The sequence below is a fragment of the Lathyrus oleraceus genome, chromosome 5 (assembly GCF_024323335.1).
Source record: "Lathyrus oleraceus cultivar Zhongwan6 chromosome 5, CAAS_Psat_ZW6_1.0, whole genome shotgun sequence".
In the NCBI taxonomy this organism is placed as follows: Eukaryota; Viridiplantae; Streptophyta; class Magnoliopsida; order Fabales; family Fabaceae; genus Lathyrus; species Lathyrus oleraceus.
Window position 1 is genome coordinate 498,848,254 of NC_066583.1, and position 72,089 is coordinate 498,920,342.

Consider the following 72,089-nt stretch of genomic DNA (forward strand, 5'->3'; position numbering starts at 1 on the left):
CAGGTCTGCTTCGTGTCTATCCACGCATCTGAGCAGAACCATGTCAAAATTTCTCTTATAAAGCACATCGCCATTGAGGTAGAAACTGCCTGACAATCTCCTCAAAGTCTTCCGATCTTTCATAGATGCCCCAGGTGGGTAAACCTGGTTCTGAAGGAAACATTTGATATCATAATACCATGGCTTATCATCTTTCGCTTCTTCAACTGCAAACACATGAGCTGGTCTATCCAAGCGCATTACAGTGATATTGGGAACTTCATTCCACAGTTTAACCACAATCATCGAAGCAAGCGTAGCAAGAGCGCCTGCCATCTGATTCTCATCTCGAGGAATATGATGGAAGTCAACCTCAGTAAAGAACGTTGAAATCCTCCTCGCATAATCCCTATATGGAATAAGACCAGGCTGATTCGTCTCCCATTCACCCTTAATCTGATTGACAACGAGGGCCGAATCACCATAAACATCAAGGTGCTTGATCCTTAGATCAATACACTCTTCCAATCCCATAATACAGGCCTCATACTCAGCCATATTATTCATGCATTTAAAAGTTAGCCTTGCCGTAAAAGGAATATGTGTGCCCTGAGGAGTAATAATCACTGCCCCAATACCATTTCCATACTGATTTACAGCGTCATCAAACGCCATACTCCATCGGGAACCAGGGTCTGGCCCTTCATCGAGCGTAGGCTCATCACAATCTTTCATTTTCAAATACAGAATCTCCTCATCTGGGAAGTCATACTGAACTGACTGATAATCCTCAATCGGCTGATGTGCCAAGTGATCAGCCAAGATACTACCTATAATAGCCTTCTGAGCTCGATACTCAATATCATACTCAGATAACAACATCTGCCAACGGGCAATCCTCCCTGTTAAAGTAGGCTTCTCGAAGATGTACTTGATTGGATCCATTCTGGATATCAACCAAGTCGTATGATTTATCATATACTGGCGTAAGCGCTTAGCAGCCCAAGCCAAAGCACAGCATGTCTTCTCAAGCATTGAGTATCGAGACTCACAATCAGTGAACTTCTTGCTCAGGTAGTAAATAACATATTCTCTCTTCCCTGATTCGTCCTGCTGACCAAGGACACAACCCATTGAGTCTTCAAGAACAATCAGATACATGATCAATGGTCTTCCTTCCACGGGCGGAGACAGGATCGGAGGCTCAGACAGATACTCTTTGATACTGTCGAAAGCTTTCTGGCAATCTTCGGTCCAATCATGAGACTGATCTTTCCGGAGGAGCTTGAATATCGGCGCACATGTGGCAGTCATGTGGGATATGAATCTGGAAATATAATTCAAGCGACCAAGAAAACCTCGGACTTGCTTCTCAGTTTTGGATGCAGGCATCTCTTGTATTGCATTGACCTTTACAAGATCAACCTCAATACCTCTCTCACTAACGATAAAGCCTAATAACTTACCGGAATGGACTCCAAATGTACACTTGTTGGGATTCAGACGAAGTTTATATTTCCTCAAATGCTGAAAAAGCTTCAACAAGTGCTCTACATGTTCAACTTCCGTTCTCGACTTAGCAATAATATCGTCAACATATACCTCAATCTCCTTGTGCATCATATCATGAGACAAGGTGGTCATAGCTCGTTGATACGTGGCTCCGGCATTCTTCAAACTGAAGGGCATCACTCGATAACAGATTGTTCCCCAAGGTGTGATGAATGTTGTCTTCTCCATATCCTCGGGTGCCATCTTGATCTGGTTATATCCGGAAAATCCATCCATAAATGAGAAGACATTGAATTTAGCTGTATTGTCTACCAACATATCAATGTGTGGTAGAGGAAAATCATCTTTCGGACTAGCTTTATTCAAGTCTCGATAGTCCACACACATCCGGACTTTTCCGTCTTTCTTAGGCACGGGCACAATATTGGCCACCCATTGAGGATATGTTGAAGTCACCAGAAACCCCGCATCGATTTGCTTCTGAACTTCCTCTTTGATCTTCACTGCCATATCAGGATGAGTTCTTCTGAGCTTCTACTTCAAGGGCACGCACTCAGGCTTCAAGGGTAGGAAATGTTGCACAATATCAGTATCTAGACCCGACATATCTTCATACGACCAAGCAAAGACATCGACATATTCTTGTAGCAATTCAATCAACCCCTTCTTAACAGATTCTTCCAGGAGTGCCCCAATCTTCACTTTTCGCACACAATCTTCAGACCCCAAGTTGACTGTTTCCAGATTCTCAAGATGCGGCTGAATGATCTTCTCTTCATGCTCAAGTAAACGGGTAATCTTGTCAGGAATCTCTTCAACATCATCTTCCTCTGCCTCAAATACAGGGAATTCAAAATTGGGAGATGGTGTTGGATCATTATGTTCAATGGGTTTGATCAACCTGCATAATGATTTTGGATATGAAAAGCTTTTAGAAATCAAACAAGGCAAATTATTACGCAGATGAAAAGATTGATTTTATTCTATTTTTAGGGTTTTATGTGATCACCAATTTCATGCAAAAACAAAAAGGGAAAATAATTGGAAAAACAAACATTTAACATGAATTTATTGAATGAAATATCATTGTATTTATGTTGCCAACAATGTCATCACTTCTCCTTTTGGCATGGGAGAAGAGTTTTTAAACAAAGTGATCATTACGTTGACTTGTGGATAACTGTAGGAATATCCACAGCGACCCAATTGTTGCAGACCCCTCCAGGGATGATGAAATTGCCAGAATCCTCTGCATCTTCTTCCAAAACAACAACAACTTCTTCATCCTGACCAGTGTGGATGAACCCTCCACTCTTGAATAGCCCTTTCTCGTTGAAGATCCCAAAAGAAAATCCTATGCCAGCCCGAGACTTATTGTCTTCTAGCTCAATCATTTTTCCTAGACCAGCAATTGCACCACACTCAATGGCCAATTTCGCATCTCTATAGGAAGTAAATGAAGGATCTCTCTTCTCCATAGGCTCAGCTATAGATAAAGCTTGGAAAGGAGTTCCAACTTCATCCTCAGCATCTATGTATGAGAAGGAAGACAAGTGGCTAACCAGGAGAGCCTTTTCTCCCCCTACCACCACCAGCTTTTTATTCTTCACAAATTTCAGTTTGGTGTAGGGTGGATGTCACGGTGCCTGCCTCGTGAATCCATGGTCTGCCTAAGAGACAACTATACGATGGGTGGATATCCATAACCTGGAAGGTAATTTGGAAATCACTTGGTCCAATCTTGATTGGGAGATCAACTTCCCCAATTACCGTCTTACGCGACCCATCCAAAGCTTTCACAACTACCCCACTCTGCCTCATGGGAGGCCCTTGATAAGACAGTTTTGAAAGAGTGGTTTTCGGCAATACATTTAGTGATGACCCAGTGTCCACCAGCATATTGGACATGGCGTCGTCTCTGCAATTCATGGATATGTGTAAAGCCAAGTTGTGGTCTCTTCCCTCCTCAGGGAGATCAGAGTCACAGAAACTCAAATTGTTACAAGCAGTAATGTTTGCAACTATGCTATTGAACTGTTCTATTATGACATCATGATCTACATATGCCATATCCAAAACCTTCTGCAGTGCCTCTCTATGTTGTTCTGAATTCAATAGCAAGGATAATACAGATATCTTGGATGGCGTTTGTAGAAGCTGGTCTACAACATTGTACTCACTTCTCTTGATGAGCCTCAGCATCTCATCACAGTCATCTTTCACATTGCCGCTTGGGCCAACAGAAGTAGGAGTCATCAATGTAGAGGAGGGATTAACAACAGGTGCCGGATTTGGAGTGCTCACAGCATTCTCTATCGGGCGTTCAACGAAATCAGCCTTAGCCTGGGGCTTTGGAGGTGCTGAAAATACACGACCGCTGCGGGTTAAACCACTTACATCCGCAATATTAACAACAAAGGAGGATGGTAAGGACACCTCTTTCCCATTTTCTACAGCAACAGCGTTGTAACGAAAGGGAATTGCTTTTTCAGAAGAATATGGTACTGGACCGGCAGGCTTAATGATAAGAACAGGAGAAGCCTTTTGTTTGCTACCATTATATTTGATGATAACAGGATCGGGCATCCGGAACACTGGGGAAATTACATTGACCTCAGGCTCACCTTCGTCAACATTCCTATTCTGAAGAATCTCAATGACTCCTTCATCCAGCATTTCCTGAAGATCCTTGCGCACGTGGTGACAACCCAATCGGTTAACAGGGCAGGTTCAACATTTATCATGGTCGTGCTCATAGTGACTGTACTCGCACAGCAAACGATGCATCTCAACCAAAGATTGTCGAATATGACTGACATATTTGACTTTGTACTTGCCAGGGCAGCCCTGGACCATGTTGACAAATTTCCCATGCTCAGGCAATGGGTTCTTTCTTCACATTAGGACCTACGTCCCCAAAACACAGAATGCCACACCTCACAAGGTCTTGAACCTTGGTTTTCAAAGGGTAACAATTCTCCACGTCGTGGCCGGGAGCACCAGAATGATAAACACAATACAATTCGGGCATATACCACCACTGGGGGTTAGCAGGTATAGCCGGTGGGTCTCTCGGAGTAATCAACTTCCTCTCTATCAAAGAGGGATATAATTCTGCGTACGTCATTGGAATAGGATCAAAAGTGACCTTTTTCCTCTCGTAACTCGTGCTGGTTTGATTACTGTTTCGAGGTTGGTAGGCCTGCTGTTGCGGACGGTGATGTTGTTGTTGATATTGCGGATGTGGTTGCTGATTGTTGTTATGCTGCTGATACTGTTGATTATCTCTAAAAACAGGTGCTATGTGAGCCACCTGGTGCTACTTACCGGAGGGACGCACGGTCTTCCTCCTCATAGAGGGTATTCTAGATTTCACATGGGAGGTCACAACATGTGCCTCTCCATCTTTCTTCTTCGCAAACGCCCCATAACGTTTGGCAGAAGAGCCTTCTTCCTTGGTTAGACGTCATTCTCTAACCCCTTCTTCTAATCGCATCCCCATATTCACCATCTCGGTGAAGTCAGAAGGAGCGCTAGCAACCATCTGCTCATAATAGAATGAACTCAAGGTCTTCAGAAAGATCTTGGTCATTTCCTTCTCTTCTAGCGGAGGCACGATCTGTGCTGCCAACTCTCGCCACCTCTGGGCGTACTCTTTGAATGTTTCCTTATCCTTTTGGGACATGGCCCTTAGCTGATCCCTATCGGGAGCCAATGTCGTTGAAGGAATGGATGTTCGCACTGTCTAACCCCATGTACCAGCGCAGAGCGGCACCAGACAGACTGTCCTGAAAGTAGTGGATGAGTAACTGATCATTGTCAGTCTGGGTTGACATCTTCCTGGCATACATGACCAGGTGGCTGAGAGGACAAGTGTTTCCTTTGTATTTTTCAAATTCGGGGACCTTGAATTTCACCGGGATCTTCACATTGGGAACCAAGCACAGTTCGGCAGCAGACTTGCCGAAAAGATCCTTTCCTCTAAGAGTCTTCAATTCCTTGCGAAGCTCAAGAAATTGGTCATTCATAGCGTCCATCTTCTCATAGACATCTGGGCCCTCAGACGGCTCAGAATGATAGATGGTGTCGTCTACTCTGGGCATAGTATGCATGACAGGAGGAGGAACAGCAAGGACCGGGCTAGATGCCGGCATAGAAGCAAAAGTTGGAGCAGGACCCTCAGGGATGAAGTTGGGAGGCATCCCCCACGGGAATCCGACTGGCATAGATGCTGAAGCAAAATGTGCACTGGCTGTAGGCACTGTTGAGGAGACAATCTCAGAGATGACTGTCCTCTGGGGAGGAGTTGAAGGCGTCGGAGAAGACTGGCTCTGGGCAGCCAAGAACGATTCCATCAAAGTGCTCAGTCTGGCCACTTCCTTTTGAGTTCACGGTTCTCTTGCTCTAGTTGATCCATCAGTCTTGAAGTGTTGGCTCTAGTGTAGTATCGGTGAGTCAACTTGTCTTCAAAATAAATGAAGAACACAGAGTTAGACCACAGGACAAGAAGCCGGGAACCAAAACCTGCTTATGCACATGATGCATACGATGCTTGTGCATACGGTTTATTTTTATTTCAAAGGAACTCTAGGGTTTTAGTTGCAAATTTTGGAAATATTAACTATTTATCACATATGGAAATATCTCATCAAATAATATCAGGAGAAGGAAGTACAACATTGTCAATCGTATACAAGAGAAAAGGAATATAATCATCCTATGGATCCCTAGAAACAATCATCTAAAGCTCGGGACACAGGAAGATAGGATGCACGAAGCCTCTTCACCTCCCTCTCATAGGCTGCCTCCATATCTGCCTTCTCTTTGGCGAGTCGATCATACTTCCTCTTCCAAAACTTGGAAGACTGAGGAAGTAGAGAAGTCCATGCATCGTCAGGGTCATCAATAACTTGATGCTCGAGGAACTCAATCAAAGCATCCTTCTCCTTAATCTGCTGAAGCAACTCTTCCCTTTCACGGATCCAGGCACGTGATAGATCTTCGTCTCTCAACTCCTCTACTCCTTGGTTAGGGAGGGTTGAAGGCCCAGCCACAACCAAAGGTGTAGGTCTCGGATACTCATAAGGCATGAGATACTCAGACGCTCTCTTCCTAACCCAAGTAGTATAAGGCTCCATGGCAACACAATTCTTAGGACCCAACTCCTTCCTTCCTTTCTTATGAATCTTGCGCCAAGCGCGGACCATTCTACCCTTCAAGCCTTGGGGATCTTTACCCTCCTGAAAGAACACACCCTCTAACAGAACGTTATTGGGTTTATCCTTTAGGGGGAACCCAAGTTGCCGACGTGCTAAAACAGGGATGTAGTTAATCCCACCACATGTACCAAGAAGAGGCACATTGGAGAATTCACCACAAGAGTCAATAATCTGCACACCATCATATACACGGTTATACCAAGAGATATCATCATTAGTGAGAGACATAAGTCTCGTGGACCACCGTAGACATCCTTTGTTCTCCTTGAAGACGACCGTCTGAGGTAAGTGAGAAATAAACCACTTATACAACAGAGGAAAACAACACACAATGGCACCACCACCCTTTGCATTCCTCATATGCAAAGAGAAATAGGTATCACCCAACAGAGTCGGAACGGGATTAAGAGTAGAAAAGATCCTAAAGGTATTCACATCCACAAACTTGTCGATGTTGGGGAACAACACCAATCCATAGATGAGAAGGACAAATATGGCTTCAAAGACATCCTCACTCATGGCCTTCCCATAGATAGTAGCTTGAGCAATGAGGAAGTCAGAAGGGAAACCTTGAATTCCACCTTTGGTAGTCAAAGTAGCACCAACCAGAGATTCATCTATATGCAACATGTCTGCTATCTCTTGAGAAGTAGGAATTGTTAGACTATGGCACGGATCTAGAAGGGGGGGGGGGGGGTTGAATAGATCCCAATTAAAAACTTGAGTCGGCGCCACCAATTTAAAAGAAAATTGGTTTTAAAAATTGTTTTAAGTGCGGAAGCAGCCGAGGAAAATTTTAGTCTAAAACGAACCGTTATTGGAAAAGCGGATATGCGTTAAGCTAATGGATAAGTGATAAATTGAGATACAAGTCACTACACTAATTGTACAATCAATGATATAATTCAGTTACTAGCAAGCCTAGTTCCAATGAATCAAAACACCAAATTTAAACTGATGCAATCTTAAGACAACTTTGGCTTAAGCAATTTTACAAACACTTGGTGTGTATAAACACTCCAAGTGATATTTGAGTTGAGTAAGTAATTCAATTTAGCCTAGTACAATGTATTATTGTACTTAGTATTCAAACAGCAGTTTTAATCTCTTACTCAACTTATATCAACGTTTGGTAAAAATTTCTTAAACTAAAATCACTTAAATTTTAAGCTGAAAAACAAATTATGCAGAAAATTAAAGAAGACGTAGATTTGATGAGGCAGTTCCCCCGCCGTCCTCGCTTCGGGGTACGTCTGCCCTCAATTCTAAAAATAGAATTGAGATGATTAATTAGATATCACCTGTGAAATTTAATCGTTTATACAAGGATTGCAAAGCATGTAAACAACAGAACTTCCAATGTGTTGAACGATGCTTCCTATCCTTGCTCCTTGATTCAAGATGAATCAAGACCTTCGATCGTTGATGCTAGACCTCCGATTCCAGCCCCTTTGTTGAAGAATCTTCCGTTCTTCAAACCCTCGGCCCGGCTGATCTCAAACACAACGAGTCGAACCTGAATCCTTCACTTCAATGCCACCGAATCCGCTACTAGACTGATGAAGACTTCCTCTTCTCAATCACCTTCGCTCGGCTGAATATTGAAGAACGATTCGTCCAAAAACCCCCAAACACAAACCCGTATTGGAGGACAAAACCCTAACGGTTTTATTCAAGAAAGAACCTGCCACAAGCTTCAACCCGAACTGGATTCTTCGATCACAGCTTCGAACCTTATCACCTTTAATCGACCACGAACCACATCAAAAATGATTGTGTGTAGTTGATGTGTTGTGAAACGTTGAAGATGAAGATGATGAATCTTGGACACCTTTTTCACTCTTTCTTGTTTCCTTGAACACTTGAACTCAAATTAGCAAATGTTAGTTGATACAAGTGTTTTGACTTGTATATATAGTAACTGACAAAACCAATCAAACATAACAGAATTTCAAATAGTGGAAATAACTCAGAAAACTGAATTTACGCGCGAGCGGTCGACCATAGGTCGGCGTGTGCTGAGCCGTGAGCTTTGAGCTGACCCTTATGGTCGACTCAAAGCTTCCATGAGCTGACCTGTGGTTGACTCAAAGCATCATGCGCTGACCCGTGAGCTTTGAGCTGACCCTTATGGTCGACTCAAAGCTTCCATGAGCTGACCTGTGGTTGACTCAAAACATCATGCGCTGACCCGTGAGCTTTGAGCTGACCCTTATGGTCGACTCAAAGGTTCCATGAGCTGACCTGTGGTTGACTCAAAGCATCATGCGCTGACCCGTGAGCTTTGAGCTGACCCTTATGGTCGACTCAAAGGTTCCATGAGCTGACCCGAGGCTTATGCGCTGACCCTTGCGGTCGACTCAAAGCCTGCAAACCTGCAAAAATTCGTATTTTGTGATTTTCATGCATTTCGTCATGATCACACTTTGTCCACATATGTTTTTAAGAATTATAACAGATTTAGATAAGCATAGGAAAGGATATGATAGGTGATGTGTTGCATTTGTTTGTAGACATGCATGGTGGTCATTTGTCATCATCGAAACTTGCGATCGTATGTTGTCTGACACTTTGCCCTTACAGGAATATTCTCCAAGCCACTGAACGACAACTGGTCTAGAATAGGTATACCCACAAGATAGGCATACTCCTCAAGGGTAGGCAAAAGCTGGAAATCTGGAAAAGTGAAGCAACGGTACAAGGGATCATAAAACTGCACCAATACACTCATCAGCCCTTCGTCCACCTGAGCGGTCAGAAGAGGAAGAAGCTTCCCAAAATGAGCTTTAAAACCCAAAGGATCTAATACATAGGATGTCAGATTCCTTAACTCTTTCAAATCTGGTTGTCTGAAGTTGTACTTCTTCGTATTCCTTCTTTGTCTTTCCATGTCTGAAAATTTTGCAAATAAACCCCCTTAAGTTCCTTGAAAATTTTCTTTATTATTGATGATATGGATGCAAATGAGTGCATGAATGCATGAATGCAACAACCACACTCAAGGATCAAGCAAAGCACACCAAACAAAGGTCATGCGATGGATCATGTCATCCTTAATATCAATCATCCATTTTGGTGGATTATGGTTTACACCTTATCAACACCTAAGTTCCATTGATATTAAGGATACATCAACGGATCAACCATGAATCAAGGGTTTGTTGCGAGTCACGAGCATGGGGTTTAGGTTAAGAACCACCCAAAGGGAGTGTACTAAGGTTTAAACCTGCCAAACATGTTCTACCAGAGGTTCCCATAGTCATCATCCCATCTTTCGGATATTGTCGGAGAAACGACTACTCGTATTCCAAAAATATTCTCAAGAGAGACTCTTATGAGTGTAGTATCGCGTAACAATCGTATCAAATCTTACACTTGAATGACTTTCGCACTACCTCCTAAAAATAGGCTAAGATGGGCTTGGTAAACTAAGGTCCTTGGCTTCTAAGGTCTATATTGGAAAGAGTAATGTCTAACCACAACTTACTTATAAGACATTATTGATCCCAACATGACCTCCACCAAGTGAATGGACTTGCAAGTCAACTTGCTAAGGAATAACTCCACACAAGTCAACAAGACTACACCATTCTCCTATCCTAAGTGCACTCGAGTCTGGGTATAGAACTCATCTCACAAAGATCACCAAGCATACAAGGAATTAATATCAAGCAAAGCAATCATTACATACAATACAGTAATCCCAAATTGCACAAAAATATGTCACAAGACAATACAATACAACAAGCATGAAAAGTTGGCAAAACCCACTAGGCAAATGTCCCCAGCAGAGTCGCCACTTTTCTATAGTGGGGTATTCGTTACCATTAGAGATATTGACTAAATCCAAGGTAAATCATACAAGTCGAGTCGCCACCGCACTTCTATTTATCCAAAGGAATGGTTAGAAAGCGAACAAAAACATAATAGTTTTAACAAAAACTAGTAAAAGAGAACAGAGATCTGGGTAAGGGGGTTGGTTATGCAATGGGAAGGTGTTAGGCACCCAAAACATCCTAGGTACTCCTAGGGAGCCCTTTTCACACTTGTGAATGTTGTTGTCTTGTGAAAATTTTGTTTGTGCAAACATGATTGAAGAGATGGGAAGAGAATGTACAAATTATTTACATTTTGTGTTTGGATGGATAAACCCATTGCCTACGTACCATCTTATAAAAAGATTAGGATCAAAACCTCGTAGTTCGGGGTAAAAATCTCAAAATGAGTTGGTGAATTGATTGGTCCAAAAGCCTTAAGGTCTTTTGTTATCAAAGGGAGAAAACTCAACCAAACCACAAATCCACCATGTGAGGATAGCTTCAACATGCTAGTGAGGGGTTAACCCTATAATAAGCATGGAAGACTCATTGTCCATCACTAAGGATATAGGTGAGTATTACATCTACCACAAGGATAACTCAAACCTAATAGCTAAAGGTTATGGAAAATTTGATTAAGAAGTGGTCATTGGAACCACAAAGAAACATTTGAATGGGTTATATTTACCAATTAGAAGTATATACAAAAGTGGTCAAAGTTGACTTAAAGATTCAATTCAAAATAAGTGTTATGAAAAGAAAGTTTGAAAATCAAAAGCATAAGGCTTAGGTTTCTAATGTTGAAAATAATAGTTAAATGTTTGCACAAAAAGGGTTTTGGCTTGGGTTAGAGTGGAGAGATGAAGAAGAAGGGCTAAGTCCTAAGGAAAACAAAAAGATGAGGGATAAGATGATTTAGAAGACAACCTATCCTTAATGCAAAGCCATTCACTTGATCAATTGATCAAGATGAATTAGATTTGAATCAAGGAAGGTTAAATCTCCCTAATCAATGCTAACTTATCAACCTTCAACTCATTGATCAAAAAGAAAAGAAGAAGAAGAAGAAGGAGAAGATGGATAAGAGAAATGGAAATGACAAAATGGTAAAAGAAATGTAAATGCATTAAATGAAATATCATGTACCAATCCTCATATGTTGACCAATAACATTGAAAGTCAAGGTCAAACAATCAAAAACAGAAGTGAGATGAAGATTGGAAGTCAAAAAATGAATAAACTATTTTTGGCATTTTTAATATTAAAAATAAACTTGAATTAAAATATTAAAGAAATGTCAAACTTCAAAATCACTTCAAATCAACCTTGAAAGGTCCAGGTGATTTATCCTAAGTTCAACAAGGTCAAACAAAGTTTGACAAAAAATTTCAGCATTTTTAAAGATCAGAAAATATTTTTAATCAATTAAAAATGAATAAAAATAACCTAATTGAACTAAAATCTCAAATAAATCTCAAATAAATTCAAAAATTGATGAGAATATTTTTCATAGATCCATCATCATTCAAATAGGTTAGGAAAATATTTTTGTATTTTTTGAATATCAAAAACTATTTAAAATGAATTAAAAATAACCAAAAAAGAGAAAATCCACAAAAAATATCAAATGACAAAATAAAAAATATAAAAAATCAGAAATAGAAACTAGAAATTATTTGGGAAATAATGCAATTAGTCCCATAATTTTTGGATTAAAAATGAAAGAGATATTAATTTTTGAAGATAAAAGGAATTTAAGAAAATAAAAACAGAAATTATAAAAATGCAAAAAAGGAGGAGCGTTGGATCTGAGCTCATTAAATGAGCTGGCAGATCACACGCTCCTAAGGCGCGCGCCTATGGTGGTCTCTAGTCAATGCACGCGTAGGTGAAAGAAATAAAAGTCATAACAACGGACGCCTGGGATTGAATCTGGAAACATCATCACACGGTCCAGATTTAAACTGGAGATGATGAAGCCACCGGAGCCACCGTCTTCTCCGGTGAACTTCCAGATTCCGGCCAAAATGCAGAAATTAAAACCTCAACCAAAACGTGCGATCTATACATCAATAGAAAGCTGGGATGATGTACATCATCCCTGTACCATCCTTTTTCATTCTAGATCTCTAGGATTTGAGAAATCAGAAGTTGAAAAATCTGGTGTTCATCATGAACTCAATGAATTGCAAAAATTAAAAGCATAAAGATGATGCCTCTATTGAGAGGACTTCAGCCAACACAAAATCACAGCCAATAGGTCAATGGATTAGGAGAATCAAAGAAAATACCAGTTGGAGTTCAAGTTTGAGTTCTGGTGATTTGAGCTTGAAACCTTGCTTGCTTTATCAAAACAGAAGTTCAATGAAATGTATAATGAAGGTCTAGAAGCATTAGATCTATGAATACAAGCAGATGAAGCTGAATTCTAGATCTGAATTTTTTGAAGAAAATGCAATTGCTTCTTTAGTGATGGTTAGGGAACGATTTCAGCAGCATTTCAGGTTTAAAATTGGGTGTGAAATGGAGGGAATGAAGCTTCTATTTATAGAGGAATTGGCAAGGAAAGTGTGAGATGATCCGTGTGCATGAATTTGGATACCACTTGCATGGGCTTGCATGATCATGCACAAGGCCCAAAAGCAATGCCAAGTGCAAGCTGAATTCAAATGCCAAGGGTTTGAACGTGTAATTTGCTCTGAATTGGCTTGTGCAACAAGATTTCAACATGAATTCCATAATTGAACCTAATCATTCACCTCTTCGAAAACACCAATTAGAAAATCCAAGCATAGGCATATGGGTAATGGTTGGAAAGGTCTTGATGTAAGGAACAATTGTTATGTTGGTCAAAAATCCATTTGAAATGTGGAAATTTATGAAATTTGAGTTTAAAGTGTGATATGCAAAACATGTCAAGGCAAGGTTTCTAAAATTGGCCAACTTTCAAGCCCTTCTGTTTTGATGATGAAAGCTTCAAATGGAAAAACCTCCAACATCAAAGTTGTAGATCTTTTCAAGTCACTCAAAATGGACTTATATTTTGAATCATTTGGATTTTTGATGAAAGAGTTATGGGCACTTGAAGTTGGACTTTTTTGACTTTTAATGCATTTGTCCCAAAAGGACCTATAATGTCTTGCATTATCACATGTATTTACTTTGAGATTTTGAAATTTTGTTAAACATAACATTTGAATTAGACATCTTAAGCTTTCCAATGCATTTGATTCCACCTCAAAATCATAAAAAATGAATGAGTTATGTCCTTGGGAAGTTGACCCAAAATTAAGGTTTAAGTCAAAATGACCTATAATGTATTGGAATGGCAGATGGTTTTCCAAGCTTCAAATCAAATTTTGATGAACATTAAAGTTGTTCATATTGTCCTTAAGAACATTTTTTCTATTGGAACCATCTCCATTTGGCCAACACATAAAAAGTTAGGTCTCAGTGCATTTCAAAATAGTCAGATGAATTGACTGATCAACTTCTCAAGTCCATGACTCATGTCTGGATGAATTGATGATTGAGGAAACTCAAATAAGTTCAAATATGCATGAAATGAAGAATTAAAGAACTTCCCTTGGTTGTATTTGATCATGGGCTGAGGTTGCTTCATGAGCAAGGCATTGTGGTGCACAAATGAATTAGGGTTTCCTTGAGAAACAAACCTCCAACCCTTTGACTTGCTTTGATCAAAATGATGAATTAAGATGCTAGGGAGGCATATTTGATGGATGAGAGCTTTGGGAACCATTACCATGCTTGCTATCTCCTCTTGACCATGTCTTTGTACCAATGATCTCCTAGAAGCTTTGGACTTTGTGATTGCTCAAACTACAAACACAAGATATTAGTGACATATTTTTGTGCTTTTGGTTAGTAAACAAAATGAGAAAAGCAATGATATACAATTCAAGCATGCTTGGTGATCTTAAACCACTCACAAGAGATCCCACCCAAAGGCAGAGAGGACCAAGATGCTAATGATCCTTGAGGCTATGCAAATGATATGTTATGATGCCATGAGGGATCTTAGGGACAAAATTGGGGTCTTACAAGTCGAGAATCTGATCGCATGAATAGTTGTGTGATGTTTGCTTGCATTGCGCATAGCTTCACAAGCACACTTGTTACGACAAGTACAAGTAGGGATTGGACGATAAATCACAAGTTATTTACTCTATATGAGTTAGTTAGAGAACTACATCATAACTCCTATGCACTAGATGTATAATAACATTCATGGTAGAATTTTAAAACTCTATTTTGACAGTTACAACAAACAATCTTAATAACTTGTGCATCAAGTCATTTTATGATCAATATCCATAATGCATGTCATACATGATCTTTTGCATATAAGCCTTCAATCTCATGTCATGATATCATATATCATTTATCAATTTTAATAAGGTACAAACATAATGAAGTTAACATTATCAATTTTTTTTTTGATAAATCTAATACTTTATTACGAATATTTGAAAAATATGGTATAAAAAAGGAATAATTAGTCAACAAGTCATTTAACTTAATTTAATGTTTCGCTTTAGGCCCTTAACAAAAAAACTGTACACTTCATTTATAAGCCATAATTATAATTTTTGTGAAATTTGATTTGCTCACATTATCATATTTTCTTCAATCCAGAATATTTCTTAACAATTTTCTTCATCCATAAAAATCATCTATTGTCTCCCACCAATCAAGAACAACAATAAATCCATAATAAATCAAGAATTTATCATTGTTCTTCATAAACGCCCAGAATAAAAACTCTGATCCATCTTTCTTTCACGCGATTTGAAAGAAGAAAAAACCAAAAACTGGCAAAATATCTCTTCCACACAATGTAGATACATTAACGCACATGAACTAATTTCTCAATATCCATAGGAAAACATATATGTGTTCCACCAAAACACTTATCAACAAATATTTTATTTACAACTTCAGTGCTATGGCCAAAAACTGGAAAAATAATTTTGATACAATGTAGATACATTAATGCGCATGAACTAATTTCTCAATATTCATAGGAAAACATATATGTCTTCCACCAAAACACTTATTAGCAAATATTTCATTTATAACTTCAGTGCTATGGGCAAAATCGTAAAAATAATATTCCTTTCGATTTTCACAAGGGTTTCCTCCTTCTCCAACACATGAATCCCAAATATTTGTCAACCCTAAACATTAAAAATAAAAAATGTAAGTGTTACTAAATATTAAAAAACATGTTATAGTGTTTTTACAAGTAAAATTAATTATTTATCAACTCACCAAAATTTTCAGGGGAGTTTTGTATTTTCCTGAACAATTTAAAACTATCCAAAATAGTGAATAGTGATCCTGAGAGTTTGGCTTTCAATTTCAACTCTTGAAGTTTTCTTGGGAGCTTGTTTGTGAAGAGGTTAACTACTTGATTAATAACTTCATTGCATTCTTGAGTATGTGGTTTTTTTGTGATGAAACCTGGGATACAACCAATTGGACCAAGGCCAATTATAACGAATTTTCTTCCACCTAGATCATAAATTTTCTGTAGTAAAAAAAGTTAGTGAAAAGTTGATTTTATATATTTAAAAAATGAATTTTTTTGAATCTCAATTTCAATTTTTCTGAGTTCTTATTCTATTTTATTACAACTTAACACTACAAAATATCAAAAATGAGATTCATTTCGGTCAAAGTTTGGATCATTCAGGCATTCAACATTTTTCAGGTATTAGATCAAGATCAAATAGTATAAATAGTATAAATATATAACTATTTTTAATTTTATTAAATAAAAATGATTTAACTTATAATTTAATCTTTTTAATCTTAATTCAAAATTTAGGGTTTACGAATATGTGAATGCGTCAAAATAATGATTGCAATAAAATTGGTTCAAAATTGAATTTCTTTTTTGTTAATGTTAAGTCACCTTAAAAACATACCTTTATATTTGAACCAAGTTGGTCGATAAGATAATCTGCAAATTCTTCAGGATTAATCATTTTATTTTTTCCCATTTTTTGTTTAAAATAATTGAGAATGTAATCGTTGGAACCGGTTGATAAAAGAAATATAGATTTTGATAAGTAGTGTCTCAATTTTGTTTTGCTTTGCAAGTTTCTTGGAAGATCATTCATCACTGTTGAGGTGAAATATTCAACTTGTTTCTCCAATGACAAACATTCTCCCTTATACACACAAAAAAAATAGAAATATACATATGGTAAGTAACTTGCATTTTATAAATGATCGAAAACGTGCATAAGTGTCACATATACTAGCTCAACTGAAGAAAAAAAATAGATATGTTAAGTCGAAAGTTAACACTAGGATTTAAATCCTAGAAACTTATAGCAGTTATTATTACTCCATATACAGAGAAGAAAATATATACATTAAATTTTTTCTTTCTTACATTTCTTGTTGAATTCAAGATTCCACATGAGCCTGACGCATAGTTCATACCCGACGTTATTTGATATCTCTCGGTTGTTGAAACACCGATGTATGGAGGTGGCATTGGTAAACCTAATTAATGAGCCTGACGCAACTTTGTTTAACAATGTTTGTGTTATGTTTTGTTGTCAAACTTGTAAATACCAGTGTTATCGCACAAGATTGTTATAAATAATATTATTCTATAAATGTTAGTAAAATATAAACTAAACAATATATTTGATTGATTAAAATATAACAAAAAAATAAATTAAGATAGTTAAATAATTATATAAATAATACAAATAAAATAGTTAGACACTTTCAACATAACTGAATTCAATAATTATAATTATCATAATTTAGTTATTGAATACAGGGATCATGTTGTCAAGAACAAATTGGATGGGGAAATAATTTTTTATTCAAATATTAGTTTTGTGCTTTTTGTATGTATTAGTGATTTTTTAAAAGTATTATTGATAAATATGTCAATTTTTTATATCATCAATCTTAAAAACTTTTCCAGTTTTTTAATAAATTTATCGATGAAAACTTTGTTGTCCCGTATTTTTTTGTTAAAATGAACAAATATCAGTATCACATTTTTTTATGTATCACTTGAAATTATTTGTTTCATGTTCTTTTATACTTATCAGTGACCTATTTGTTCAATAAACTTTCAATGTCTCGATAAAAAATATTTATCTAGAACTTTTCATATAATTATCATCGGTAAATACATGTATCTTATTTTTCAATATATTTTCAATTCATTTTTAAATTTATAAAATACATTTATGCATGAATCCTGAATGCTTTTTATAAAAAATTATAATTCATATATTATAACTATTATATTTTTTTCTTAAAAAATATCAAATAATTATTAAATCAAACTAATTGATTTGTGACAAATTATTTATATGAGAACTATCAATATACATTATTTTTTTAAAATATATTGACCTTGTTAGTAAGGATTAGTTCAAGTAGTTGTGAAATTGGTGAGATGCATGCAAGTCTAGGAAGTAGCATTAATCATGGTTTGTCGCCTTGATAAAGGTGATACATGTAAACACTTCAACGTCCAAATTTTTCTATCAAATGTGATAAATATTCCATGTATAACAATATATGTATCTTGATTTGATATTTTACTGCTCCTTTTTATAGAATAATATTTATTAGGTTATAGAGGGTCTAGAATATTCTAATGTAAGATCATTGTCTAAATAAACCAGTGTTAGACTATAATTTATTTTGTTATCTGATTGTTCTCCTTCAATCATTTTCTAGAGTCAAGTGCTTTCGCATGGCATGTCTATGATTATTCCCGTGATTCTAGAATCTTCCTTGAGTTTATAGATGAAGGTAAATCATCTTTTATGTTCCCTCAAGGTTTGACATCATATTGGTGCATTAATTTCAACAACCACCTGATTTTGATTTTAATGGCTCGGTATTGGTCATTCATTTATTTTATTGCACTACGTTTTTAAAGAAGGAGTATAGTCTTGGTCCAAGTTGGACATATATAATTGTGTTTTTAACTTTATAAATTAGATCAATGTCTCATGTATGATTTTAAGAAAAACAATTATAATGTGTATATTACAATAAATATCATTTTAAAAATGAAATGAAATAAATGTTAAATTTAATTAATTAATTTGTGATAATAGCTTCTTAATTTAATTATTTTTAAAAAAATAGATTAATCAAAATATGTTAAAATAATAGTTAGTGTCATATTATATTTCTTATTTTTATGTTGATAATATTAAAGAGAATTAATTATTTAATGATGAATATTTGTCATATATGACTTGTATCATAAGTAAGTAATTATTTTAATATAAGTATTATTTTTATTTTAAATTTTTTTACTTGTAAACAAAGTGACAATAACCACTAAAATATCTTACACGATTACAAGGTTCGGGTTTGAATTTGGGATAGGTTAATATTGACATTTGTCGTAGATCTAAGTCTAGATTGATATATATTATCATTTTTATATGAATAATATTTGAAATTTTACTAAATTTAACTAATTAATTAGTGACAAATATTTGTCTAATATAAAATTTTTATATTCTAATAATTTGTTAAGCATCGCAAAAACAACATGATCAAACAAGCGTATGAAAAAATATTAGTTTATAACTTATAATTTGTTTTCATTTTATTCCAACAATATTACAAAAAATATTAATTTAAATTAAATTTATAGTTATAAATTATTTTCTTAATTATATACTATATGAAAAACATATTATAGTCAGTATTCTTTAAAAAATAAATTTTAAATACAATTATTCTTAGTTTAATTTCAAAAATATTAACATTAACAAATTTTCTCAAAATATTCATGTTGTTAGTAAGTCATGTGTGAACTTACTGTCAAAATATCTGGTGTTCTAAGTGTTGTTTGTCAACTTTCACTTCGAGTACTCCCCAGTGTGTGTTTGACTCTCCAGCAGGATTGTTATCCCCAGCGAATTGGCTGTAAATTGTTTGTCTATTTCCCTGTGGGCCATCAGAGTTCCCCACATATTGGTTTGTCTGTTATAACATCTCCTGTTAAAGGTTCACCATATCCCTAACAGATAAATTCAGAAATAAAAGTCTTTCACCCATGCATATCATATCATAGCATTTGCATTTTTCAGGATCAAAATCCGGGTCTCCATGGTATTTAACCACCCCCCACTGCGATTCGATGAAAAAGTACTGTTTCATTTTCCTCTGGTGGAGGATGTTTAAATAGGGGCAACTTGTCGCACCTCGAAAAAATGGGGATACGACTTTAAAGCGAAGCGCGATCGCACGCTCGCAATGATGGACTGAACAGAGTCGCCACCGAACTTTATTTATTCCTAAAAAGGAAAGGGGAAATATCGATAAAACCCAAGACAAAAGAAAGGATAAGATATGGTCATCGCAACCAATATCAGGGTTCGGGAGTCGATTACGCAAGGGGAAGGTATTAGCACCCCTCACGTCCGTTGTACTCAACGGGAACCATTAGGTCAGTTGTGTGCATTAGTGTTAGTTGAAATATTAGGCTTTTCGAATTATTAGGTGGGAAAGAAAGAAAGGATGAGAAGAGAATGTTTTTGGATTTTTGACGAAGGACTAAACCTAAGTTTTTTATTAGTGGGCCTGACAAGATTTACAAATCCTGCTCCTACGTATCTCAAAAGAGAAATCAAGGCTTACGTAGTTCTGGGTAGAAAAATGTTTGTTTGTTGGTCGATTTTAGCGAAAGCTACTTTGTGTCAAATCGACGAAAATATTGTTGGACTACTCAAAACAGGTGGAAAAACATTGCCTTGCATTGTTTTGAAACAAAGTACCTTTCGTTTGTGAAAAGGTTTAAGAGTCAATCGCGCAGCGGCGAGAAAAAGAAATTGATTGGTTTGATGTGTTTTGAATAATGGCGAGAACTTGGATGAGCGAGATATACATCTCGAATCCTAGCCTCAGGAGTGCGTGGTATACACCACGTTCCATTTCCATCTTATTTGAAAAAAGTGTTTAATAAAGATTAGGTGTTTTGGAGTTTGAAAGACGAGCACTTATGACTTGCAAGCTCTTACAGCTTGGGTCCAGTACTCGAGACTACGTCTGGACATTCCACCCAGGCAGTCTGTTTCTTTCCAATATTTCTAAGAAAATTATTCGAATATTTATGAATGTTTTGGAGGGAAGACGAATATTTATGGCTTGCAAGCTCTTACAGCTTGAGTCTAATATTCGGGATTACGACTGGATATTCCCTCCAGGTAATCTTTTTCTTCCAACTTTATTAAGAAGAGGTTTTGAATCTTGGAGTGTGAAAGAGAAGACGAATATTTATGGCTTGCAAGCTCTTACAGCTTGAGCCTAATATTCGGGATTATGACTGGATATTCCCTCCAGGATAATCTTTTTTCTTCACGTTTTATTTAGAAAATGATTTGAATATTTGAGTGTTTAAGAGAAGACGAATATTTATGGCTTGCAAGCTCTTACAACTTGAGCCTAATATTCGGGATTACGACTGGACATTCCATCCAGGTAATCTTTTTCTTCACGTTTTATTTAGAAAACGATTTGAATATTAGAGTGTGGAAGTGAAGACGAATATTAACGGCTTGCAAGCTCTTACAGCTTGAGCCTAATATTCGGGATTACGACTGGACATTCCATCCAGGTAATCTTTTTCTTCACGTTTTAGAAAAGATTTTGAATATTGGATTAAAATAATCAAAGTACATTAAAATCGATATTTAACAATTAAAATAAAATTAAAGGGTAAACATTAGGAGGGGATTAAAACAAAAATGTGAAATAGAAATTAAAGTTTTGCAAAAAATCAAATATGACACACATATGGGAATTGAACCCAAGACCAAGGGCTTGCCAAAGCATCCCTTTACCAACTCCACCAGACAAGCATCCTTGTCATATATTCTCAAGCGCTAATACATAACAAAAAACAAACGGACCAAGCCTTTTAAATAAAACACAAAGTTAAAACAGTAGCCGGTCCTTTTAAACAGATTCATTTTAATGCACACCTGCTACAAGAAACAAATAGATTTAAACTACTGCAATAAAAAAATGTTCCTTCTATGGACCGTGAACCGTACATCATCTCTCATGCAATCCAAACAACAACAATCAACAAATAAAAATTTCCGGAACTCAAACTCCTTTCATTTTCGATATATTTCTTTCCTAAGCAAGTCAGCTATGAACGTACCTGATATCGAGTGACGATGTTATGTGATTTCGATGCTAGATTCTTGGACCGCGTCGAAAATGGTTATACCGTGGTGGCGATTATAGTGACATCCCTATTGTTTCAGCTTGTTATCTTTTCGAGCACCAAAGTCTTCACCGAGTGAGATGAATGGCAACTCCAGATTTTGTATTGCTGTTACCTAACAACAGACTAGCCGATCCATGTCATCGAAGAGGTCGTAATGAGAGCCAAGGTGGAAGATGCGATGGTTGTTGGGAAAAATGAGATTTGGAGTGGGTGGTTCAACGGTAGGATTTTATTTTGTGTGAACAGTCGGCTCTTTGTGTTTTTGCAGAATTCTCTCTCCCTTGTTAATGATCAGTGGTGGCTACTCTAAGGAATTAGGGTTTTTCGGCTCTCTCCCCTCATGAACAGTGACCTCCTATTATATATCTCTCATCCCCTCTACTCTCTGCTCTGTTTCCTGCTGTGTAGTGGAGGTCTGTTAGTACAGAGGACGTCTGGGGATTTTTTGTCTTTACTCAAGCTAGTGGTCCCTCTCTCAATTCTCTTCATTTCGAAACTTCACTGTTGGTAAGAAACAAATCACCACAGTAACTCACTCGAATATGTGCTTTCTCCTTCCTGGGAGTATAAGCAACAGACTCGACAGTGTAAATACCCGCATCTTCAAGCCTCTTAACATCAATTGTAACTATACCAAATGTCTGAAATTGTTCGACGGGTAAAGGACCATGTTGAATCTCTTCGGTTTCTTGGTCCTGTTGTTGTTGTGCTGTTTCTTAAGACGTTGCTGCTCCGTTTTTTGACATAACAACGAGACCTTAGTGGAGAAGAAAACAGTGGAAAAATTGGGGAATTGAGCGAGGAGAGGGGGCTTTGCAGTTTCAGCATTTGAGTTTAGTTCAGGTTGCTGAGCTATAAATAATATAAATGAATCAAACATTTGTTGGAGTGGCCATATTCATCTTATCATGTCCTTCCTCGACTTTCACATCAGAAGCAACTCCGCCCGATTGTAGACACTCTAATGCACAACACAGGCTGAATGCGTGATTGGCAAATTCCTGCAATTCTCCCTCAAATTTTGCACCTTCCGGAGTGCTAAGATCCTTGCAAAGATCAGAAATGCCGGTATGGCCTAATTTATCCGCTTCATGGAGCGTAACAGCATGAGATTTCCGACCTGGTGAAACAGAACCCATCATAAGATAGGATGTTATATTGGCATCAACTATGAAGGCAACACGCATATAGGCCGAACGAGGACCATGGTTGCTTGAACCCAAAGCATCCACTTGAATATCATTATCAATATGGATATTGTCAAAACCATGACTAGGTCGTGTCTCTCTCATTTTTTGAGAATCTGGAAACTCTCCTCCACCTCTGTTGGGTTAGCAAATGAACGGGACATTACTCGAAAACAAAACGCGATCTTCTTTTGAACCTCCGGATTTTCTTTATCCTAACTATTTTGCCTCAGAGCTAGATACTCCTGCAGCTCCTCTTGTAGCCTTTGTCTTTGCTCAAGTATCTTTTCAAGAGCCTTGACCTCCACTTCATCTAATCCAGAGAAAATATCAACCTAGTGTTTAGCCATATTCATTGATAGAAAACTCTGATGGAAACAGCGACCCACACAGAATAGATTCAATTGTATCTGATCTGAAATCTTTGTCGTAGAAACATCTAAGGATCTTCCCTGGAATCCATTCATATCCACTGGGGTTAATGGTATCAGGTCTTTTCTCACAAAAAAAAACTCTGCATATCTCAGCCAACCTCTCCATGGTATACTTTGTAACAAGTTGAGATTTGTCATGAAGCCGTTCTGCAACAAGATTCACAGCTCCAAGAGGAACTGCATTTAGGGTGTGACATGCTACATCACAGATAACAGCCACCACTTGTTTTCGAATTTTTTCATCAAAATCCAGAAGTCGGTCACAAAGGGAGGAGATTGAGGAGCTTCAGGCCTATGAGGATTTGATAGAAGAAAGCTCTTTACATGGTCAAGAACAGACATGCGAACCCCAAAATCTCTATCAGTCAACCTCTTTAAAAACTCTAAAAGTATTGGCTGAAATGCCTCAGCAGTGGAAATTCCAGGAAGAGAAATTATATCTCCAACCATGTTCACGGCTTTCAGACGGGTTTCCAACTGGTCGGTCTGTAGCTCCCCTGTGACATGAGGGAGAATTCCACATAGGATCTGAGGAGCACAACAACATATATCATATAATACTTCATGGTACTGAATTTGACTGTTCACTGGCTTGCTTTCTCCTGACATTGATTTTAGAAAAAATTGTTTAATGCTAGGTTCAAGTGTTCCTATGCATTGCTGTATGACATTCTGGGAAAGCTTCCTTGCGGCTGCAGTAACATCTCTTCTTTCACGACCTAAAGTGGAAAGTAGAATAGATAGAAGAGTCTCAGGAATATCCTCACTCTCCTCTAAGAGAACAGCCATAATATTTTGCATGGATGATAGAACACTTTCTGGATGATCATCTCTGGCAACAGCAAAAAAAAGTACTGAACATCTCATTAACCAGATCATCACATTCAAAATCCAACATTACAACACATGATCTATATTTTTTCAAGAATCTCCAACATAGCGACTTCCTGGCCAAAGGATGGACCACTTATATCACTCAGACCACTAAAAGTGCTCATGATCAATTGAAAGATGTCCTTTAAAACATCATCACTGTAAGGAGTTTCAGGTGCAGTGATCTGAGTTATCTCACAAACACATGTTGCTACTAGAAGTTTTACATCTCCATCTTGGTGCTTTAGCAATTCTGGATTAACAATTGAATTTGAAAAGGGCTTCATTGACTCTAAATACTGAAGCTGAAGGTGATTGATCCATGTCAGTAAGGCATGATGTTTCTGCTGCAGTAGCTATGATTGTGATACCATAATAAACTCATTCTTTCCAGGATGGTAACACCATATATAATTGTACCAACAATAAGTGAAGAAACAGAAGCAGCATTTTTTGTTGTTCTGGCGAGCACGATTTTACTGGAGCTATTTACATCATATGGCGTGGTTGCACTAGTAAGAAGATTCATTCCAAAATCATCAGATTTAGAGTACTTAACACCTTCAATTAAAGCATTTATGGAACTGTAAGAAGCATCCTGCAAATTCCCAGCTTTTTGTCTGTTATATCAATCTGCCAAGCGTACAAAGACCGATCCTACTGCTGGATGATTCTCTCCTTTGTTGGTCTTTAAGACAGTTATCGCTTCATCAAATTGAGACAAAAATAAGTATGCGTCTCCGATGCTGCAGTTGAGGTGATGCGGTAATCGTTGTCCCATCTTCGATGAATGCCTTCACTAGGATACAAGAAATCAAGCTCCACAACCTGATCTTGTAGGATTGCTGCAAGTACAGGGTCCTTTTCGACATTACAACGAACGAGCTCCCACTATTAGATCCTGCTATGGTGCTAGTGTACAATTTCTTCACTGTTCCATAATACATTCAAAGCTTGTGTGAATTTCTGCTGGAAACTATCCAACGACTTGTCAAAAGATTCTGCATAAAATATGCCTTTCTCTTTGGATCAAGAGTCGAATCGCGATAAACCTTCCGAATCTCCGACTCAAGTTCAGTCTGATTCATCCGGAATATGTCTTTCCAACCTGGCTTGGACATTTGATCATTATGGTCCAAGCATTCTTGATACTCAGAAACTCTGTGAGAAGTGCTACAATGTGACGTTCCCGTCTGTGTTATAGACTCCAGACTCTCTTTCCAGCATTCATTGAACATAATATTCTTAGTTTCCTGCTTCCATGCAAGTCATCAAGCTTACTGAACAGATAAGCGACACCCCATTTTAGCAGGCTGTGATTAGTACTCTGGCTAACCAACTTCACTTTACTGTCAAGAATTACACCCTCTTTTGCAAGCATTAAGACCTTTTCTTCAATAGTGAGGTATAAGTACAATCTCAAAAACTGTTAACTTATTGAACTTTGAGCTGATGGACCTTTTTTTGTAGGCATTTTAGGTCATTTTGCGGGTTCAAACCACTATCAAATAATATAACAGTATCCACAGATGACAGCTTAATGCACTGCTATCTATCAAGAAAACAAATCGCCTACTTTCTCTGTCATTAAATGCGGCCAAAACAGCTTGCTTCTTTGAAGGAATGTAACCTCTACCATATCGTACATAGCAATTGTTTCCAAATCTCTGACAGAGAACATCATCCAGAATATTTCCAATTGATCCAGAACCACTGCTAGACGAAAATAGTAGCATCACTCTTAACTCACGACTTTTAGCTTCAACAAGGGTCTTTTCAAGAAGTTGCACTTTTCCACTTGCTTTTATTTCAATATCTAAATGTTCTTCAACAGGTAGACCTCTAGTTACCAAACTACTCAGTGTTGGGTCGAGGAGATAAGGATGGTTGCAACATTTTCTTGTTGAGATGATAAGGTTGCAGAGGGCATCAAAAAAACCAGACTTTTGGCCTGAGCATAACGATAATGAGTTTGAAAGCAACATTGAACAATACTGCTCAAGCCGCAAACTGGAAGGCTGCGCAGGAATCCAATACTCTGTAAACCTGCTGGAGTCAGAACTGCACTTAAAGTACAATATATTGTTCCCATTGACTCTTCAAATTGGAGATGCTTGCAGATGAGAAATGTAACTCATTATGTCCTTGTAAATCACTTACAACCAAAGATCCTGACTTAATTTATGCGGTAACACTGCCACCCCTAACAGCAACATCCTCCATACCCACTGACGATTTTTTTAATGATCGTCCTTTTAATAATTTCACAACATCAGGCAGAAAATAACTTGTTTCATCAGTTTTTTTTAATCTTATCAACATGAATAAACATGTTGCAAAGAAAACACCAGCTAAAATGGGGTTTTTCACTATTAACCATTAATGGACGTCAGGTTTTCCCTCAATGTCCAATAGCATGACAATGAGGAGCTGTTGGTAACCCCATACCTCCATAGGTATAGTATCCACACTCCAAACAAACCCATATGGACTTTGTATCGGATTTGGATTCTAATGATGCACCACTTTCAGAGAACTGTTTTTGTTGAGGACTGCAATCTAACCACCTGCCTCTTTCTAAATATTATGGAATTTCTTGAATATGAATGGAATTTTTTTCAATGTGAATGAAGAAATTATGAATGTAAATTTGGAATGTGAAAAACGTAAAAATATGAAATAGTAAACATGAACATGAATGAAGGATATGAAGGTGAATGAAGAAAGAATGCAAACGAGTGATTGACGGGGAAAATTTTTCAGGGCCAAAATCGGGGTATGACAGTTGCCCCTATTTAAACATCCTCCACCAGAGGAAAATGAAACAACATTTTTTCATCGGATGGCAGTGGGGGATGGTTAAATACCATGGAGACCCAGATTTTGAACCTGAAAAAAAATGAAAATGCTATGATATGATCTGCATGGGTGCAAGACTCTTTATATTTTTTATTTTTTGAATTGATCTGTTAGGGATACGGAGATGCTACTAGACAGACCAGTCTGTGGGGAATACTGATGATCCGCAGGGAGACAGTCAAATGGGGTAAAACCAAACTCGCTGGGGATAACAATCCTGCTGGAGAACCAAACACACACTAGAGAGTACTCAAAGTGAAATTCGATGAACGACACTTAGAATACAAGAGACTTCGGCAGTAAGTTCACACATGACTTACTAAACCCGAATAAGAAAAAAATTCTACAACAGGTTCATACATGACCTGACAATACTTGAAAAGATTCTTCAAAAATAGGTTCAGACATGACCTAGTAATACAGGAATAAAAGCTCAACAGCAGGTTCATACATGACCTGACAATGCTGGAGAATATCAAGAAGTTCTGACAGTGGGTTTAGACATGACCTAACAAAACTCAGAAAAATCAAAAAGGGTATATCAACAGGTTCATACATGACCTGATGACAAACTTGAGTACTTTGAGAAAATTTCCACAACAAGTTCATACATGACTTGACAACGTTGGAACAAAAGGTTCAGCCACAGGTTCATACATGACCTGGTAAAACTGGAATAAAGGCTCAATAGCAACGGGTTCATACATGACCTGACAATGCTGGAGAATATCAAGAATTTCTGACAGTAGGTTTAGACATGACCTAACAAACTCAGAAAAATTCAAAAAGAGTATATCAACAGGTTCATACATGACCTGATGACAAACTTGAATACTTTGAGAAAAATTCCACAACAAGTTCATACATGACTTGACGACACTGGAATAATCAAAGAAAAAGATTCTTCCAAAACAGGTTCATACATGACCTGGTAGTATTGGAATAAAGGCTTAACAGCAACGGGTTCATACATGACCTGACAATGCTGGAATAACAAGAAGTTCTGACAGCAGGTTCAGACATGACCTAACAAACATCAGAAAAATCAAAAAAGGTATATCAACAGGTTCATACATGACCTGATGACAAACTTGAACTTTTTGAGAAAATTTCCATAACAAGTTCATACATGACTTGACAACATTGGAACAAAAAGTTCAGCAACAGGTTCATACATGACCTGACAAAGCAGGAACATTCAAAGAATTTTCTGACGACAGGTTCAGACATGACCTAACAAACTCAGAAAAACTCAAAAAAAGTATATCAACAGGTTCATACATGACCTGATGACAAACTTGAACTTTTTGAGAAAAAATTCCATAACAAGTTCATACATGACTTGATAACATTGGAACAAAAGGTTCGGCAACAGGTTCATACATGACCTGGTAATACTGGAATGAAAGTTCAGTAGCAGGTTCATACATGACCTGACAATACTGGAATGAAAGTTCAACAGCAGGTTCATACATGACCCGAGAATATTGGAAAACATACAAAGGAACATCATTGGAGTTTTCTAACACGAAAAACCTCCAAGCTTCTGGAAATTCCTCAAGATGATAAGTCATACATGACTTTCACGGAACCATCAGGAAAGACAGGGTAGTTAAACTCTATGTACGGGCCAACAACAATTGGACTTTTGACCGTAAGCAATGGATTACAACCAGATTCTTTAACGGATTCTGCCAACAACAATTGGACTTGATGAAGGTCATTAGTAAACAAATACCGGCTACAACGGAGTTTGCCAGCAACAACTGGACTTGAAATGATGTTGGCGACAACCAAACTTCAGATATCATTCACAAATGTATTTACAAACAGACTGACAGTGATGCCAACGACAATTGGGTTTAAAATAAATGCTGGTTACAACCCGACCTTAAAGGATATCGGTTACAACTGGATTTGGTCAAAGACACTGGTGACAACCAGACTTAACAGACGATGCCAGTAACAACTGGTCTCAGAGGTCAAGGGATACAATCAACAACGAGACCTGAGATTATGCAAATGAGCACGAAGCACTTCGGGCTATGCATGATTTGGATTTTGCTTATATGCATGATGTATGAATGATCATGAAATGCAAATGCTGACAATATACAGACTGGAAATTAGGGAAAGCTTTATGGAAGTACTGAATCTTCAACACCAATAACTCAACCAAAGGAGTGAGTAAATGCATCAAAGGAGGATCTATCAAGCTGAACAATTACAATTGGCCTAATAATCCTTCCAGAGAATGATAAGTTTGTGCTATCTGGAGATAGATGTTGATCATCCAAGGGGAGTCATGCAACTTGAGACTTGCGGGGAAAGACAAAAGATTTCCTTTTAATATTTCCACATGTCAAAGCAAAAATTGTGTTTCTCAATATGTTGAAAAATTCTTTTTTGAGTTCAAAATTTCATTATTGACAAATAAATGACATTTTGCATAACAAAGAAAATCAGAGAAAAACAGCAAATGATAGAATTTGATGGGCAAACTTGTATTTATTCAAGAATGGTAGCACGCAAATGGCGTAGCTCCATGGAATGTTACAAATTTGAAAATGGCAATAGGGAAAGGTTTACATTGAATCACAATGACTACTACTATCCCTAATAACAATGACTCCATGAGACCTCGCTTCTGAAGGGAGTAACTAAATTGATCTTTCATTTTTAGCTCTTCTGTGTTGATCAGTGACAACCGATGCAGTCTATGCCTTTTGTCCCTAATTTTTGCCTGGATCGCCCTTTCGGGTTTTCAATCCACCGGGACGCTCTTTTTTGCCTAAGTCGCCTTTTCAGGTTTTCAACTTAGCGAGCTACCATCTTTTTTCTTTTTTCTTTTTTTTATCCCTAACTTTTGCCTAGACCGCCCTTTCGGGTTTTCAGTCCACCGGGATTTGTTAGGCATAGCATCTTTTGACTGCATCAGAGTTCACAGGGTGACTGAGCTCTTCGCCATCCATAGTTGTGAGAAATAGAGCACCTCCAGAGTATGCTCTCTTTACAACGTATGGGCCTTCATAGTTGGGAGTCCACTTCCCACGTGAATCTTTGTGTACTGGCAAGATCTTCTTGAGCACGAGATCTCCTTCCTTGAACTCTCGAGGACGGACCTTTTTGTCAAATGCCTTCTTGATTCGTTGCTGGTACAATTGTCCATGGCATAGAGCGGTCATACGCTTCTCATCAATGAGATTAAGTTGATCATAGTTGTTCTGGATCCATTCAGCTTCATCTAGCTTGGCCTCCATCAATATTCTCGTGGACGGTATCTCTACTTCGACTGGGAGAACTGCGTCCATCCCATACACTAAGGAGAATGGGGTTGCCCCTGTTGAAGTGCGGACTGAGGTCCAGTATCCATGCAAAGCAAAGGGTAGCATCTCGTGCCAATCCTTATAAGTTTTCACCATCTTTTGCAGGATCTTCTTGATATTTTTATTGGCAGCTTCAACAGCACCGTTCATATTTGGACGGTATGGAGAAGAATTATGGTGGTCAATCTTGAAACTCTCACATAATTCTGTCATTGTCTTATTGTTCAAGTTTGAACCGTTGTCGGTGATGATCTTGCTTGGGATTCCATAGCGACAGATAATCTCTTTCTTGATAAAGCGAGCAACCACATGTCTCGTCACATTGGTGTAGGAAGCAGCCTCTACCCATTTAGTAAAGTAATCGATGGCAACCAGGATGAAGCGATGACCATTGGAAGCCTTAGGCTCTATAGCACCAATCATGTCGATGCCCCACATTGAGAAAGGCCAAGGTGATGTCAAAACATTCAGTAGTGTTGGCGGTACATGCACCTTATCAGCATAAATTTGGCATTTATGACATTTTCTTGCATAGCTGAAACAATCAGACTCCATGGTCAACCAGTAATAGCCAACTCTCAAAATCTTCTTCGCCATGGCATGTCCATTGGCATGGGTCCTAAAGGATCCTTCATGAATCTCCTTGATTAACATGTCTGCTTCGTGTCTATCCACGCATCTGAGCAGAACCATGTCGTGGTTTCTCTTGTAAAGCACATCATTGCTCAAAAAGAATTTGGACGATAACCTCCTCAGAGTTTTCTTATCCAACAATGTAGCATCTTCTGGATACTCTTGATTTAGAAGATATCGCTTGATATCATGAAACCAAGGTTTACCATCAATTTCTTCTTCAATCAGCTGACAGTAGGCAGGCTCATCTCTTCGCTCGATTCGAATAAGTGGAGCTTCATTATGGAATCTGACTTGGTACATTGATGCTAATGTTGCCAAAGCGTCAGCCACTTGATTTTCTACTCTTGGGATGTGATGGAAAGTGATATCATCAAAATATTCTATCATCTTCACAACATGAGCGCGATACGGGATCAACTTCGTATCGCGGGTCTCCCATTCACCTTTGACCTGATAGATCACCAAGGCTGAATCTCCATACACCTCAAGGATCTTGATTCGGAGATCAATTGCAGCTTCAAGACCAAGGATACAAGCTTCATATTCAGCGACATTATTCGTACAATCAAAGCACAACCTTGCTGTGAAAGGGGTAAAACCACCATTAGGATTCATCAAAACAGCTCCCACACCATGACCACTGTAATTGGAGGAACCATCGAACGCGAGCTTCCATCGAGATCCTGGTTCTGGTCCTTCATCTGGGCCTGGGATCTCACAATCCTTTATCACCATTATATCCTCATCGGGGAAATCAAACTTTAATGGCTGATAGTCTTCAACTGGTTGGTGAGCAAGATACTCTGCTAACACACTTCCCTTAATTGCCTTCTGGGTTACGTACTGGATGTCGTACTCGGACAAAAGCATCTGCCAACGGACAAGTCTTCCCGTTAAGGCAGGTTTCTCAAAGATATACTTGATTGGATCCATCTTCGAGATCAACAAAGTAGTATGGCAAATCATGTACTGCCTCAAACGACGAGCGGCCCATGCTAGCGCACAACAAGTTTTCTCCAAAAGTGAATATCGACTTTCACAATCGGTAAACTTTTTACTCAGATAGTAAATAGCATGTTCTTTCCGACCAGTTTCGTCATGCTGCCCCAGCACGCATCCCATTGATCCTTCAAGCACAGTCATATACATGATTAATGGCTTTCCTGGGACAGGTGGAATTAAAATAGGAGGCTCCTGCAAGTATTGACGAATCTTCTCAAAAGCATTTTGACAATCAGAATTCCATTCAGCAGCTTGATCTTTTTGAAGCAATTTGAAGATAGGCTCACACGTGGCCGTCATGTGTGAGATAAACCTTGAGATGTAATTCAAACGTCCAAGGAAACCTCTGACCTCTCGCTCGGTGCGTGGAGCAGGCATTTCTTGTATAGCTCGGACCTTGTCAGGGTCTACCTCAATTCCTCGTTGACTAACGATGAAGCCAAGCAACTTCCCCGAACGGACACCAAATGTGCATTTTGCAGGGTTTAATCGTAATCTAAACTTTCTGCGGCGTTCAAACAGCTTCTTCAGATGGCTCATATGATCTTTTTCATTCTGAGATTTAGCGATCATGTCGTCAACATAGACCTCTATCTCCTTGTGCATCATATCATGGAAGAGAGTGACCATAGCTCTTTGGTAAGTTGCCCCAGCATTTTTGAGACCGAAAGGCATTACCTTGTAGCAAAAAGTCCCCCAAGGGGTGATAAAAGTGGTCTTCTCCATGTCATCTGGAGCCATCTTGATTTGATTGTATCCCGAAAAACCGTCCATAAAGGAGAAGACAGCAAATCTTGCAGTGTTATCTACCAGAGTATCAATGTGTGGTAGAGGGAAATCGTCCTTTGGACTAGCTCTGTTCAGATCCCTATAGTCAACACACATCCTCACCTTGCCATCCTTTTTAGGCACAGGTACAATGTTAGCTACCCATTGTGGGTACTTCGCCACTGCGAGAAAACCAGCGTCAAATTGTCGTTTGACTTCTTCACGAATCTTCAGAGCCATATCTGGCCTTGTTCTTCGGAGTTTTTGTTTTACTGGCGGGCATTCTGGCTGAAGCGGGAGCTTGTGCTCAACGATGTCGGTGTCTAGACCTGGCATATCCTGGTATGACCACGCAAACACATCCACATATTCTTGTAGCAGCTTAACTAATCTCTCCTTGATGCTTGCTTCAAGTGTGGTACCAATTTTGACTTCTTTCTTCTCTTCCTTTGTGCCAAGGTTGATTGTTTCCACCGGTTCTTCATGTGGCTGAAGGGCTTTGGACTCGTGCTCGAGCAGCCTTGCCAGTTCGTCGGGGATGTAACAATCTTCTTCACCCTCCTCTTCCGCTTGGTAGATAGGGGAGTCAAAGTTATGAGAGGTAGTAAAGTCATTGGATTCAACGGGGTTATCGTTTATTCTGCATGTTCGAATGATTGATTTCTTTTAGAAAAAGTAAAAATAAAAGATGCATAAATGATTTTTTTTTTGTTTTTGAAAAGATTGCCATTTTCTTAAAAGAAAGCAAAATAAATGAATAAGAATTTAACAAAATGTCTTTCATTCGTTGATAATGATTATTTGAAAATGAAAAGGGGCCCTACAACATGATCCATTAGCCTTGGGCAGAGCTAAGGATTTGAAAGGAAAAATACAACAATTATTACTATGACAAAGGAAAAATTTCGGGGATCTCAACCGCCTTCCAGTTGTTCAAAGCTGTCTCACACCGGTAAACCAAACATGGCTCATCTTCATTTGCGGTGCTATCTTCAATTGCATTGACTTGATCTCCATGGATGAATCCTGTGCTGAGGAATACTTCCTAGATGCTTCGGGTGTTGTCCTTTGTAGGGACTCGGGCTCCTTTCGCAGCGGAAGGCACATATCCCAAACCAAAGCGATCATGCTTCTCACGAATATCAATAAGTTGACCCCAACCTTCAGGGTTTCCTCCTTCAATACTAGACTTTGCGCTTTTCAGAGACGCGAAAGATGAACAAGCTTTCCCAACAGGGTCCTTCATTTCCACAAAAGTGGCATTGGCTTTTTCAAGAGCTTGGAAAGAAGTTTCCAAAGCGTCCTCATCAGCCTCAATATATCTGAAGGATGAAAGGTGACTGACCACAAAGTCTTCTTCTCCAGAAATGATGATTAGTTGATTGTCCACCACAAACTTCATCTTTTGGTGTAAGGTGGAGGTAACTGCCCCTGCAGCATGAATCCAGGGACGCCCCAATAAGCAGCTATATGCTGGATTAATATCCATGACTTGGAAATTAATCGGGAATACATGAGGGCCAATCAATATGGGCAATTCAACCTCTCCAATCACGGTTCTCCTGGAACCATCAAATGCTTTCACTACCAAGGCACTAGGCTTCATAGCTGGTCCTTGATAAGATAACTTGGCGAGTGTTCTCTTTGGCATAACATTCAGAGAAGATCCGGTATCAACTAACACTCTTGCCAAAGCATCATCTTTGCATTTTACCGAGATATGGAGGGCACGATTGTGATTTTGTCCATCCTCAGGTAATTCCTCTCCACAGAAGCTCAAAGTATTGCAAGCTGTGATGTTTGCAACCAGTCCATCAAATTGATCTACTGTTATGCTTTGTGTTACATGAGCTTGAGCAAGCACCTTTAACAAAGCCTCCCTATGGGCTTGGGAGTTCAATAGCAGAGACAGAATAGAGATCTTAGATGGTGTTTGATGCAACTGGTCCACAACCTTGTAGTCACTTTTCTTGATCAACTTCAAGAATTCAACAGCATCTTCGGATTGAACCACTTCGGGTTCTTTAGTGGGAGCTACCACTATTGATTCCTTGTTTGGCCCTTGAGGAGTCACATTGAATTCAGGCGTATAGATTCGACCACTACGGGTCATTCTGCTCATTCCTGCAATATTGGTGACGTCTTCACTTACAGTTTCTGTCACCTCAGCGTTTGAACTTCCTTCAACAACCTTATCCACAGCAGTAATCTCATATTTCCAAGGCACGGCCTTGGTGCTCTCATATGGAAAAGGCGTGGGCATACATATCTCAATAGGCGACAACTTACTATTCACTGGAACCACTCCACCACTATGATATAGGATCTCGACCGGTTCAGGTAAATTGAAACAAGGTTCAATTACCAACACGTCTTCGTTCTTTGCAACACTGGAGACTTGAAGCACTCCTTTATCCATCAAATTTTGAATGTTGTCTCGTACCACCTGACATCCTCTTGGGTGTGTTGCGCACTCTTCACAGTTGTCATGATCAACATTAACCAAGCCAGCTTCCACCAATCGGGCATGGAATGCTGCCAAAGGAGTCTTAACATCCTCCACCTTATCAACCGTAACACCAACAGAAGCGTCTTCAATGGCGTTGACTTCAGGATTTCCATGGGGAGGAAGGGGATTGTTCTTCACATTCGGCCCCATGTCCTTAAAAGACAAGATCTTGCTCTCAATCAACTCCCGAACCCTATGCTTCAGAGCGTAACAACCCTCTAAGTCATGCCCGGGGGCACCTTCATGAAAAGGGCAGTGTGCATTAGGGTTGTACCACGGAGGAAGACGATCAGGTGGAGGTCCCATAGGTCTGGGAACTACCAACCCCTTTTGCAACAAGGAGGGATAAAGCTCAGTGTAGGACATTGGGATTGGATTGAAGGTCGCCCTTTCCCCTTGTCTCCTATTTTGGTTTTGAGCATTCTGCCTCGGCGCTTGAGCTCTCGGTTGTTGATAAACAGGAGCTGCTGGTGCTTGTTGATAAGCTGGCGGAGCCGTAGCACGTTGTTGAACTGGAGCTGGTCGATAAGCTGCAGGCGCTTGATAAGCCTGAGCAGGTTGTTGATTGAATGCGGGCGTCACGGCAGCCACGTATGGTTGCGGAGCATACAGGACAGGATACATGGGTTGCTGATAGGGAACTGGTTGTTGAACATATTGCTGAGGCGGGTACTGTTGTGGTCTCCTTCTTGGAGGAGCTCTTCCCTGACCAACAGTCACAGCATTTGTTTCCCCTTCCTTCTTTCTAGGAAACCCTCCAGAGAACTTCTTTGGATTAGCATTTGAAGTTCCAGCTACAGCCGCCAGTTTTCCATTCCTTACACCATATTCAACACGAGCTCCTATAGCAACAAGCTCGGAGAATCCCAAAGAAGCACTTCCAACCATCTTCTCGTAGAACTGGGGTTGGACAGTGTCGATAAACAATTCAGCCAATTCTTTCTCAGCAAGAGGTGGTTCAACCTGAGAAGCCAGTTCCCTCCATCTTTGAGCATACTCCTTGAAGGACTCCTTATCATGCTGAAACATGCTCTGCAACTGTCTTCTGTCAGGCGCCATGTCCATGTTGTATTTGTAATGTTTTATGAACGCATCTGACAGGTCTTGGAAACACCTGATCTTGTTCTGATCCAGACTTAGATACCACTTGGAAGGAGCCCCACTCAAACTGTCCTGAAAACAGTGAATCATCAGCTTGTCGTCTTCCACGTGTGCAGCCATTTTGCGGTAATACATGATGAGATGGCTTTTTGGACAAGTATGCCCCTTGTATTTTTCGAAGTCTGGAGTTTTGAATTTTGCCGGGATCACCAAACTGGATACCAGGCACATTTCTTTGGCAGCAGATCCAAAAACATGGTCTCCTTCTAGATCTCGGAATTTCTTCTCAAGGAGCTGCATGTTCTCCTTTACTTCTCTGAAATCCTCTAACCTTACTTCGTCACCAGCAACGGTTGAGTCGACAGTCTGATACATGTGGTTTTGATCTTCATAATGAGGAACATGCCTAGCATAAGCGGCTGGTGGAACCACAGTATGGATGACTGGACGTGCGTTGGTGTAAACTGGTAATGGCACAGCTTGTTGGACAGATTGCCCCATGTCGTGCACCACCTTCGCTCGGGGGACGAAGTCATAGGGTAGCCCATATGGGGGAAGGGTTAAGGGTAACGTCCTCTAAGGTGGGACTTCCACTGCTGGGCCCGTGGTCTCTGAAATCACGGTCGCTTGTGGAATCTCGAACCTGAAGGTTAAAGCTTGCAGCATCTCTCGCATCTGGGACATGCCTCCTTTGATTTCGTCTAGTTCAGCTCTAACTCGGGCGCTCTCTTGTTCTTGTTCAGCCATTCTCTGTCTTGCTCTGGCGCGAGTATTATACTGGTGTTGAAAATTCAGCGTGAAACTGGTGGAAGAAAGGGCGGAGTGAGACTCTTTTTTTTTTTTTTGGAAAATGTATGAATGCATGTATGGATGCATTTTGTTTTTTTTTATGCGTATGCAATGAATGGATGGATGCAATGTTTTTTTTGGTACAGGTTCAAAGGTCCGAGGTATGGATAAGTCTGATTGCTTTGTATAGAACATGGTTCTCACCAGGTATGGTCTAAGTTTTTTTTCTAAAAAAAGGTTCCTAGAGTCATGGATCCATTAGACTGTTTGCTACCTGCGACAACTTACTTGCCGGGCATCAACTCCATCTAAAGAATCTACTCTAAGTGAGGTTCTCGCATCGATCCAACGAGAAATACATCTCGCAGACCCATACTACGCAACCATCTTTCCTAGTTGGGCAAAGAACTAAGGTTCTACAAATGGTTCTCAGAGTCATGGATCCTAAAGAAAACATCGAAGCTTACGGCAACTTACTTGCCGAGCGACAACATCCTCTCAAGAATCTACTCTAAGTAAGATTCTCGTACCGACCCAACGAGAAATACATCTCGCGGACCCGTACTACTCAACCTCGTCCTATCTTATGTTTTTACTCGAGACTCGGGTAAAAAGTCTTTCCCACAAGGTTTGCAATCAGAGTATCCAAGTACCAAACCATAATTGAACCAATACAACAGATTCATATCAATATGACAATAGAGATAGTAAAAACAATAAAGAAAAGCCACATAGGTAAACAAACAAAGGCACACAAACGACCTAACTAGGCTTGACTCACTTAGGGATTCATCTTGAGTATTCCCCAGCAGAGTCGCCATCTGTCGCACCTCGAAAAAATGGGGATACGACTTTAAAGCGAAGCGCGATCGCACGCTCGCAATGATGGACTGAACAGAGTCGCCACCGAACTTTATTTATTCCTAAAAAGGAAAGGGGAAATATCGATAAAACCCAAGACAAAAGAAAGGATAAGATATGGTCATCGCAACCAATATCAGGGTTCGGGAGTCGATTACACAAGGGAAAGGTATTAGCACCCCTCACGTCCGTTGTACTCAACGGGAACCATTAGGTCAGTTGTGTGCATTAGTGTTAGTTGAAATATTAGGCTTTTCGAATTATTAGGTGGGAAAGAAAGAAAGGATGAGAAGAGAATGTTTTTGGATTTTTGACGAAGGACTAAACCTAAGTTTTTTATTAGTGGGCCTGACAAGATTTACAAATCCTGCTCCTACGTATCTCAAAAGAGAAATCAAGGCTTACGTAGTTCTGGGTAGAAAAATGTTTGTTTGTTGGTCGATTTTAGCGAAAGCTACTTTGTGTCAAATCGACGAAAACATTGTTGGACTACCCAAAACAGGTGGAAAAACATTGCCTTGCATTGTTTTGAAACAAAGTACCTTTCGTTTGTGAAAAGGTTTAAGAGTCAATCGCGCGGCGGCGAGAAAAAGAAATTGATTGGTTTGATGTGTTTTGAATAATGGCGAGAACTTGGATGAGCGAGATATACATCTCGAATCCTAGCCTCAGGAGTGCGTGGTATACACCACGTTCCATTTCCATCTTATTTGAAAAAAGTGTTTAATAAAGATTAGGTGTTTTGGAGTTTGAAAGACGAGCACTTATGACTTGCAAGCTCTTACAGCTTGGGTCCAGTACTCGAGACTACGTCTGGACATTCCACCCAGGCAGTCTGTTTCTTTCCAATATTGCTAAGAAAATGATTCGAATATTTATGAATGTTTTGGAGGGAATACGAATATTTATGGCTTGCAAGTTCTTACAGCTTGAGTCTAATATTCGGGATTACGACTGGATATTCCCTCCAGGTAATCTTTTTCTTCCAACTTTATTAAGAAGAGGTTTTGAATCTTGGAGTGTGAAAGAGAAGACGAATATTTATGGCTTGCAAGCTCTTACAGCTTGAGCCTAATATTCGGGATTATGACTGGATATTCCCTCCAGGATAATCTTTTTTCTTCACGTTTTATTTAGAAAATGATTTGAATATTTGAGTGTTTAAGAGAAGACGAATATTTATGGCTTGCAAGCTCTTACAACTTGAGCCTAATATTCGGGATTACGACTGGACATTCCATCCAGGTAATCTTTTTCTTCACGTTTTATTTAGAAAACGATTTGAATATTAGAGTGTGGAAGTGAAGACGAATATTAACGGCTTGCAAGCTCTTACAGCTTGAGCCTAATATTCGGGATTACGACTGGACATTCCATCCAGGTAATCTTTTTCTTCACGTTTTAGAAAAGATTTTGAATATTGGATTAAAATAATCAAAGTACATTAAAATCGATATGACATTCTGGGAAAGCTTCCTTGCGGCTGCAGTAACATCTCTTCTTTCACGACCTAAAGTGGAAAGTAGAATAGATAGAAGAGTCTCAGGAATATCCTCACTCTCCTCTAAGAGAACAGCCATAATATTTTGCATGGATGATAGAACACTTTCTGGATGATCATCTCTGGCAACAGCAAAAAAAAGTACTGAACATCTCATTAACCAGATCATCACATTCAAAATCCAACATTACAACACATGATCTATATTTTTTCAAGAATCCCCAACATAGCGACTTCCTGGCCAAAGGATGGATCACTTATATCACTCAGACCACTAAAAGTGCTCATGATCAATTGAAAGATGTCCTTTAAAACATCATCATTGTAAGGAGTTTCAGGTGCAGTGATCTGAGTTATCTCACAAACACATGTTGCTACTAGAAGTTTTACATCTCCATCTTGGTGCTTTAGCAATTCTGGATTAACAATTGAATTTGAAAAGGGCTTCATTGACTCTAAATACTGAAGCTGAAGGTGATTGATCCATGTCAGTAAGGCATGCTGTTTCTGCTGCAGTAGCTATGATTGTGATACCATAATAAACTCATTCTTTCCAGGCTGGTAACACCATATATAATTGTACCAACAATAAGTGAAGAAACAGAAGCAGCAATTTTTGTTGTTCTGGCGAGCACGATTTTACTGGAGCTATTTACATCATTTGGCGTGGTTGCACTAGTAAGAAGATTCATTCCAAAATCATCAGATTCAGAGTACTTAACACCTTCAATTAAAGCATTTATGGAACTGTAAGAAGCATCCTGCAAATTCCCAGCTTTTTGTCTGTTATATCAATCTGCCAAGCGTACAAAGACCGATCCTACTGCTGGATGATTCTCTCCTTTGTTGGTCTTTAAGACAGTTATCGCTTCTCAAATGCAAAAACAAACTTCATCAAATTGAGACAAAAATAAGTATGCGTCTCCGATGCTGCAGTTGAGGTGATGCGGTAATCGTTGTCCCATCTTCGATGAATGCCTTCACTAGGATACAAGAAATCAAGCTCCACAACCTGATCTTGTAGGATTGCTGCAAGTACAGGGTCCTTTTCGACATTACAACGAACGAGCTCCCACTATTAGATCCTGCTATGGTGCTAGTGTACAATTTCTTCACTGTTCCATAATACATTCAAAGCTTGTGTGAATTTCTGCTGGAAACTATCCAACGACTTGTCAAAAGATTATGCACAAAATATGCCTTTCTCTTTGGATCAAGAGTCGAATCGCGATAAACCTTCCGGATCTCCGACTCAAGTTTAATATGATTCATCCGGAATATGTCTTTCCAACCTGGCTTGGACATTTGATCATTGTGGTCCAAGCATTCTTGATACTCAGAAACTCTGTGAGAAGTGCTACAATGTGACGTTCCCGTCTGTGTTATAGACTCCGGACTCTCTTTCCAGCATTCATTGAACATAATATTCTTAGTTTCCTGCTTCCATGCAAGTCATCAAGCTTACTGAACAGATAAGCGACACCCCATTTTAGCAGGCTGTGATTAGTACTCTGGCTAACCAACTGCACTTTACTGTCAAGAATTACACCCTCTTTTGCAAGCATTAAGACCTTTTCTTCAACAGTGAGGTATAAGTACAATCTCAAAAACTGTTAACTTATTGAACTTTGAGCTGATGGACCTTTTTTTGTAGGCATTTTAGGTCATTTTGCGGGTTCAAACCACTATCAAATAATATAACAGTATCCACAGATGACAACTTAATGCACTACTATCTATCAAGAAAACAAATCGCCTACTTTCTCTGTCATTAAATGCGGCCAAAACAGCTTGCTTCTTTGAAGGAATGTAACCTCTACCATATCGTACATAGCAATTGTTTCCAAATCTCTGACAGAGAACATCATCCAGAATATTTCCAATTGATCCAGAACCACTGCTAGACGGAAATAGTAGCATCACTCTTAACTCATGACTTTTAGCTTCAACAAGGGTCTTTTCAAGAAGTTGCACTTTTCCACTTGCTTTTATTCCAATATCTAAATGTTCTTCAACAGGTAGACCTCTAGTTACCAAACTACTCAGTGTTGGGTCGAGGAGATAAGGATGGTTGTAACATTTTCTTGTTGAGATGATAAGGTTGCAGAGGGCATCAACAAAACCAGACTTTTGGCCTGAGCATAACGATAATGAGTTTGAAAGCAACATTGAACAATACTGCTCAAGCCGCAAACTGGAAGGCTGCGCAGGAATCCAATACTCTGTAAACCTGCTGGAGTCAGAACTGCACTTAAAGTACAATATATTGTTCCCATTGACTCTTCAAATTGGAGATGCTTGCAGATGAGAAATGTAACTCATTATGTCCTTGTAAATCACTTACAGCCAGAGATCCTGACTTAATTTATGTGGTAACACTGCCACCCCTAACAGCAACATCCTCCATACCCACTGAAGATTTTTTTAATGATCGTCCTTTTAATAATTTCACAACATCAGGAAGAAAATAACTTGTTTCATCAGTTTTTTTTAATCTTATCAACATGAATAAACATGTTGCAAAGAAAACACCAGCAAAAATGGGGTTTTTCACTATTAACCATTAATGGACGTCAGGTTTTCCCTCAATGTCCAATAGCATGACAATGAGGAGCTGTTGGTAACCCCATACCTCCATAGGTATAGTATCCACACTCCAAACAAACCCATATGGACTTTGTATCGGATTTGGATTCTAATGATGCACCACTTTCAGAGAACTGTTTTTGTTGAGGACTGCAATCTAACCACCTGCCTCTTTCTAAGTATTATGGAATTTCTTGAATATGAATGGAATTTTTTTCAATGTGAATGAAGAAATTATGAATGTAAATTTGGAATGTGAAAAACGTAAAAATATGAAATAGTAAACATGAACATGAATGAAGGATATGAAGGTGAATGAAGAAAGAATGCAAACGAGTGATTGACGGGGAAAATTTTTCAGGGCCAAAATCGGGGTATGACACAACTGTCATACCCTGATTTTGGCCCTGAATTTTTTTCCCATCAATCACTCATTTGCATTCTTTCTTCATGACCATTCCATCTGGTCATGATATTATCCAAAAAAAACATTAGTTGTTGGACTTGCTACCACGACCCGTCCATGTTTGTCTTTTGGGCTTTGTTTCTTGATTTTTGGTATAAGATGATTAATCTCCTTAGCCATGCGAGATTTGAAAACTCTTTCATTTGTTAGAATCAAGTGAACCTCATGTTTCATCCTTCGTTCCAATTTCATCGAGGTGATTATTCATCTGTCATTTGTCTTATTACCAGTTCATCCCCCTTTCGAGTAAATCATGTGTCAAGTGCAAAATATTTTATTTTGGGTCATCATGCATATTCATTTTTCCATTCATTCATAATTCAAAGAAATTCCATACATACTCCTTCATTCATGTTCATATTTACTATTTCATATTTTTACGTTTTTCACATTTTTCAAAATTTGCATTCATATTTTCTTCATTTCATATTGAGATTTTCTATTCATTCATGTTCAAAAATTTCCACATCCTCATTCATATTTTGTTTATTTCATTCATTTATTCAATCATGGTCCACCATTTACATAGCATATGATTAATTCATCATACATAAGGTCTCTAAAATACAAAGAAAGATTTTTGACTTGCTACGAGAAACACCAATTTTTCATTTATATCAATGTCATATTCATTACAAATCAATAGTTGTCCAAAACATACATGATTTACAAAAATGGCACTTAAGTTTTAATTACAAGGAGGAATTGCTGCCAATGGTGCAATCTAGCAACCTTACTTTGTCTTTCTCTTCGGAAAGTTCAATTGAGGAAGAATTAAAGAGAGAAAGCACTACTGATGTCATTACAATACTCATGCTGTTAAACGGCAACCCTCTGATATACCAAAAGAAGAACAAATCTTCATACGACCAAGCAAAGACATCGACATATTCTTGTAGCAATTCAATCAACCCCTTCTTAACAGATTCTTCCAGGAGTGCCCCAATCTTCACTTTTCGCACACAATCTTCAGACCCCAAGTTGATTGTGCCCAGATTCTCAAGATGCGGCTGAATGATCTTCTCTTCATGCTCAAGTAAACGGGTAATCTCGTCAGGAATCTCTTCAACATCATCTTCCTCTGCCTCAAATACAGGGAATTCAAAATTGGGAGATGGTGTTGGATCATTATGTTCAATGGGTTTGATCAACCTGCATAATGATTTTGGATATGAAAAGCTTTTAGAAATCAAACAAGGCAAATCATTATGCAGATGAAAAGATTGATTTTATTCTATTTTTAGGGTTTTATGTGATCACCAATTTCATGCAAAAACAAAAAGGGAAAATAATTGGAAAAACAAACATTTAACATGAATTTATTGAATGAAATATCATTGTATTTATGTTGCCAACAATGTCATCACTTCTCCTTTTGGCATGGGAGAAGAGTTTTTAAACAAAGTGATCATTACGTTGACTTGTGGATAATTGTAGGAATATCCACAGCGACCTAATTGTTGCAGACCCCTCCAGGGATGATGAAATTGCCAAAATCCTCTGCATCTTCTTCCAAAACAGCAGTAGCTTCTTCATCCTGACCAGTGTGGATGAACCCTCCACTCTTGAATAGCCCTTTCTCGTTGAAGATCCCAAAAGAAAATCCTATGCCAGCCCGAGACTTATTGTCTTCTAGCTCAATCATTTTTCCTAGACCAGCAATTGCACCACACTCAATGGCCAATTTCGCATCTCTATAGGAAGTAAATGAAGGAGTTCTCTTCTCCATAGGCTCAGCTATAGATAAAGCTTGGAAAGGAGTTCCAACTTCATCCTCAGCATCTATGTATGAGAAGGAAGACAAGTGGCTAACCAGGAGAGCCTTTTCTCCCCCTACCACCACCAGCTTTTTATTCTTCACAAATTTCAGTTTCTGGTGTAGGGTGGATGTCACGGCGCCTGCCTCGTGAATCCATGGTCTGCCTAAGAGACAACTATACGATGGGTGGATATCCATAACCTGGAAGGTAATTTGGAAATCACTTGGTCCAATCTTGATTGGGAGATCAACTTCCCCAATTACCGTCTTACGCGATCCATCGAAAGCTTTCACAACTACCCCACTCTGCCTCATGGGAGGCCCTTGATAAGACAGTTTTGAAAGAGTGGTTTTCGGCAATACATTTAGTGATGACCCAGTGTCCACCAGCACATTGGACATGGCGTCGTCTCTGCAATTCATGGATATGTGTAAAGCCAAGTTGTGGTCTCTTCCCTCCTCAGGGAGATCAGAGTCACAGAAACTCAAATTGTTACAAGCAGTAATGTTTGCAACTATGCTATCGAACTGTTCTATTGTGACATCATGATCTACATATGCCATATCCCAAACCTTCTGCTGTGCCTCTCTATGTGGTTCTGAATTCAATAGCAAGGATAATACAGATATCTTGGATGGCGTTTGTAGAAGTTGGTCTACAACATTGTACTCACTTCTCTTGATGAGCCTCAACATCTCATCACAGTCATCTTTCACATTGCTGCTTGGGCCAACAGAAGTAGGAGTCATCAATGTAGAGGAGGGATTAACAACAGGTGCCGGATTTGGAGTGCTCACATCATTCTCTATCGGGTGTTCAACGAAATCAGCCTTAGCCTGGGGCTTTGGAGGTGCTGAAAATACACGACCGCTGCGGGTCAAACCACTTACATCCGCAATATTAACAACAAAGGAGGATGGTAAGGACACCTCTTTCCCATTTTCTACAGCAACAACGTTGTAACGAAAGGGAATTGCTTTTTCAGAAGAATATGGTACTGGACCGGCAGGCTTAATGATAAGTACAGGAGAAGCCTTTTGCTTGCTACCATTATATTTGATGATAACAGGATCGGGCATCCGGAACACTGGGGAAATTACATTAACCTCAGGCTCACCTTCGTCAACATTCCTATTCTGAAGAATCTCAATGACTCCTTCATCCAGCATTTTCTGAAGATCCTTGCGCACCTGGCGACAATCCAATCGGTTAACAGGGCAGGTTCAACATTTATCATGGTCGTGCTCATAGTGACTGTACTCGCACAGCAAACGATGCATCTCAACCAAAGATTGTCGAATATGACTGACATATTTGACTTTGTACTTGCCAGGGCAGCCCTGGACCATGTTGACAAATTTCCCATGCTCAGGCAATGGGTTCTTTCTTCACATTAGGACCTACGTCCTCAAAACACAGAATGCCACACCTCACCAGGTCTTGAACCTTGGTTTTCAAAGGGTAACAATTCTCCACGTCGTGGCCGGGAGCACCAAAATGATAAACACAATGCAATTCGGGCTTATACCACCACTGGGGGTTAGCAGGTATAGCCGGTGGGTCTCTCGGAGTAATCAACTTCCTCTCTATCAAAGAGGGATATAATTCTGCGTACGTCATTGGAATAGGATCAAAAGTGACCTTTTTCCTCTCGTAACTCGTGCTGGTTTGATTACTGTTTCGAGGCTGGTAGGCCTGCTGTTGCGGACGGTGTTGTTGTTGTTGATATTACGGATGTGGTTGCTGATTGTTGTTATGCTGCTGATACTGTTGATTATCTCTAAAAACAGGTGCTATGTGAGCCACCTGGTGCTGCTTACCGGTGGGACGCACGGTCTTCCTCCTCATAGAGGGTATTCTAGATTTCACATGGGAGGTCACAACATGTGCCTCTCCATCTTTCTTCTTCGCAAACGCCCCATAACGTTTGGCAGAAGAGCCTTCTTCCTTGGTTAGACGTCCTTCTCTAACCCCTTCTTCTAATCGCATCCCCATATTCACCATCTCGATGAAGTCAGAAGGAGCGCTAGCAACCATCTGCTCATAATAGAATGAACTCAAGGTCTTCAGAAAGATCTTGGTCATTTCCTTCTCTTCTAGCGGAGGCACGATCTGTGCTGCCAACTCTCGCCACCTCTGGGCGTACTCTTTGAATGTTTCCTTATCCTTCTGGGACATGGCGCTTAGTTGATCCCTATCGGGAGCCATATCCACATTATACTTTCATTGCTTGACGAAGGCCTCGCCAAGGTCGTTGAAGGAACGGATGTTCGCACTGTCTAACCCCATGTACCAGCGCAGAGCGGCACCAGACAGACTGTCCTGAAAGTAGTGGATGAGTAACTGATCATTGTCAGTCTGGCTTGACATCTTCTTGGCATACATGACCAGATGGATGAGAGGACAAGTGTTTCCTTTGTATTTTTCAAAGTCGGGGACCTTGAATTTCACCGGGATCTTCACATTAGGAATCAAGCACAGTTCGGCAGCAGACTTGCCGAAAAGATCCTTTCCTCTAAGAGTCTTCAATTCCTTGCGAAGCTCAAGAAATTGGTCATTCATAGCGTCCATCTTCTCATAGACATCTGGGCCCTCAGACGGCTCAGAATGATAGATGGTGTCGTCTACTCCGGGCATAGTATGCATGACAGGAGGAGGAACAGCAAGGACCGGGCTAGATGCCAGCATAGAAGCAAAAGTTGGAGCAGGACCCTCAGGCATGAAGTTGGGAGGCATCCCCCACGGGAATCCGGCTGGCATAGATGCTGAAGCAAAATGTGCACTGGCTGTAGGCACTGTTGAGGAGACAATCTCAGAGATGACTGTCCTCTGGGGAGGAGTTGAAGGCATCGGAGAAGACTGGCTCTGGGCAGCCAAGAACGATTCCATCAAAGTGCTCAGTCTGGCCACTTCCTTTTGAGTTCACGGTTCTCTTGCTCTAGTTGATCCATCAGTCTTGAAGTGTTGGCTCTAGTGTAGTACCGGTGAGTCAGCTTGTCTTCAAAATAAATGAAGAACACAGAGTTAGACCACAGGACAAGAAGTCGGGAACCAAAACCTGCTTATGCACATGATGCATGCGATGCTTGTGCATATGATTTATTTTTATTTCAAAGGAACTCTAGGGTTTTATTTGCAAATTTTGGAAATATTAACTATTTATCACATATGGAAATATCTCATCAAATAATATCAGGAGAAGGAAGTACAACATTGTCAATCGTATACAAGAGAAAAGGAATATAATCATCCTATGGATCCCTAGAAACAATCATCTAAAGCTCGGGACACAGGAAGATAGGATGCACGAAGCCTCTTCACCTCCCTCTCGTAGGCTGCCTCCATATCTGCCTTCTCTTTGGCGAGTCGATCATACTTCCTCTTCCAAAACTTGGAAGACTGAGGAAGTAGAGAAGTCCATGCATCGTCAGGGTCATCAATAACTTGATGCTCGAGGAACTCAATCAAAGCATCCTTCTCCTTAATCTGCTGAAGCAACTCTTCCCTTTCACGGATCCAGGCACGTGATAGGTCTTCGTCTCTCAACTCCTCTACTCCTTGGTTAGGGAGGGTTGAAGGCCTAGCCACAACCAAAGGTGTAGGTCTCGGATACTCATAAGGCATGAGATACTCAGACGCTCTCTTCCTAACCCAAGTAGTATAAGGCTCCATGGCAACACAATTCTTAGGACCCAACTCCTTCCTTCCTTTCTTATGAATCTTGCGCCAAGCGCGGACCATTCTACCCTTCAAGCCTTGGGGATCTTTACCCTCCTGAAAGAACACACCCTCTAAAAGAACGTTATTGGGTTTATCCTTTAGGTGGAACCCAAGCTGCTGACGTGCTAAAACAGGGATGTAGTTAATCCCACCACATGTACCAAGAAGAGGCACATTGGAGAATTCACCACAAGAGTCAATAATCTGCACACCATCATATACACGGTTATACCAAGAGATATCATCATTAGTGAGAGACATAAGTCTCGTGGACCACCGTAGACATCCTTTGTTCTCCTTGAAGGCGACCGTCTGAGGTAAGTGAGAAATAAACCACTTATACAACAGAGGCAAACAACACACAATGGCACCACCACCCTTTGCATTCCTCATATGCAAAGAGAAATAGGTATCACCCAACAGAGTCGGAACGGGATTAAGAGTAGAAAAGATCCTAAAGGTATTCACATCCACAAACTTGTCGATGTTGGGGAACAACACCAATCCATAGATGAGAAGGAAAAATATGGCTTCAAAGGCATCCTCGCTCATGGCCTTCCCATAGATAGTAGCTTGAGCAATGAGGAAGTCAGAAGGGAGACCTTGAATTCCACCTTTGGTAGTCAAAGTAGCACCGACCAGAGATTCATCTATATGCAACATGTCTGCTATCTCTTGAGAAGTAGGAATATTCTCCAAGCCACTGACCGACAACTGGTCTAGAATAGGTATACCCACAAGATAAGCATACTCCTCAAGGGTAGGCAAAAGCTGGAAATCCGGAAAAGTGAAGCAACGGTACAAGGGATCATAAAACTGCACCAATACACTCATCAACCCTTCGTCCACCTGAGCGGTCAGAAGAGGAAGAAGCTTCCCAAAATGAGCTTTAAAACCCAAAGGATCTAATACATAGGATGTCAGATTCCTTAACTCTTTCAAATCTGGTTGTCTGAAGTTGTACTTCTTCGTATTCCTTCTTTGTCTTTCCATGTCTGAAAATTTTGCAAATAAACCCCCTTAAGTTCCTTGAAAATTTTCTTTATTATTGATGATATGGATGCAAATGAGTGCATGAATGCATGAATGCAACAACCACACTCAAGGATCAAGCAAAGCACACCAAACAAAGGTCATGGGATGGATCATGTCATCCTTAATATCAATCATCCATTTTGGTGGATTATGGTTTACACCTTATCAACACCCAAGTTCCATTGATATTAAGGATACATGAACGGATCAACCATGAATCAAGGGTTTGTTGCGAGTCACGAGCATGGGGTTTAGGTTAAGAACCACCCAAAGGGAGTGTACTAAGGTTTAAACCTGCCAAACATGTTCTACCAGAGGTTCCCATAGTCATCATCCCATCTTTCGGATATTGTCGGAGAAACGACTACTCGTATTCCAAAAATATTCTCAAGAGAGACTCTTATGAGTGTAGTATCGCGTAAAAATCGTATCAAATCTTACACTTGAACGACTTTCGCACTACCTCCTAAAAATAGGCTAAGATGGGCTTGGTAAACTAAGGTCCTTGGCTTCTAAGGTCTATATTGGAAAGAGTAATGTCTAACAACAACTTACTTGTGTGACATTATTGATCCCAACATGACCTCCACCAAGTGAATGGACTTGCAAGTCAACTTGCTAAGGAATAACTCCACACAAGTCAACAAGACTACACCATTCTCCTATCCTAAGTGCACTCGAGTCTGGGTATAGAACTCATCTCACAAAGATCACCAAGCATACAAGGAATTAATATCAAGCAAATCAATCATTACATACAATACAGTAATCCCAAATTGCACAAAAATATGTCACAAGACAATACAATACAACAAGCATGAAAAGTTGGCAAAACCCACTAGGCAAATGTCCCCAGCAGAGTCGCCACTTTTCTGTAGCGGGGTATTCGTTACCATTAGAGATATTGACTAAATCCAAGGTAAATCATACAAGTCGAGTCGCCACCGCACTTCTATTTATCCAAAGGAATGGTTAGAAAGCGAACAAAAACCTAATAGTTTTAACAAAAACTAGTAAAAGAGAACAGAGATCTGGGTAAGGGGGTTGGTTATGCAATGGGAAGGTGTTAGGCACCCAAAACATCCTAGGTACTCCTAGGGAGCCCTTTTCACACTTGTGAAGGTTGTTGTCTTGTGAAAATTTTGTTTGTGCAAACATGATTGAAGAGATGGGAAGAGAATGTACAAATTAATCTTAACTCAAAATTTAGGGTTTACGAATATGTGAATGCGTCAAAATAATGATTGCAATAAAATTGGTTCAAAATTGAATTTCTTTTTTGTTAATGTTAAGTCACCTTAAAAACATACCTTTATATTTGAACCAAGTTGGTCGATAAGATAATCTGCAAATTCTTCAGGATTAATCATTTTATTTTTTCCCATTTTTTGTTTAAAATAATTGAGAATGTAATCGTTGGAACCGGTTGATAAAAGAAATATAGATTTTGATAAGTAGTGTCTCAATTTTGTTTTGCTTTGCAAGTTTCTTGGAAGATCATTCATCACCGTTGAGGTGAAATATTCAGCTTGTTTCTCCAATGACAAGCATTCTCCCTTATACACACAAAAAAATAGAAATATACATATGGTAAGTAACTTGCATTTTATAAATGATCGAAAACGTGCATAAGTGTCACATATACTAGCTCAACTGAAGAAAAAAAATAGATATGTTAAGTCGAAAGTTAACACTAGGATTTAAATCCTAGAAACTTATAGCAGTTATTATTACTCCATATACAGAGAAGAAAATATATACATTAAATTTTTTCTTTCTTACATTTCTTGTTGAATTCAAGATTCCACATGAGCCTGACGCATAGTTCATACCCGACGTTATTTGATATCTCTCAGTTGTTGAAACACCGATGTATGGAGGTGGCATTGGTAAACCTAATTTAATTGCCTCAAAAATTCATCTTAGAAATTGTTTTTCTTGCAATTTAAGAAACCATAATGATTAAAAGTAAATTTCAAGAAGTATCATAATAATAAATAGTATGGATACCAATAAGATCTGCAAAGGTTTTGCCATTGCTAAACCTTCCAGTAGAGCAATTATTGAAATCTATGCCATATGGGAAATTATTAGCTTTAGCAACAGTATTCAAATTGTTGTTATTTCCAGCATCTACAGTTGAATCACCAAAAACATACAAAGCTGGAACAAGACCCTTTGTAGAATAACAATTTGCCAACGAAAATTGGAGACTAATAAGGGATATAACCCAAAAAACTTTAGATATAGACATGATCTTTTGTTGAATAGAAATATATGATAATTGTGAATGATTTTTGGTCTTATTATATATGACTATTAAGAATGTTATTTTATGATTTGTTCTCGGATATCTTAGACAACTTTGTTTAACAATGTTTGTGTTATGTTTTGTTGTCAAACTTGTAAATACCAGTGTTATCGCACAAGATTGTTATAAATAATATTATTGTATAAATGTTAGTAAAATATAAACTAAACAATATATTTGATTGATTAAAATATAACAAAAAAATAAATTAAGATAGTTAAATAATTATATAAATTAATACAAATAAAATAGTTAGACACTTTCAACATAACTGAATTCAATAATTATAATTATCATAATTTAGTTATTGAATCCAGGGATCATGTTGTCAAGAACAAATTGGATGGGGAAATAATTTTTTATTCAAATATTAGTTTTGTGTTTTTTGTATGTATTAGTGATTTTTTAAAAGTATTATTGATAAATATGTCAATTTTTTATATCATCTATCTTAAAAACTTTTCCAGTTTTTTAATAAATTTATCGATGAAAACTTTGTTGTTCCGTATTTTTTTGTTAAAATGAACAAATATCAGTATCACATTTTTTTATGTATCACTTGAAATTATTTGTTTCATGTTCTTTTATACTTATCAGTGACCTATTTGTTCAATAAATTTTCAATGTCTCGATAAAAAATATTTATCTAGAACTTTTCATATAATTATCATCGGTAAATACATGTATCTTATTTTTCAATATATTTTCAATTCATTTTAAATTTATAAAATACATTTGTGCATGAATCCTGAATGCTTTTTATAAAAAATTATAATTCATATATTATAACTATTATATTTTTTTCTTAAAAGATATCAAATAATTATTAAGTCTAACTAATTGATTTGTGACAAATTATTTATATGAGAACTATCAGTATACATTATTTTTTAAAAATATATTGACCTTGTTAGTAAGGATTAGTTCAAGTAGTTGTGAAGTTGGTGAGATGCATGCAAGTCTAGGAAGTAGCATTAATCATGGTTTGTCGCCTTGATAAAGGTGATACATGTAAACACTTCAACGTCCAAATTTTTCTATCAAATGTGATAAATATTCCATGTATAACAATATATGTATCTTGATTTGATATTTTACTGCTCCTTTTTATAGAAATTTATTAGGTTTTAGGGGGGCTAGAATATTCTAATGTAAGATCATTGTCTAAATAAACCAGTGTTAGACTATAATTTATTTTGTTATCTGATTGTTCTCCTTCAATCATTTTCTAGAGTCAAGTGCTTTCGTATGGCATGTCTATGATTATTCCCGTGATTCTAGAATCTTCCTTGAGTTTATAGATGAAGGTAAATCATCTTTTACGTTCCCTCAAGGTTTGACATCATATTGGTGCATTAATTTCAACAACCACCTGGTTTTGATTTTAATGGCTCGGTAATGGTCATTCATTTATTTTATTGCACTACGTTTTTAAAGAAGGAGTATAGTCTTGGTCCAAGTTGGACATATATAAATGTGTTTTTAACTTTATAAATTAGATCAATGTCTCATGTATGATTTTAAGAAAAACAATTATAATGTGTATATTACAATAAATATCATTTTAAAAATGAAATGAAATAAATGTTAAATTTAATTAATTAATTTGTGATAATAGCTTCTTAATTTAATTATTTCTAAAAAAATAGATTAATCAAAATATGTTAAAATAATAGTTACTGTCATATTATATTTCTTATTTTTATGTTGATAATATTTAAGAGAATTAATTATTTAATGATGAATATTTGTCATATATGACTTGTATCATAAGTAAGTAATTATTTTAATATAAGTATTATTTTTATTTTAAATTTTTTTACTTGTAAAGAAAGTGACAATAACCGCTAAAATATCTTACACGACTACAAGGTTCGGGTTTGAATTTGGGATAGGTTAATATTGACATTTGTCGTAGATCTAAGTCTAGATTGATATATATTATCATTTTTATATGAATAATATTTGAAATTTTACAAAATTTAACTAATTAATTAGTGACAAATATTTGTCTAATATAAAATTTTTATATTCTAATAATTTGTTAAGCATCGCAAAAACAACATGATCAAACAAGCGTATGAAAAAATATTAGTTTATAACTTATAATTTGTTTTCATTTTATTCCAACAATATTACAAAAAATATTAATTTAAATTAAATTTATAGTTATAAAATATTTTCTTAATTATATACTACATGAAAAACATATTATAGTCAATATTCTTTAAAAAATAAATTTTATATACGATTATTCTTAGTTTAATTTCAAAAATATTTCAAAAATATTAAATTTAACAAATTTTCTCAAAATATTCATGTTGTTAGTAAGTCATGTGTGAACTTACTGTCAAAATATCTGGTGTTCTAAGTGTTGTTTGTCAACTTTCACTTCGAGTACTCCCCAGTGTGTGTCTGACTCTCCAGCAGGATTGTTATCCCTAGCGAGTTGGCTGTAAATTGTTTGTCTATTTCCCTGTGGGCCATCAGAGTTCCCCACATATTGGTTTGTCTGTTATAATATCTCCTGTTAAAGGTTCACCATATCCCTAACAGATAAATTCAAAAATAAAAGTCTTTCACCCATGCATATCATATCATAGCATTTGCATTTTTCAGGATCAAAATCCGGGTCTCCATGGTATTTAACCACCCCCCACTGCGATCCGATGAAAAAGTACTGTTTCATTTTCCTCTGGTGGAGGATGTTTAAATAGGGGCAATTGTCATACCCTGATTTTGGCCCTGAATTTTTTTTCCCATCAATCACTCATTTGTATTCTTTCTTCATGACCATTCCATCTGGTCATGATATTATCCAAAAAAAAACATTAGTTGTTGGACTTGCTACCACGACCCGTCCATGTTTGTCTTTTGGGCTTTGTTTCTTGATTTTTGGTATAAGATGATTAATCTCCTTAGCCATGCGAGATTTGAAAACTCTTTCATTTGTTAGAATCAAGTGAACCTCATGTTTCATCCTTTGTTCCAATTTCATCGAGGTGATTATTCATCTGTCATTTGTCTTATTACCAGTTCATCCCCCTTTCGAGTAAATCATGTGTCAAGTGCAAAATATTTTATTTTGGGTCATCATGCATATTCATTTTTCCATTCATTCATAATTCAAAGAAATTCCATACATACTCCTTCATTCATGTTCATACTTACTATTTCATATTTTTACGTTTTTCACATTTTTCAAAATTTGCATTCATATTTTCTTCATTTCATATTGAGATTTTCTATTCATTCATGTTCAAAAATTTCCACATCCTCATTCATATTTTGTTTATTTCATTCATTTATTCAATCATGGTCCACCATTTACATAGCATATGATTAATTCATCATACATAAGGTCTCTAAAATACAAAGAAAGATTTTTGACTTGCTACGAGAAACACCAATTTTTCATTTATATCAATGTCATATTCATTACAAATCAATAGTTGTCCAAAACATACATGATTTACAAAAATGGCACTTAAGTTTTAATTATAAGGAGGAATTGCTGCCAATGGTGCAATCTAGCAACCTTACTTTGTCTTTCTCTTCGGAAAGTTCAATTGAGGAAGAATTAAAGAGAGAAAGCACTACTGATGTCATTACAATACTCATGCTGTTAAACGGCAACCCTCTGATATACCAAAAGAAGAACAAATCTTCATACGACCAAGCAAAGACATCGACATATTCTTGTAGCAATTCAATCAACCCCTTCTTAACAGATTCTTCCAGGAGTGCCCCAATCTTCACTTTTCGCACACAATCTTCAGACCCCAAGTTGATTGTGCCCAGATTCTCAAGATGCGGCTGAATGATCTTCTCTTCATGCTCAAGTAAACGGGTAATCTCGTCAGGAATCTCTTCAACATCATCTTCCTCTGCCTCAAATACAGGGAATTCAAAATTGGGAGATGGTGTTGGATCATTATGTTCAATGGGTTTGATCAACCTGCATAATGATTTTGGATATGAAAAGCTTTTAGAAATCAAACAAGGCAAATCATTATGCAGATGAAAAGATTGATTTTATTCTATTTTTAGGGTTTTATGTGATCACCAATTTCATGCAAAAACAAAAAGGGAAAATAATTGGAAAAACAAACATTTAACATGAATTTATTGAATGAAATATCATTGTATTTATGTTGCCAACAATGTCATCACTTCTCCTTTTGGCATGGGAGAAGAGTTTTTAAACAAAGTGATCATTACGTTGACTTGTGGATAACTGTAGGAATATCCACAGCGACCTAATTGTTGCAGACCCCTCCAGGGATGATGAAATTGCCAAAATCCTCTGCATCTTCTTCCAAAACAGCAGTAGCTTCTTCATCCTGACCAGTGTGGATGAACCCTCCACTCTTGAATAGCCCTTTCTCGTTGAAGATCCCAAAAGAAAATCCTATGCCAGCCCGAGACTTATTGTCTTCTAGCTCAATCATTTTTCCTAGACCAGCAATTGCACCACACTCAATGGCCAATTTCGCATCTCTATAGGAAGTAAATGAAGGAGTTCTCTTCTCCATAGGCTCAGCTATAGATAAAGCTTGGAAAGGAGTTCCAACTTCATCCTCATCATCTATGTATGAGAAGGAAGACAAGTGGCTAACCAGGAGAGCCTTTTCTCCCCCTACCACCACCAGCTTTTTATTCTTCACAAATTTCAGTTTCTGGTGTAGGGTGGATGTCACGGCGCCTGCCTCGTGAATCCATGGTCTGCCTAAGAGACAACTATACGATGGGTGGATATCCATAACCTGGAAGGTAATTTGGAAATCACTTGGTCCAATCTTGATTGGGAGATCAACTTCCCCAATTACCGTCTTACGCGACCCATCGAAAGCTTTCACAACTACCCCACTCTGCCTCATGGGAGGCCCTTGATAAGACAGTTTTGAAAGAGTGGTTTTCGGCAATACATTTAGTGATGACCCAGTGTCCACCAGCACATTGGACATGGCGTCGTCTCTGCAATTCATGGATATGTGTAAAGCCAAGTTGTGGTCTCTTCCCTCCTCAGGGAGATCAGAGTCACAGAAACTCAAATTGTTACAAGCAGTAATGTTTGCAACTATGCTATCGAACTGTTCTATTGTGACATCATGATCTACATATGCCATATCCCAAACCTTCTGCTGTGCCTCTCTATGTGGTTCTGAATTCAATAGCAAGGATAATACAGATATCTTGGATGGCGTTTGTAGAAGCTGGTCTACAACATTGTACTCACTTCTCTTGATGAGCCTCAACATCTCATCACAGTCATCTTTCACATTGCCGCTTGGGCCAACAGAAGTAGGAGTCATCAATGTAGAGGAGGGATTAACAACAGGTGCCGGATTTGGAGTGCTCACATCATTCTCTATCGGGTGTTCAACGAAATCAGCCTTAGCCTGGGGCTTTGGAGGTGCTGAAAATACACGACCGCTGCGGGTCAAACCACTTACATCCGCAATATTAACAACAAAGGAGGATGGTAAGGACACCTCTTTCCCATTTTCTACAGCAACAACGTTGTAACGAAAGGGAATTGCTTTTTCAGAAGAATATGGTACTGGACCGGCAGGCTTAATGATAAGTACAGGAGAAGCCTTTTGCTTGCTACCATTATATTTGATGATAACAGGATCGGGCATCCGGAACACTGGGGAAATTACATTAACCTCAGGCTCACCTTCGTCAACATTCCTATTCTGAAGAATCTCAATGACTCCTTCATCCAGCATTTTCTGAAGATCCTTGCGCACCTGGCGACAATCCAATCGGTTAACAGGGCAGGTTCAACATTTATCATGGTCGTGCTCATAGTGACTGTACTCGCACAGCAAACGATGCATCTCAACCAAAGATTGTCGAATATGACTGACATATTTGACTTTGTACTTGCCAGGGCAGCCCTGGACCATGTTGACAAATTTCCCATGCTCAGGCAATGGGTTCTTTCTTCACATTAGGACCTACGTCCTCAAAACACAGAATGCCACACCTCACCAGGTCTTGAACCTTGGTTTTCAAAGGGTAACAATTCTCCACGTCGTGGCCGGGAGCACCAAAATGATAAACACAATGCAATTCGGGCTTATACCACCACTGGGGGTTAGCAGGTATAGCCGGTGGGTCTCTCGGAGTAATCAACTTCCTCTCTATCAAAGAGGGATATAATTCTGCGTACGTCATTGGAATAGGATCAAAAGTGACCTTTTTCCTCTCGTAACTCGTGCTGGTTTGATTACTGTTTCGAGGCTGGTAGGCCTGCTGTTGCGGACGGTGTTGTTGTTGTTGATATTACGGATGTGGTTGCTGATTGTTGTTATGCTGCTGATACTGTTGATTATCTCTAAAAACAGGTGCTATGTGAGCCACCTGGTGCTGCTTACCGGTGGGACGCACGGTCTTCCTCCTCATAGAGGGTATTCTAGATTTCACATGGGAGGTCACAACATGTGCCTCTCCATCTTTCTTCTTCGCAAACGCCCCATAACGTTTGGCAGAAGAGCCTTCTTCCTTGGTTAGACGTCCTTCTCTAACCCCTTCTTCTAATCGCATCCCCATATTCACCATCTCGATGAAGTCAGAAGGAGCGCTAGCAACCATCTGCTCATAATAGAATGAACTCAAGGTCTTCAGAAAGATCTTGGTCATTTCCTTCTCTTCTAGCGGAGGCACGATCTGTGCTGCCAACTCTCGCCACCTCTGGGCGTACTCTTTGAATGTTTCCTTATCCTTCTGGGACATGGCGCTTAGTTGATCCCTATCGGGAGCCATATCCACATTATACTTTCATTGCTTGACGAAGGCCTCGCCAAGGTCGTTGAAGGAACGGATGTTCGCACTGTCTAACCCCATGTACCAGCGCAGAGCGGCACCAGACAGACTGTCCTGAAAGTAGTGGATGAGTAACTGATCATTGTCAGTCTGGCTTGACATCTTCTTGGCATACATGACCAGATGGATGAGAGGACAAGTGTTTCCTTTGTATTTTTCAAAGTCGGGGACCTTGAATTTCACCGGGATCTTCACATTAGGAATCAAGCACAGTTCGGCAGCAGACTTGCCGAAAAGATCCTTTCCTCTAAGAGTCTTCAATTCCTTGCGAAGCTCAAGAAATTGGTCATTCATAGCGTCCATCTTCTCATAGACATCTGGGCCCTCAGACGGCTCAGAATGATAGATGGTGTCGTCTACTCCGGGCATAGTATGCATGACAGGAGGAGGAACAGCAAGGACCGGGCTAGATGCCAGCATAGAAGCAAAAGTTGGAGCAGGACCCTCAGGCATGAAGTTGGGAGGCATCCCCCACGGGAATCCGGCTGGCATAGATGCTGAAGCAAAATGTGCACTGGCTGTAGGCACTGTTGAGGAGACAATCTCAGAGATGACTGTCCTCTGGGGAGGAGTTGAAGGCATCGGAGAAGACTGGCTCTGGGCAGCCAAGAACGATTCCATCAAAGTGCTCAGTCTGGCCACTTCCTTTTGAGTTCACGGTTCTCTTGCTCTAGTTGATCCATCAGTCTTGAAGTGTTGGCTCTAGTGTAGTACCGGTGAGTCAGCTTGTCTTCAAAATAAATGAAGAACACAGAGTTAGACCACAGGACAAGAAGTCGGGAACCAAAACCTGCTTATGCACATGATGCATGCGATGCTTGTGCATATGATTTATTTTTATTTCAAAGGAACTCTAGGGTTTTATTTGCAAATTTTGGAAATATTAACTATTTATCACATATGGAAATATCTCATCAAATAATATCAGGAGAAGGAAGTACAACATTGTCAATCGTATACAAGAGAAAAGGAATATAATCATCCTATGGATCCCTAGAAACAATCATCTAAAGCTCGGGACACAGGAAGATAGGATGCACGAAGCCTCTTCACCTCCCTCTCGTAGGCTGCCTCCATATCTGCCTTCTCTTTGGCGAGTCGATCATACTTCCTCTTCCAAAACTTGGAAGACTGAGGAAGTAGAGAAGTCCATGCATCGTCAGGGTCATCAATAACTTGATGCTCGAGGAACTCAATCAAAGCATCCTTCTCCTTAATCTGCTGAAGCAACTCTTCCCTTTCACGGATCCAGGCACGTGATAGGTCTTCGTCTCTCAACTCCTCTACTCCTTGGTTAGGGAGGGTTGAAGGCCCAGCCACAACCAAAGGTGTAGGTCTCGGATACTCATAAGGCATGAGATACTCAGACGCTCTCTTCCTAACCCAAGTAGTATAAGGCTCCATGGCAACACAATTCTTAGGACCCAACTCCTTCCTTCCTTTCTTATGAATCTTGCGCCAAGCGCGGAGCATTCTACCCTTCAAGCCTTGGGGATCTTTACCCTCCTGAAAGAACACACCCTCTAAAAGAACGTTATTGGGTTTATCCTTTAGGTGGAACCCAAGCTGCCGACGTGCTAAAACAGGGATGTAGTTAATCCCACCACATGTACCAAGAAGAGGCACATTGGAGAATTCACCACAAGAGTCAATAATCTGCACACCATCATATACACGGTTATACCAAGAGATATCATCATTAGTGAGAGACATAAGTCTCGTGGACCACCGTAGACATCCTTTGTTCTCCTTGAAGGCGACCGTCTGAGGTAAGTGAGAAATAAACCACTTATACAACAGAGGCAAACAACACACAATGGCACCACCACCCTTTGCATTCCTCATATGCAAAGAGAAATAGGTATCACCCAACAGAGTCGGAACGGGATTAAGAGTAGAAAAGATCCTAAAGGTATTCACATCCACAAACTTGTCGATGTTGGGGAACAACACCAATCCATAGATGAGAAGGAAAAATATGGCTTCAAAGGCATCCTCGCTCATGGCCTTCCCATAGATAGTAGCTTGAGCAATGAGGAAGTCAGAAGGGAGACCTTGAATTCCACCTTTGGTAGTCAAAGTAGCACCGACCAGAGATTCATCTATATGCAACATGTCTGCTATCTCTCGAGAAGTAGGAATATTCTCCAAGCCACTGACCGACAACTGGTCTAGAATAGGTATACCCACAAGATAAGCATACTCCTCAAGGGTAGGCAAAAGCTGGAAATCCGGAAAAGTGAAGCAACGGTACAAGGGATCATAAAACTGCACCAATACACTCATCAACCCTTCGTCCACCTGAGCGGTCAGAAGAGGAAGAAGCTTCCCAAAATGAGCTTTAAAACCCAAAGGATCTAATACATAGGATGTCAGATTCCTTAACTCTTTCAAATCTGGTTGTCTGAAGTTGTACTTCTTCGTATTCCTTCTTTGTCTTTCCATGTCTGAAAATTTTGCAAATAAACCCCCTTAAGTTCCTTGAAAATTTTCTTTATTATTGATGATATGGATGCAAATGAGTGCATGAATGCATGAATGCAACAACCACACTCAAGGATCAAGCAAAGCACACCAAACAAAGGTCATGGGATGGATCATGTCATCCTTAATATCAATCATCCATTTTGGTGGATTATGGTTTACACCTTATCAACACCCAAGTTCCATTGATATTAAGGATACATGAACGGATCAACCATGAATCAAGGGTTTGTTGCGAGTCACGAGCATGGGGTTTAGGTTAAGAACCACCCAAAGGGAGTGTACTAAGGTTTAAACCTGCCAAACATGTTCTACCAGAGGTTCCCATAGTCATCATCCCATCTTTCGGATATTGTCGGAGAAACGACTACTCGTATTCCAAAAATATTCTCAAGAGAGACTCTTATGAGTGTAGTATCGCGTAAAAATCGTATCAAATCTTACACTTGAACGACTTTCGCACTACCTCCTAAAAATAGGCTAAGATGGGCTTGGTAAACTAAGGTCCTTGGCTTCTAAGGTCTATATTGGAAAGAGTAATGTCTAACAACAACTTACTTGTGTGACATTATTGATCCCAACATGACCTCCACCAAGTGAATGGACTTGCAAGTCAACTTGCTAAGGAATAACTCCACACAAGTCAACAAGACTACACCATTCTCCTATCCTAAGTGCACTCGAGTCTGGGTATAGAACTCATCTCACAAAGATCACCAAGCATACAAGGAATTAATATCAAGCAAATCAATCATTACATACAATACAGTAATCCCAAATTGCACAAAAATATGTCACAAGACAATACAATACAACAAGCATGAAAAGTTGGCAAAACCCACTAGGCAAATGTCCCCAGCAGAGTCGCCACTTTTCTGTAGCGGGGTATTCGTTACCATTAGAGATATTGACTAAATCCAAGGTAAATCATACAAGTCGAGTCGCCACCGCACTTCTATTTATCCAAAGGAATGGTTAGAAAGCGAACAAAAACCTAATAGTTTTAACAAAAACTAGTAAAAGAGAACAGAGATCTGGGTAAGGGGGTTGGTTATGCAATGGGAAGGTGTTAGGCACCCAAAACATCCTAGGTACTCCTAGGGAGCCCTTTTCACACTTGTGAAGGTTGTTGTCTTGTGAAAATTTTGTTTGTGCAAACATGATTGAAGAGATGGGAAGAGAATGTACAAATTAATCTTAACTCAAAATTTAGGGTTTACGAATATGTGAATGCGTCAAAATAATGATTGCAATAAAATTGGTTCAAAATTGAATTTCTTTTTTGTTAATGTTAAGTCACCTTAAAAACATACCTTTATATTTGAACCAAGTTGGTCGATAAGATAATCTGCAAATTCTTCAGGATTAATCATTTTATTTTTTCCCATTTTTTGTTTAAAATAATTGAGAATGTAATCGTTGGAACCGGTTGATAAAAGAAATATAGATTTTGATAAGTAGTGTCTCAATTTTGTTTTGCTTTGCAAGTTTCTTGGAAGATCATTCATCACCGTTGAGGTGAAATATTCAGCTTGTTTCTCCAATGACAAGCATTCTCCCTTATACACACAAAAAAATAGAAATATACATATGGTAAGTAACTTGCATTTTATAAATGATCGAAAACGTGCATAAGTGTCACATATACTAGCTCAACTGAAGAAAAAAAATAGATATGTTAAGTCGAAAGTTAACACTAGGATTTAAATCCTAGAAACTTATAGCAGTTATTATTACTCCATATACAGAGAAGAAAATATATACATTAAATTTTTTCTTTCTTACATTTCTTGTTGAATTCAAGATTCCACATGAGCCTGACGCATAGTTCATACCCGACGTTATTTGATATCTCTCAGTTGTTGAAACACCGATGTATGGAGGTGGCATTGGTAAACCTAATTTAATTGCCTCAAAAATTCATCTTAGAAATTGTTTTTCTTGCAATTTAAGAAACCATAATGATTAAAAGTAAATTTCAAGAAGTATCATAATAATAAATAGTATGGATACCAATAAGATCTGCAAAGGTTTTGCCATTGCTAAACCTTCCAGTAGAGCAATTATTGAAATCTATGCCATATGGGAAATTATTAGCTTTAGCAACAGTATTCAAATTGTTGTTATTTCCAGCATCTACAGTTGAATCACCAAAAACATACAAAGCTGGAACAAGACCCTTTGTAGAATAACAATTTGCCAACGAAAATTGGAGACTAATAAGGGATATAACCCAAAAAACTTTAGATATAGACATGATCTTTTGTTGAATAGAAATATATGATAATTGTGAATGATTTTTGGTCTTATTATATATGACTATTAAGAATGTTATTTTATGATTTGTTCTCGGATATCTTAGACAACTTTGTTTAACAATGTTTGTGTTATGTTTTGTTGTCAAACTTGTAAATACCAGTGTTATCGCACAAGATTGTTATAAATAATATTATTGTATAAATGTTAGTAAAATATAAACTAAACAATATATTTGATTGATTAAAATATAACAAAAAAATAAATTAAGATAGTTAAATAATTATATAAATTAATACAAATAAAATAGTTAGACACTTTCAACATAACTGAATTCAATAATTATAATTATCATAATTTAGTTATTGAATCCAGGGATCATGTTGTCAAGAACAAATTGGATGGGGAAATAATTTTTTATTCAAATATTAGTTTTGTGTTTTTTGTATGTATTAGTGATTTTTTAAAAGTATTATTGATAAATATGTCAATTTTTTATATCATCTATCTTAAAAACTTTTCCAGTTTTTTAATAAATTTATCGATGAAAACTTTGTTGTTCCGTATTTTTTTGTTAAAATGAACAAATATCAGTATCACATTTTTTTATGTATCACTTGAAATTATTTGTTTCATGTTCTTTTATACTTATCAGTGACCTATTTGTTCAATAAATTTTCAATGTCTCGATAAAAAATATTTATCTAGAACTTTTCATATAATTATCATCGGTAAATACATGTATCTTATTTTTCAATATATTTTCAATTCATTTTTAAATTTATAAAATACATTTGTGCATGAATCCTGAATGCTTTTTATAAAAAATTATAATTCATATATTATAACTATTATATTTTTTTCTTAAAAGATATCAAATAATTATTAAGTCTAACTAATTGATTTGTGACAAATTATTTATATGAGAACTATCAGTATACATTATTTTTTAAAAATATATTGACCTTGTTAGTAAGGATTAGTTCAAGTAGTTGTGAAGTTGGTGAGATGCATGCAAGTCTAGGAAGTAGCATTAATCATGGTTTGTCGCCTTGATAAAGGTGATACATGTAAACACTTCAACGTCCAAATTTTTCTATCAAATGTGATAAATATTCCATGTATAACAATATATGTATCTTGATTTGATATTTTACTGCTCCTTTTTATAGAAATTTATTAGGTTTTAGGGGGGCTAGAATATTCTAAAGTAAGATCATTGTCTAAATAAACCAGTGTTAGACTATAATTTATTTTGTTATCTGATTGTTCTCCTTCAATCATTTTCTAGAGTCAAGTGCTTTCGTATGGCATGTCTATGATTATTCCCGTGATTCTAGAATCTTCCTTGAGTTTATAGATGAAGGTAAATCATCTTTTACGTTCCCTCAAGGTTTGACATCATATTGGTGCATTAATTTCAACAACCACCTGGTTTTGATTTTAATGGCTCGGTAATGGTCATTCATTTATTTTATTGCACTACGTTTTTAAAGAAGGAGTATAGTCTTGGTCCAAGTTGGACATATATAAATGTGTTTTTAACTTTATAAATTAGATCAATGTCTCATGTATGATTTTAAGAAAAACAATTATAATGTGTATATTACAATAAATATCATTTTAAAAATGAAATGAAATAAATGTTAAATTTAATTAATTAATTTGTGATAATAGCTTCTTAATTTAATTATTTCTAAAAAAATAGATTAATCAAAATATGTTAAAATAATAGTTACTGTCATATTATATTTCTTATTTTTATGTTGATAATATTTAAGAGAATTAATTATTTAATGATGAATATTTGTCATATATGACTTGTATCATAAGTAAGTAATTATTTTAATATAAGTATTATTTTTATTTTAAATTTTTTTACTTGTAAAGAAAGTGACAATAACCGCTAAAATATCTTACACGACTACAAGGTTCGGGTTTGAATTTGGGATAGGTTAATATTGACATTTGTCGTAGATCTAAGTCTAGATTGATATATATTATCATTTTTATATGAATAATATTTGAAATTTTACAAAATTTAACTAATTAATTAGTGACAAATATTTGTCTAATATAAAATTTTTATATTCTAATAATTTGTTAAGCATCGCAAAAACAACATGATCAAACAAGCGTATGAAAAAATATTAGTTTATAACTTATAATTTGTTTTCATTTTATTCCAACAATATTACAAAAAATATTAATTTAAATTAAATTTATAGTTATAAAATATTTTCTTAATTATATACTACATGAAAAACATATTATAGTCAATATTCTTTAAAAAATAAATTTTTATATACGATTATTCTTAGTTTAATTTCAAAAATATTTCAAAAATATTAAATTTAACAAATTTTCTCAAAATATTCATGTTGTTAGTAAGTCATGTGTGAACTTACTGTCAAAATATCTGGTGTTCTAAGTGTTGTTTGTCAACTTTCACTTCGAGTACTCCCCAGTGTGTGTCTGACTCTCCAGCAGGATTGTTATCCCTAGCGAGTTGGCTGTAAATTGTTTGTCTATTTCCCTGTGGGCCATCAGAGTTCCCCACATATTGGTTTGTCTGTTATAATATCTCCTGTTAAAGGTTCACCATATCCCTAACAGATAAATTCAAAAATAAAAGTCTTTCACCCATGCATATCATATCATAGCATTTGCATTTTTCAGGATCAAAATCCGGGTCTCCATGGTATTTAACCACCCCCCACTGCGATCCGATGAAAAAGTACTGTTTCATTTTCCTCTGGTGGAGGATGTTTAAATAGGGGCAATTGTCATACCCTGATTTTGGCCCTGAATTTTTTTTCCCATCAATCACTCATTTGTATTCTTTCTTCATGACCATTCCATCTGGTCATGATATTATCCAAAAAAAAACATTAGTTGTTGGACTTGCTACCACGACCCGTCCATGTTTGTCTTTTGGGCTTTGTTTCTTGATTTTTGGTATAAGATGATTAATCTCCTTAGCCATGCGAGATTTGAAAACTCTTTCATTTGTTAGAATCAAGTGAACCTCATGTTTCATCCTTTGTTCCAATTTCATCGAGGTGATTATTCATCTGTCATTTGTCTTATTACCAGTTCATCCCCCTTTCGAGTAAATCATGTGTCAAGTGCAAAATATTTTATTTTGGGTCATCATGCATATTCATTTTTCCATTCATTCATAATTCAAAGAAATTCCATACATACTCCTTCATTCATGTTCATACTTACTATTTCATATTTTTACGTTTTTCACATTTTTCAAAATTTGCATTCATATTTTCTTCATTTCATATTGAGATTTTCTATTCATTCATGTTCAAAAATTTCCACATCCTCATTCATATTTTGTTTATTTCATTCATTTATTCAATCATGGTCCACCATTTACATAGCATATGATTAATTCATCATACATAAGGTCTCTAAAATACAAAGAAAGATTTTTGACTTGCTACGAGAAACACCAATTTTTCATTTATATCAATGTCATATTCATTACAAATCAATAGTTGTCCAAAACATACATGATTTACAAAAATGGCACTTAAGTTTTAATTATAAGGAGGAATTGCTGCCAATGGTGCAATCTAGCAACCTTACTTTGTCTTTCTCTTCGGAAAGTTCAATTGAGGAAGAATTAAAGAGAGAAAGCACTACTGATGTCATTACAATACTCATGCTGTTAAACGGCAACCCTCTGATATACCAAAAGAAGAACAAATCTTCATACGACCAAGCAAAGACATCGACATATTCTTGTAGCAATTCAATCAACCCCTTCTTAACAGATTCTTCCAGGAGTGCCCCAATCTTCACTTTTCGCACACAATCTTCAGACCCCAAGTTGATTGTGCCCAGATTCTCAAGATGCGGCTGAATGATCTTCTCTTCATGCTCAAGTAAACGGGTAATCTCGTCAGGAATCTCTTCAACATCATCTTCCTCTGCCTCAAATACAGGGAATTCAAAATTGGGAGATGGTGTTGGATCATTATGTTCAATGGGTTTGATCAACCTGCATAATGATTTTGGATATGAAAAGCTTTTAGAAATCAAACAAGGCAAATCATTATGCAGATGAAAAGATTGATTTTATTCTATTTTTAGGGTTTTATGTGATCACCAATTTCATGCAAAAACAAAAAGGGAAAATAATTGGAAAAACAAACATTTAACATGAATTTATTGAATGAAATATCATTGTATTTATGTTGCCAACAATGTCATCACTTCTCCTTTTGGCATGGGAGAAGAGTTTTTAAACAAAGTGATCATTACGTTGACTTGTGGATAACTGTAGGAATATCCACAGCGACCTAATTGTTGCAGACCCCTCCAGGGATGATGAAATTGCCAAAATCCTCTGCATCTTCTTCCAAAACAGCAGTAGCTTCTTCATCCTGACCAGTGTGGATGAACCCTCCACTCTTGAATAGCCCTTTCTCGTTGAAGATCCCAAAAGAAAATCCTATGCCAGCCCGAGACTTATTGTCTTCTAGCTCAATCATTTTTCCTAGACCAGCAATTGCACCACACTCAATGGCCAATTTCGCATCTCTATAGGAAGTAAATGAAGGAGTTCTCTTCTCCATAGGCTCAGCTATAGATAAAGCTTGGAAAGGAGTTCCAACTTCATCCTCAGCATCTATGTATGAGAAGGAAGACAAGTGGCTAACCAGGAGAGCCTTTTCTCCCCCTACCACCACCAGCTTTTTATTCTTCACAAATTTCAGTTTCTGGTGTAGGGTGGATGTCACGGCGCCTGCCTCGTGAATCCATGGTCTGCCTAAGAGACAACTATACGATGGGTGGATATCCATAACCTGGAAGGTAATTTGGAAATCACTTGGTCCAATCTTGATTGGGAGATCAACTTCCCCAATTACCGTCTTACGCGACCCATCGAAAGCTTTCACAACTACCCCACTCTGCCTCATGGGAGGCCCTTGATAAGACAGTTTTGAAAGAGTGGTTTTCGGCAATACATTTAGTGATGACCCAGTGTCCACCAGCACATTGGACATGGCGTCGTCTCTGCAATTCATGGATATGTGTAAAGCCAAGTTGTGGTCTCTTCCCTCCTCAGGGAGATCAGAGTCACAGAAACTCAAATTGTTACAAGCAGTAATGTTTGCAACTATGCTATCGAACTGTTCTATTGTGACATCATGATCTACATATGCCATATCCCAAACCTTCTGCTGTGCCTCTCTATGTGGTTCTGAATTCAATAGCAAGGATAATACAGATATCTTGGATGGCGTTTGTAGAAGCTGGTCTACAACATTGTACTCACTTCTCTTGATGAGCCTCAACATCTCATCACAGTCATCTTTCACATTGCCGCTTGGGCCAACAGAAGTAGGAGTCATCAATGTAGAGGAGGGATTAACAACAGGTGCCGGATTTGGAGTGCTCACATCATTCTCTATCGGGTGTTCAACGAAATCAGCCTTAGCCTGGGGCTTTGGAGGTGCTGAAAATACACGACCGCTGCGGGTCAAACCACTTACATCCGCAATATTAACAACAAAGGAGGATGGTAAGGACACCTCTTTCCCATTTTCTACAGCAACAACGTTGTAACGAAAGGGAATTGCTTTTTCAGAAGAATATGGTACTGGACCGGCAGGCTTAATGATAAGTACAGGAGAAGCCTTTTGCTTGCTACCATTATATTTGATGATAACAGGATCGGGCATCCGGAACACTGGGGAAATTACATTAACCTCAGGCTCACCTTCGTCAACATTCCTATTCTGAAGAATCTCAATGACTCCTTCATCCAGCATTTTCTGAAGATCCTTGCGCACCTGGCGACAATCCAATCGGTTAACAGGGCAGGTTCAACATTTATCATGGTCGTGCTCATAGTGACTGTACTCGCACAGCAAACGATGCATCTCAACCAAAGATTGTCGAATATGACTGACATATTTGACTTTGTACTTGCCAGGGCAGCCCTGGACCATGTTGACAAATTTCCCATGCTCAGGCAATGGGTTCTTTCTTCACATTAGGACCTACGTCCTCAAAACACAGAATGCCACACCTCACCAGGTCTTGAACCTTGGTTTTCAAAGGGTAACAATTCTCCACGTCGTGGCCGGGAGCACCAAAATGATAAACACAATGCAATTCGGGCTTATACCACCACTGGGGGTTAGCAGGTATAGCCGGTGGGTCTCTCGGAGTAATCAACTTCCTCTCTATCAAAGAGGGATATAATTCTGCGTACGTCATTGGAATAGGATCAAAAGTGACCTTTTTCCTCTCGTAACTCGTGCTGGTTTGATTACTGTTTCGAGGCTGGTAGGCCTGCTGTTGCGGACGGTGTTGTTGTTGTTGATATTACGGATGTGGTTGCTGATTGTTGTTATGCTGCTGATACTGTTGATTATCTCTAAAAACAGGTGCTATGTGAGCCACCTGGTGCTGCTTACCGGTGGGACGCACGGTCTTCCTCCTCATAGAGGGTATTCTAGATTTCACATGGGAGGTCACAACATGTGCCTCTCCATCTTTCTTCTTCGCAAACGCCCCATAACGTTTGGCAGAAGAGCCTTCTTCCTTGGTTAGACGTCCTTCTCTAACCCCTTCTTCTAATCGCATCCCCATATTCACCATCTCGATGAAGTCAGAAGGAGCGCTAGCAACCATCTGCTCATAATAGAATGAACTCAAGGTCTTCAGAAAGATCTTGGTCATTTCCTTCTCTTCTAGCGGAGGCACGATCTGTGTTGCCAACTCTCGCCACCTCTGGGCGTACTCTTTGAATGTTTCCTTATCCTTCTGGGACATGGCGCTTAGTTGATCCCTATCGGGAGCCATATCCACATTATACTTTCATTGCTTGACGAAGGCCTCGCCAAGGTCGTTGAAGGAACGGATGTTCGCACTGTCTAACCCCATGTACCAGCGCAGAGCGGCACCAGACAGACTGTCCTGAAAGTAGTGGATGAGTAACTGATCATTGTCAGTCTGGCTTGACATCTTCTTGGCATACATGACCAGATGGATGAGAGGACAAGTGTTTCCTTTGTATTTTTCAAAGTCGGGGACCTTGAATTTCACCGGGATCTTCACATTAGGAATCAAGCACAGTTCGGCAGCAGACTTGCCGAAAAGATCCTTTCCTCTAAGAGTCTTCAATTCCTTGCGAAGCTCAAGAAATTGGTCATTCATAGCGTCCATCTTCTCATAGACATCTGGGCCCTCAGACGGCTCAGAATGATAGATGGTGTCGTCTACTCCGGGCATAGTATGCATGACAGGAGGAGGAACAGCAAGGACCGGGCTAGATGCCAGCATAGAAGCAAAAGTTGGAGCAGGACCCTCAGGCATGAAGTTGGGAGGCATCCCCCACGGGAATCCGGCTGGCATAGATGCTGAAGCAAAATGTGCACTGGCTGTAGGCACTGTTGAGGAGACAATCTCAGAGATGACTGTCCTCTGGGGAGGAGTTGAAGGCATCGGAGAAGACTGGCTCTGGGCAGCCAAGAACGATTCCATCAAAGTGCTCAGTCTGGCCACTTCCTTTTGAGTTCACGGTTCTCTTGCTCTAGTTGATCCATCAGTCTTGAAGTGTTGGCTCTAGTGTAGTACCGGTGAGTCAGCTTGTCTTCAAAATAAATGAAGAACACAGAGTTAGACCACAGGACAAGAAGTCGGGAACCAAAACCTGCTTATGCACATGATGCATGCGATGCTTGTGCATATGATTTATTTTTATTTCAAAGGAACTCTAGGGTTTTATTTGCAAATTTTGGAAATATTAACTATTTATCACATATGGAAATATCTCATCAAATAATATCAGGAGAAGGAAGTACAACATTGTCAATCGTATACAAGAGAAAAGGAATATAATCATCCTATGGATCCCTAGAAACAATCATCTAAAGCTCGGGACACAGGAAGATAGGATGCACGAAGCCTCTTCACCTCCCTCTCGTAGGCTGCCTCCATATCTGCCTTCTCTTTGGCGAGTCGATCATACTTCCTCTTCCAAAACTTGGAAGACTGAGGAAGTAGAGAAGTCCATGCATCGTCAGGGTCATCAATAACTTGATGCTCGAGGAACTCAATCAAAGCATCCTTCTCCTTAATCTGCTGAAGCAACTCTTCCCTTTCACGGATCCAGGCACGTGATAGGTCTTCGTCTCTCAACTCCTCTACTCCTTGGTTAGGGAGGGTTGAAGGCCCAGCCACAACCAAAGGTGTAGGTCTCGGATACTCATAAGGCATGAGATACTCAGACGCTCTCTTCCTAACCCAAGTAGTATAAGGCTCCATGGCAACACAATTCTTAGGACCCAACTCCTTCCTTCCTTTCTTATGAATCTTGCGCCAAGCGCGGAGCATTCTACCCTTCAAGCCTTGGGGATCTTTACCCTCCTGAAAGAACACACCCTCTAAAAGAACGTTATTGGGTTTATCCTTTAGGTGGAACCCAAGCTGCCGACGTGCTAAAACAGGGATGTAGTTAATCCCACCACATGTACCAAGAAGAGGCACATTGGAGAATTCACCACAAGAGTCAATAATCTGCACACCATCATATACACGGTTATACCAAGAGATATCATCATTAGTGAGAGACATAAGTCTCGTGGACCACCGTAGACATCCTTTGTTCTCCTTGAAGGCGACCGTCTGAGGTAAGTGAGAAATAAACCACTTATACAACAGAGGCAAACAACACACAATGGCACCACCACCCTTTGCATTCCTCATATGCAAAGAGAAATAGGTATCACCCAACAGAGTCGGAACGGGATTAAGAGTAGAAAAGATCCTAAAGGTATTCACATCCACAAACTTGTCGATGTTGGGGAACAACACCAATCCATAGATGAGAAGGAAAAATATGGCTTCAAAGGCATCCTCGCTCATGGCCTTCCCATAGATAGTAGCTTGAGCAATGAGGAAGTCAGAAGGGAGACCTTGAATTCCACCTTTGGTAGTCAAAGTAGCACCGACCAGAGATTCATC

The 72,089-nt window shown here is 38.5% G+C and overlaps 2 protein-coding genes across 2 annotated transcripts; both read right to left on the bottom strand.

Moving 5' to 3' along the window:
* Positions 1 to 15,538: 15,538 nt before the first annotated feature.
* Positions 15,539 to 51,461, bottom strand: LOC127085726 (GDSL esterase/lipase At1g71691-like). Its single transcript, XM_051026237.1, has 5 exons — positions 51,219 to 51,461; positions 50,990 to 51,115; positions 16,480 to 16,725; positions 15,821 to 16,079; positions 15,539 to 15,726 (listed from the first exon to the last, which is right to left on the bottom strand). Exons 1-5 carry the CDS (start codon positions 51,459 to 51,461, stop codon positions 15,539 to 15,541), a joined length of 1,062 nt encoding a protein of 353 aa, XP_050882194.1.
* Positions 51,462 to 62,137: 10,676 nt separating this feature from the next.
* LOC127081592 (GDSL esterase/lipase At2g03980-like) lies at positions 62,138 to 63,093 on the bottom strand. The gene is made up of 3 exons (XM_051021836.1): positions 62,851 to 63,093; positions 62,622 to 62,747; positions 62,138 to 62,395 (listed from the first exon to the last, which is right to left on the bottom strand). The coding sequence occupies exons 1-3, from the start codon at positions 63,091 to 63,093 to the stop codon at positions 62,138 to 62,140; spliced, it is 627 nt and encodes a 208-aa protein (XP_050877793.1).
* Between the last annotated feature and the right edge of the window lie 8,996 nt (positions 63,094 to 72,089).

Bases quoted from the DNA above. Each gene is read 5' to 3' on its own strand.
- LOC127085726 (XM_051026237.1), bottom strand. From the start codon at position 51,461: ATGTCTATATCTAAAGTTTTTTGGGTTATATCCCTTATTAGTCTCCAA. The intron at 51,116-51,218 runs GGTATCCATACT...TGAATTTTTGAG, and splicing joins AAACCTTTGCAGATCTTATT to GCAATTAAATTAGGTTTACC. The intron at 16,726-50,989 runs GTAAGAAAGAAA...TGTGTGTATAAG, and splicing joins TCTTGAATTCAACAAGAAAT to GGAGAATGTTTGTCATTGGA.
- LOC127081592 (XM_051021836.1), bottom strand. From the start codon at position 63,093: ATGTCTATATCTAAAGTTTTTTGGGTTATATCCCTTATTAGTCTCCAA. The intron at 62,748-62,850 runs GGTATCCATACT...TGAATTTTTGAG, and splicing joins AAACCTTTGCAGATCTTATT to GCAATTAAATTAGGTTTACC. The intron at 62,396-62,621 runs GTAAGAAAGAAA...TGTGTGTATAAG, and splicing joins TCTTGAATTCAACAAGAAAT to GGAGAATGCTTGTCATTGGA.